This window comes from Monodon monoceros, unplaced genomic scaffold (genome assembly GCF_005190385.1).
Source record: "Monodon monoceros isolate NGI ecotype Baffin Bay Population unplaced genomic scaffold, NGI_Narwhal_1 Super_Scaffold_12, whole genome shotgun sequence".
NCBI lineage: Eukaryota > Metazoa > Chordata > Mammalia > Artiodactyla > Monodontidae > Monodon > Monodon monoceros.
The window spans coordinates 91,989,096-92,055,032 of record NW_021703768.1 but is presented as its reverse complement, the minus strand read 5'-3'; the positions used below and the strand labels follow the sequence as shown (position 1 = coordinate 92,055,032).

Genomic DNA, 65,937 nt, shown 5'->3' with positions numbered 1-65,937 from the left:
TTTCTTTCTTTCTTTCTTTCTTTCTTTCTTTCTTTCTTTCTTTCTTTTTCTTTTTAAAAATTTTTTGGAGCAGAGAGAAGTTTATTGAGGGGCCAAGCAAGGAGGACAGGTGGCTTGTGCTCAAAAACCTTGAACTGACTTTTACTTTTCTTGGAGTACTTTGATTCCATTTGAATTCTCCAGAGAAGATAAATGTTTACTGTTGTTTTCAGATACAAAGTTTTGGGGTAATTTGTCTTGCAGCAATAGATAACTAATACACCAGATGACTCCTAGCAAAATAGAAATTACTGCAGGAGAAAAATGACAACCTGAACCACAGCCCAAAAAGCCAGAGAATTTAATGTGATTCAATTATAGCATGAAAGAGAATTTCTGGAAATATTAAGGATAATTTTCTAATTTTAAAATTTAGCAGATAAATAAGGGATGGTAATGTTGAAACCTGAATTAGTGGTCTGGAAAGGGAAGAAAGATTTCAAAACGCAGAAGAAGAAAAGCAGTAGAAATGGTGAAAAATAAAGACATGGAAGACAGATACTAGAGATGCAACATGTAAATAATATTACCAGAAGGAGAAAAAGGAAAAAATGGAGAAGAGGCAATAACTGAACCAAAAAGGAAGAAATTTTATATGAGCTAAAGAACAATTTGAAGATTGGAAGGCCTTCCTGAGTTCCAGTCAGATTGATTAAAACATAATAGTAACAAAAAAACCAAACATATATTTACACACAGGTATGTTCTAGTAAAATTCCTGAACTTCAAGAATCAGCAGTACTAATCTTAGAATCTGTTGGATAGAAAGAAAAAGTTACTTAAAAAGGAAAGCTATCAGCCTGGCATCAGATTTCCCATTAAAAATCTGAAGCTAGAGAGAATGAAATAGAATCTACAGAATACTGACAGGAAAAAACAAAAACCCCTACCCAAGAATCTTTACCCAGCTCAGATAGCATTCATCTATTGAGGTGAAAGAAAATTCTTTATGGATCCACAAGGATTCAGAGAGCACATCACATAACTTCCCCATGATACAGACAACAAGTGAATCAGAAATGGTGCAAGGGGACCAGTATGCTCTTTATTGTGAGGTATTAAGAAATCTGACTCTGATCCCTAACTGCCGTGTGTGCATTCAAGATAAAATTAATAAAAATGAATATTAAAAACACAACTATCACTTTTTTCTATTTTTTAAATTGAAGTATAGTTAATTTACAATGTTGTGTTAGTTTCAGGTATACAGCAAAGTGATTCAGAACATTCAAATAATAAATAAATAAATAAATATTTATTTATTTATTTATTCTTTTTCAGATTCTTTTCCATTATAGGCTATTACAAGATATTGAATATAGTTCCCTGTGCTATACAGGAGGTCCTTGTCGTTTATCTATTCCATATATATTAGTCTGTATCTGTTAATCCCAAATTCCAAATTTATTCCTCCCCAGTCCTTTCCCCTTTATTAACCATAGGTTTGTTTTCTATGTCTGAGTCTATTTCTGTTTTGTAAATAAATTCCTTTGTATATCAGTTTTTTCTTTTTTTCATTCTTCTCTTTTTTTTTTTTTTTTTTACAAAGCATTGTGTCGAGAGCTGACTTTCAATAGATCTCAACAAGGTTGTATCACTTTTTTAGATTCCACATATAAATGATATCATATGATATTTGTATTTCTTTGACTTACTTCACTAGATATGATAATCTATGGGTCCATCCATGTTGCTGCAAATGGCATTATTTCATTCTTTTTTATGAGTAATATTCCATTGTGTATATATATATACATATTACATTGTATATATATACCACATCTTCTTTATCCATTCATCTGTTGATGGACATTTCGATTGCTTCCATGACCAGGCTATTGTAAATAGTGCTGCTATGAACATTGGGGTGCCTGTATCTTTTCAAATTAGAGTTTTCTCCAGATATATGCCCAGGAGTGGGACTGTAAGATCATATGGTAACTCTATTTTTAGTTTTTTGAGGAACCTCCATACTGTTCTCCATACTGGCTGTACCAATATACATTCCCACCAACAGTGTAGGAGGGTTCCTTTTTCTCCACGCTCTCTCCAGCATTTATTATTTGTAGACTTTTAAAATAATGGCCATTCTGGGGACTTCCCTGGCAGTCCACTGGTTAAGACTCTGTGCTCCCAATGCAGGGGGCATGGGTTCAATCCCTGGTGGGGGAACTAAGATCCCACATCTGTGTGGTGTGGCCAGAAAAAAAAAATTGGCCATTCTGACTGGTGTGAGGTGCTACCTCATTGTAGTTTTGATTTGCATTTCTCTAATAATTAGCAATATTGAGCATTTTTTCATGTGCCTGTTGGCCAGCTGTATGTCTTTTTTGGAGAAACGTCTATTTAGGTTTTCTGCCCATTTTTTAATTGGGTTGTTTGTTTTTTGATATTAAGCTGTATGAGCTGTTTGTACATTTTGGAAATTAATCTCTTGTTGGTAGCATCATTTGAAAATATTTTCTCTCAGTCCATAGGTTGTCTTTTCATTTTGTTTATCGTTTCGTTTGCTGTGAAAAGCTTTTAAGTTTAATTAGGTCCTATTTGCTTATTTTTGTTTTTATTTCCATTACTCTAGGAGATGGATCCAAAAATATATTGCTGTGATTTATGTCAAAGAGCGTTCTATCTGTGTTTCCTTCTAGGAGTTTTATAGTATCCAGTCTTACATTTAGGTCTTTAATCTTTTTTAAATTTATTTTTATATATGCTGTTAGAGAATGTTCTAATTTCATTATTTTACATGTAGCTGTCCAGTTTTCCCAGCACCACTTATTGAAGAGACTGTGTTTTCTCCATTGTATATTGTTGCCTCCTTTGTTGTAGATTAATTGACCATAGTGTGGGGGTTTACTTCTGGGCTTTCTATCCTGTTCCATTGATCTATGTTTCTGTTTTTGTGCTGGTACCACACTGTTTAGATTACTGTAGCTTTGTAGTATAGTCTGAAGTCAGGGAGCATGCCAACACTTTTTACCAATATGCAATAATTAAAAAGAATAACAGTGCCTATGACTGGTGGCAGTAGAGGTGAGTGCAGGGGAGGGCACACTCATACATTGCATTTGGAACTGTGAATTCAATACTGTGCATTGGGAAGGCAATCTGGCAGTACCTATTAAAATTTAAAATATGCACACCCTTGCCCCAGCAATCTCACTCCTGCTAGTCCTTAGAAATAGAGACACCAGTACTTAAGGACTTGCATAAAGGACTTTTATTGCAAAACTTCTTTTGTGTGGGGACAAAAGATTGAAAACAAAGTGTATGCCCATCAGTGGGGAAATAATTGACTAAATTGTGGTATAGCCACATTATAGAATATAAAGCAACACAAAATATATACTTAAAAGAATGAGTGAGTTCTCTATCAATTGACTGGAGAGATTTCCACATATTTTTACTAAGAAAGAAAATTTAAAAAATTTTATAACCCTCCTTTATTTTGTAAGACAATGAGGAGGAAATCCCCATGTATATATGTTTGTCTAATTTAAAAAGTAGGGAGGGAATTCCCTGGCACTCCAGTGGTTAGGAATCTGTGCTTCCACTGCAGGGGCATGTGTTCGATCCCTGGTCAGGGACTAAGATCCCACATGCCACGCAGCGTGGCCAAAAAGAAAAAAGAAAAAAAGGAGTAGGGAGAAGGCATGCAAGGACATGCAGAGATTGTTAACTTGCTCAGGGTAGGGGAAACGGATTACTGGGGAGAAGGGAAGAGAGAGGAGGTAAGCCAGACTAGGAACAAAAGCAGGGCAGAGGAAGTGAGCAATAATTCATTCAATAATTCATGATACACGTAACACCTGTATCAAGTGGGCTGACGCTTTGGACATAAAACTTTAAATCTGTAAAAACTAACATATGCTTTTGTATAGCTTTTATGCTTGTTTTCTAATTATGGATTTCTGGCAGAATGGGTGTTTTACCTAAATTAGGGACGCATGCTGTACATGCCAACTTTAGTAATGCAAATTCTCTTCTGTAGAAAATTAAATAAACAGACTTTAATGTAAGTACTGATACAAGGCCAAATCAGTCCTTTTGAAACCTGGCAGTCTGCCAGCTGGTCATTATTTTCAATTCTTTCTCAAACAAATACCTCTGAAGAAGTGGCACTCAAAAGCTAGAGGTAGATCATCTTTAAAACATGTAATTCTGGAAAATATAAATTTATGGTTCACATACCCCACTGTCATGAAAATAATAATATGTATGAGCAGGTGTACAGAAATTAACAATCTATTTTTGTATGTTAATGACATCACAGCTTGGACTTTTTAGCATAAAAATTGCATGCATTATTTATTCTCAGAGTGAGTCTTTCATTGATTTGCATGAATTTTTCATATTCAAAGTTAGGAAAATTAACTTTTAGAAAGTCGATTACTAGTAAGAACAATGAAACTTTTAAGAAGTAAAACAGAAGGCACTTAATTTTTGCTTAAAAAAAGAAAATTCTCAATAAGGATGTCTATACAAGTGGTGAAGTTTAATGTATTAATGCTCTTCATGGACATTTGCATTTGTCCAAATGCAAAAGAGGGGAAAAAGCATAAGGACAAAGGATTAAGTTTCTAAAATGGTATTTCCAACACTAATGAAAATGTGGATTTGGCCCCTGGTGGGCAGGGAGCCTTCTATCATGCAAAAATTAGGACCAAGTGTTGTAGGCCCTGTCCTTTAACCAGCCCCACATCTCAGAGCCCAAGCCAACAAAGGCCAGATGCAGACCCTCTAGTTTGATTAGAACCGTTACCAAATCTCTTTGTTCATTTCCAACCTGATCTTTTATTACTCTGTCTCTGTCTCAGAAAGTGTAACCCCCTCACCCAACACCACCTTCCAATTTCACACCCCTTTCCCAAACTCTGATTCTGTTTAGGACCCTCCAGACCTGGTCTTTGGACTTGGCCTCCTGGTGCAGTTTGATGTTGCATGCTCTCAAATGGTTTTAATCTGAACCTGCCTCCTCTCCTTTCCATGGCCTTGCATCAGCCTTGACAGTGCTGATGGAAGGCTACATGGACGTGAAATTGTAATCTTAAAGTTGCTTGAAGAGTGTTGAATTGAAATGGCACCTAAGTTGAGTAATTTTTAAAGGTTAAAGGTCCTATCAGAGCCATTATGTGGAAGAAGTGCCAAGCAGAGGCTCAGGTTGGCTGCTCAGTGTGTCTCCAGTCTGTGGGACTTGGAGAGGCAGTGCCAAATTCTGCATCTCAGATCTCTTTCAGGCTTTCCTCTCTACACCTTGTTGGCTCGCTGTTTTTTGAAGATGTGAATAATATTAGCCAACCATCTGATTCAGCTCTTCCCACTTGGACATATGAGACAGTTTTTGCAGATACCATATTTCATTTATGATATACTCACTTTATTAGTATAATCGGAGTGTTCCCAAGGTCTCCAGGTTTCGGAGATCATTCTTGTTGAGTGTCAAACAGGGTTTAAGCTTTCATCTCCATTCCCAAGGTCGCCCTCTTGCTTTTGGCCTGCTGCTCCATTCCTGCCAATCTTCTCTTGCTCTCACAACTTTTTTCTCTTGATGCTTTGCTCCCCTAATAAACATACACTCCAAATGTAGGCACACACTTCTTCCTTGATTCCCCAAAACACAGGAAGACCAGACTTAGTGTGTCAGTCAGGACTCAGGGTTGCAAGAGACAGACACTCAACTCAAACTGGTTTTAAAGAGCAACAACACCACCATCAGTAAAAGAGAATGCGTTGGCTAAGGTCACGAAAAATGCAGGGTATACATGTAGTTCAAGGCTCAGTTGGATTCCAGGGTGCAAACAATGTGATCAGAAATGGTTTCTTTTCATCTCGTGCCCCTGTTTCCTCTGTCTTGGCTTCATTCTCAGGCAGGCTCTCCTGAGTGGTAGCAGAGAAGGCACAGAATCTCCAGGCTTATGTTCTGAGCACTTTAGCAAGAAGAGCAGAAAGAAGACATTCCTTTCCCACTAAGCCCTCCAAATGTCATAGTATTGGGTTTATTGAGCATGACTTGTGTTCATAGCTTATCCCTTAACTAATCACTGTGACAAATGCTCTTGGAGACTGGGGGCTAGGGTGAAGGGGTTGGGGGTGAGGAATCAAACCCTCCCAAAACACAAGGGTGTGGGTGGGGGAGGAGTTGCTCCTGAAGGAAACATAGCTTCATGTTACCAGAGGGAAAGTGGTTGCAGAAAGGAAAGGAAAGGAAAGGAAAGGAAAGGAAAGACAGATGTTCACTACATTTGGACATCAGCAAAGAGAATTACCGTGCAGGGGAAAAAAAAAATCTACCTTAAAATTAATGTATGCTGATATCCTGGCTCCCAGGTCCATCTCTACAGAAGGCTGCCCCACTGGCTGTCACTCTCCTTAGGCCCCTGGTGTCAAGAGTGTCTTTGAGAGAATAGATGATAGATGTGGGTATCCTGAACTTAAACTCTACCCAGGGTCAGGCCCTCAACTATGCCCTTTTGTTTTCTTCTAAAAAATAAGAAATCCTTCCTTTCTGCTCATTATCCCTTCCTCCAACATAGTAACCCTCTTTCTTCAGGGCCTCAACTCTACTCAAAGGAAGAGAAAATTTTGCATCATTCCACAGAGCTGGTTACCTCCCACTGTCTCAAACTCTTCAGTCTGTAATCATTTCAGGCCTTTAATTTTATAGGATCAAAAAGCCTACTGAAGTGTTTTTTTCCCAAATCAAAAGAGCAGTTTCAAGCCTCAAATAAGGGGAAGATTACCTCTAGATAAGGGGAAGATTGTTTATGTCAGCTTGGACCACCATCTGCATGTAAGAGAAAAAAGCCCAATATCATGGCTTACACAAGACAGAAGTTTACCTCTCTCTCTCTCTGCCTGTCTCTCTTTCTCTCAATAAAGGAAATCTACAGAAAGGTACTCCAGGCCTGGTTTGGTGGCTCCAAGGTCATCAGAGTCCACAGCATCTTCTATTTTACTTCTCTGCCCAGAGGGTCAGTTGTTGGCCACAGGAAGGAGTAAAGAAAAGCTTGCTTTTAGAGACTTTCCTGAAGTCCTAGACCACCCTATGCATACATCTTCTTGGCCAAATGCAGTTGCTCCATCTACTCACATAGAGCTGTGAGAGGGGCCAGGAGATGTAGGCTTTTAAGTGAGCCCTTTATTTATTTAATTTAATAATTTAATTTTTTTAATCCAAGTATAGTTGATTCACAGTATTGCGTTAATTTCTGCTGTACAGCAAAGTGATTCAGTTCTCTTTGTGAATCTGTTTCTGTTTTGTAGATAAGTTCATTTATGTTGTATTTTAGATTCCACATATAAGTGATATCATATGGTATTTGTCTTTCTCTTGTTGACTTACTTCACTTAGTATGATAATCTCTAGGTCCATCCATGTTGCTGCAAATGGCATTATTTCATTCTTTTTTATGGCTGAGTAGTATTCCATTGTATATATATACCACATCCTCTTTATCCATTCATCTTCTGATGGACACTTAGGTTGTCCCCCTGTCTTGGCTATGGTGACTAGTGCTGCTATGAACATAGGGGTGCATGTATCTTTTTGAATTATAGTTTTGTCTGGATATATGCCCAGGAGTGGGATTGCTGGATCACATGGCCACTGTATTTTTAGCTTTTTGAGGAACCTCCATACTGTTTTCCATAGTGGCTGCACCAACGTGCATTCCTACGTGAGCCCTTTAACTGACAGGAGCGAGGAGCCTGGATGTTGGAAGAGGCAGCTGGCAGTAGCAGTGTCAGTCACGTGTTTGATGACTGGGCCACCCAGGTGGTTACACTGAGTGCCCTGCCTCCCTGCCATGCTGCTTTGATGCTGGAGTCCCAGGATGCCTCTCCACTATTCTATGCACTGCTCTCAATCCCTTATTTGAGCTCATATTTTGCTAGTCTATCTATGGTTCCTAAAATTTGGTCAGTTCAGTTTTAGGATTATATCAGTCAGTGTGTTTGACAGCTCTGAAAAATAGGTTTTGGTGATTTTAAGCAACTGCCAATAAGTTCCTAAGCAAAGCTGAGAGGAAGGCATGTAAAACTGATAAGAAGAGTCCTCATTTGGAATGTACAATAAATACATGTCATCTACACAGAAAATGCTGGCTATACAAGGGCATCATGAAGGATCCTTATGGTGATGAAAATGTGTGTCTTGACTGTCCATGTCACTCTCCTGGTTGTGATATCCTGCTATAGTTTTGTAAGATGTTACCACTGTGGGAAACTGGGTAAAGGGTATATCAGAGTTCTCTTCTTACAGCTAGATGTGAATCTCCAATTTTCTCAAAAATAAAGTTTAATTTTATAAAAGTCAGCTTCTCATTGTAAATTATATCTCAAAAAAGTTTTTTTTAAGTCAGTTGCATTTCCAAATTAGTGCATTTAAATAAGGACATATTTAGTATGCAGTTTTGACTATTCTTATTTTTTTCCCTCTCAAACAGTAAAAAAAAAAAAAAAAAAAAAAAGCAAGAAGAGAAGTCAATTGAATTCTCAGTAAGAAAGTCTAGATTTTTTTTTTTTTCCGGCCGTGCCATGTGGCATGAGGGATCTTAGTTTCCCTGACCAGGGATCAAACCCAGACCCCCTGCAATGGAAGCACAGAGTCTTAACCACCGGACTGCCAGGGAAGTCCCAAGAAAGTCTCAATTTTTAAATTACGAACTTTTGAAAATATATACAAAAGAATATAATTAAACTCCATGTACTTATCACCCAACTTCAACAATTACTTACCTTATTTTATCTATTTGCCTTGCAACTTTTTCCCCTGGTGGATTATTTTAAAGCAAATCCCAGGCATTATTTTACCCTTAAATAAGGGCTGGTTTTAAACTGGGTGATCCCATGCACAATGGACAAAGGAGCTAAAACTGCATAATTTTAATTTACTGAAACTAGCTATTTTCAGGCACCATAAAAATTTGTCAGTGGGGACTTCCCTGGCGGCCCAGTGGTTAATACTCGGTGCTTCCACTGCAGGGGGCATAGGTTTGAACCCTGGTCAGGGAACTAAGATCCCACATGCCAAAGGGCCAAAAAAACATATTTGGCAATGATTCCTGGAAGTGGAGGTGGGTAGGCATAGAGAAAAGCTGTAAAGCAAGGATACCTATACAGTGTGACAAGCAGAATAATGCCCCCCAAAATGTCCATCCCAGTCCCTGGAATCTGTGACTATGTTATGTTAATGGAAAAGGGGGAATTAAGGTTACTGATCAGCTGGCTTTAACATAGGGAGGTTGTCGTCCTGAATTATCCAGTTGGGCCCAATGCAATCACGGGGGTCCTTAAAAATGGAGGAGGAAGCAGAAGGAGTGAGTCACAGGGAAATGAGACTATGCAAGAAGGTCAGAGTAATGTGATGCAAGAAGGAATCGACCAAACATTACTGGCTTGGGAGGGGAGGAAGGGAAGCATGAGCCAAAGAAAGCAGGTGGTCTCTAGAGGCTGGAAAAGGCAAGGAAACTTATTCTGCTTCTAGAGCCGCCAGTAGGAAACACAGCCTTGCCAACATCCTGATTTTAGCTCAGTGGGATCTTTGTTGCCCTTCTAACCTACAGAACTATAAGGTAATAAATTTGTACTGTTTAAGCCACCAAGTTTGGTAATTTGTCAAAGCAGCAATATAATATAAAACGAATGTAGAGAGTGAGATTATATCACCATTTGGCAGTGCTGCAGTGACTATAGGATAGAAAAGAGAAAGCCAACTTTCAGGGAGAGTTTTCCTTATGTGGGAAAGGGTTTTTTCGGAGATCTGAATCATTTAAGCAGTTAATGATATACTCACCTGAAGTCATTAGAAGGGGAGTCCTACGTATGGCAAAAGGCTCAGTTTTCAAGTCCTGCTCTTGTGCTAAAAACACGAGAAGGCTGTATGACGTCAACTTTAAAAATGGGAAAAAGGAATGGACACCCTCTGCTGATAGAGATAAAACAGACTTTTGTTGTTTTGGATTCTGGTGTCCTTGTGTACTCTGGGAACAGTTGGGGCCACCCAGGCCTGTCACAGATGGGGCCTCTGTCTGCAGAGTAACAGACCAACTGTGGACAATAAGCTCCATGTCGACCAATGGGTAATGGGGCCCAATTAAGCTGATTATTTTAATAATGAGTGATTGGAGAAATGCTTAGAAATTGTATGCTGTTGTTTCAACAGAATTTCTTCTTTTAAAGAATTCTATATGAGATGTTATGAGATAAACAGCTTTTCCCAATTAAGATGCTTACAAGGTCAGTTAAAGAAAGAAAAACAAAACAGCCTCCAGCATGCTTACTCAACAACAAAATTTATTCAAAGAATCAACATAGTAATTAGTGCCTGTTAGTAATTTAGTTTCCGAAATTTTAGTAAAAAAGAAAAAACCCGAAACCCCTTCATCAGTGACAGGGAATTAAATAAGAAAATTCTTAAGAATTGTTATAGAGATTATATTTCTGATTTTAAAAAATTAAGAAATTATTTCTAAAAAAGAAAAATCCTGAAACAAGTTTCTTTTTTCCTGAGCTGTCCCTCATGCAAAAAAAGGTTGTTTACCACTGTAGTAGAGCTTTTTTATTTGCGTCTGACAACTTCATTTTCCCCCTTTCAACTGCTTCCTCCAATTCTGGGCAAACTTATCAGAGCATGGGAGTTAGACATGACAGAGGAGCAGGAAGGGGAGGGCAAAAGTAAAGGAAGGTATTCTAGAGTTCTAGAGTCTAGAGTTCTTTTATATACATAATATATTTATACGTATATTCATGTTTAACATACATAGGTATGTATTATATATTTATTATATTATTGTATATTATATTTTATATATTTACATAATATATTTATATAATATATATGATATAGTATATATGTATATATATATATATATATATATATACACACATACATACAGAAAGAGAGAGCAAGTGAACTCTGCATTAATTAGAACTCTTTGGTGAAAGTAACAAAAACCGGGACTTCCCTGGTGGCACAGTGGTTAAGAATCCACCTGCAAATGCAGGGAACACAGGTTCAAGCCCTGGTCCGGGAAGATCCCACATGCCGCGGCCCGTGCGCCACAACTACTGAGCCTGTGAGTCACAACTACTGAAGTCCGTGTGTCTAGAACCCGTGCTCCGCAACAAGAGAAGCCACTGCAATGAGAAGCCAGCGCACCACAACAAAGAGTAGCCCCCGCTCACAGCAAGTAGAGAAAGCCTGCGCGTAGCAACGAAGACACAACGCAGCCAAAAATATTAAATAAATAAAATAAAAAAACAAAAACCCATCTGAGCTAGAATGAGTTCATCTTTTCCAACAGATTTCTAAGCAGAGATGCACTTTTTTTTTGAAGAACTTCACACTTATTGATGTTAAGATTTTGCATCTTGTCGCTTCTTCCTCAGTAATCTCAGCACATATTTGGTGATAACTTACTCACTTGCCTATTCTTAATTAGCAAATGTTTATAGAGTGCCTACCATATGACAAAGATATTCTAAGCACTGGGGACTCAGTGAATAACATAGAAAAGATCCCTGCTTTCTTGTAACTTATGGTATAGTGGGGGAGAGGGAAAAATAGATTGGAAAAAATTCACACTGAGGAAGCATAGTATGAAGAAAACAAAGGAATGGGATTGATAATAACAGTAGAGACTATTTAGACACAGTGGGCAGGGAAGGATTTCTGAAGAGGTAATGTTTAAGCTGTACATAAAGGATGAAAAGGAGGGAATTATAGAAGTGGGTGGGCAGCATTCCAGGTAGAGGGAATGGTATGCAGAAAGAGTTAGAAGGCCTTTTTTTCCTTTTTTTTTTGGCCGTGTGGCTTTTTGGATCTTATCTCCCCGATCAGGGATTGAACCCATGCCCTCTTCAGTGAAAGCGTGGCGTCCTAACCAGTGGACGGCCAGGGAATTCCCAAGAGTTTGGAGTTTTTGATGAATCGGAAGAAGGCTAGTGTGGTTAGGGTGTAGTGAGAGAGAGATGCAGATGGGACATAGGAAGAAACAAGAGTGATAGTCTGGTGCCCCATCATATAGTCTCTTGGGCCACAGCATGCATATTGGATTTGACTCCAAGGATCATGAAGATTTCCAAGCAGGAGAGCGATGTGATCAAATTTGTGTTTTAAGATGATCACTCTTGCTGCTACATGGAGGATGGATTAAAATAGGGCAAGAGCAGAAGACAGGAGAGCCTATTGAAGATGTCCAAGTGAGAGATGAGGTGGCTTGGACTGAGGTGGGGAAGGCTGAGGTTGGAGAAAAAGGAATGGGCTTTATTTATTTGTTTATTTTTATTTTTGATCGAAATATAGTTGATTTACAATGTTGTGTTAGTTTCAGGTGTACAGTAAAGTGATCCAGTTATACCAATACATATAAAGGGGATGGGTTTTTAGATAGATTTGGGAGGTAGATTGGACAGGACTCACTGACGGACTGGAAATGGTAATGTGTGAGAAAGACAGGAATCAAGATTCACTCTTAGGTTTCTGGTCTGAGCCCCTGGGTGGCTAGTGAAACATATCAGTTGGAATGATTTGGGCCCACGTAACAGAAAGCTTGGGCTGAAATAAAAAGAAACGTATTGGGCTTCCCTGGTGGTGCAGTGGTTAGGAATCTGCCTGCCAATGCAGGAGACGCGGGTTCGAGTCCTGGTCCGGGAAGATCCCACATGCCGTGGAGCAATTAAGTCCGTGCGCCACAACTACTGAGGCTGCACTCTAGAGCCCGTGAGCCACAACTACTGAGCCTGCTTGCCACAACTACCGAAGCCCGCGTGCCTAGAGCCCGTGCTCCGCAACAAGAGAAGCCACCGCAATGAGAAGCCTGCGCACCGCAACGAAGAGTAGCCCCCGCTCGCCGCAACTAGAGAAAGTCTGCGTGCAGCAACGAAGACCCAACGCAGCCAAATTTAAATAAACTAAATGAATTTATTAAAAAAAAAATGTATGGGTTCATGTAGGTTCAGAGGTAGGACAGGCTTCAGAGTCCGCTTAATTCCAACAGTTCTTGATGAGTCTGTCTCACGGTTAAAGACCTATGTGTGATTTTCAGGTCTAACCCTGGGCAATTACAAAAGCTTTGCCTGGCAGGCCTCATGGGGAATATCTGCCTTCTCTACACAGCCTTGGTGCACAGCTAGTGGACTGCGATCTCTGAGGGGGGGTGCAGTCAAGGACTCAGGCCTCCCAGACTCCTGTGCTTCACTATTTGCATTCCTAGCCCCAGGGCCTTCAATCATAGGTCTCCTTATCTAGGGCTTGGGCAGAGGTCTTCTTCAGGTGCCTCTGCTGAGACTTCCTTATCTGGGAAGGAGGAGTGCTTTTTCACTCCTAACCCTTTCCCGAGGGTCCATAAAACAGCTGGAGCCTTTTGTTCAGTGAAACCGCCACCCAACACAGATGGATCTGAGCTAATCCATCTGACCTTGACAAGTGCTCTGTTCCAAGGAGAAAATGGAAAGGAGGGAGTCATGCTTTGTCTGGTTTTAACCTCTTTCTCACCCTGTCACAGTAAGTGATTAAAGGCTTAACTCTTTCATTTTTGGCTTGCTGGTTTAATTGGCTACTCTGATACCTGACGGCTCTCCGTTCTCTCCTCTCTTTATTGAATGTCATCAGATCAGGATATGATGTCTGGAACTACCAGGGCCATCTCACCAGTGTCCTGAGGTTAAAGCTAACATGTAGAGTAAGGCAAAGCTGAGAGACCTGTAGAAATTGGAGCCAGAGCTGTCAGGAGCTCAGATGACTTGGGAGAGGCCAGTAAGCATGTTAAGTATTTTTTTAGAATTCTACAACAACTCATTTTGTTGTGAGGATTATTGTATTTGAAAATAATTTTATACTATAATATGCTGTACAGATATTAATAATTATTATTGTGTCGTTCTCCTTGAAGCAGAATTCCTGCTGATGAGTTCAAAAGACCTGAATTCTAGCTCTGTCTCCACTGCATACAGTGGTTTAATGATTTAATCTTTATAAGTCACTTAATCTTTATAAGCTTCATTAATCTCTATCTGCCCATCCCATGTAGTTATAAACACTAAATGAGATAGCGTATTTTAAAACTATAAAGGTTTTGATCAACCCAATTATTTAAAAATCATATCATTTTATAAGTTAAGAACGCTAGCATCTTCCTTTCCCTCAACTCCAAACTCCAATTTATTTTCTTCTCTCAAGCCACAGGCTGCTGGGGCCTGTGGACAGTTGGGTTTGAATGAGGCCTTGGGTTCTTTAGAAGTCACGGCTCAGAGGGCTGCTATAAGGGCTGCTCCACTGTGCACTAGCCCAGCTCCTAGAAATGTGTGTGAGAGGAAGCAGGGGTGAGATGGGGAATGGGCAGGAAAGTAACTTGGAAGATGCTTGCCCTCAGACATCACTGGAATTCTTTGTGGAGGAGATTGACTTAGCACTGTGAGAGAGTTTGGGGACTTCCTGGCCCCTAAAAGCCAAAGAAGGAGTTGTGTAGCTGTCTCTGAGCTGGGAGACTATAAAGAAATAAGGGAGCAGGAAAACTTCCTCTAGGTTCTTCAGTGGGGCTGGTAGCCTGATTGTTTTTATGCCATTGGACCCTTGGGGGTAAACACCACTTTGCCTTCCACCATTGTTTCACTGCCACCATTTAGAGTACTCTAAAAACCAGACTTGAGCTACAAGTGGACAACTAAGAAAAATAAACACCAAGGTGTCCCTCAGACACAGAAAAGAAGTTCAGTTAGTGTTACTGAACTCAGGTTTGTCTGCTCGCTGCTTGAAAGCCAGTATTTGAGAGACAAGTGTTGGTAGGAAATGACATACTGCTTTATTTAGGAGGCTGGCAACCTGGGGAGACGGTTTGGACTCGTGTCCAAAAGCCAATTCCCAACTGCCGATCAGGGGGCAAGGGCTTTTAAAGGGAGTTTCAGGGGTGTATAGGCGGAGAGAGGGGGCTAAGTGCAGAAGAGCACGTCAGCTCCGACAATCACATTGAAATTGGTCATGCAGTGGTCTGATCAGTGTCATCTTGATTGTTTTAAGTACAGTTAATCTTCAGTTCCAGGGTTGGTTTGTTCCCAGTTCTTTGAGGTCAGTTCTCAGACTTGTGTAAGCTAGAGAAGCTTATGTCATTGCTACAGTCTGGTCATCACATAGTTAACTTTTTCCACCTGATGAGGGTTTTCAGTATCTACAAAACAGCTCAAAGGATATGGCTCAGAATATTATCTGTAGCCCTTGAGTAGGAACTAAAGGTCCTTGCCTTTGTTTAATGGCTAAATTATTATTATTTTGTCTTGTTTTTTTCCTTTGCTTTCACATTTTCTCACTTCTCTGATTAAATTTATTATTTGGCTAAAGTTTTTCTCCAGACAAGAGGCAGGTGGAGGACATGGCCGAGTGGGGGCGGGGTCTGTCCCAGGAAGGCCTCATGGGGTCCTGCTTGTTACAGTAGGCTAGATAGAGTGCACACCAAGCAAGACAGAGCTACTGAAGGGGCTTTACCATCATCCACCAATCCATTACCCCAAGCTGCCTGGACATCCGCACGGTCAGGCCATTCAAGATGGCTGTTCTCTTGCTTTCTGTACATCCCTGCTTGACCAGTCCCTGCTTCCCTCACATGGCTGTCCAATCCTCTTAACCATAGGCCTTAATTAGTCACTGGTAACTGATGAGCCCACCTGATGTGAATTCCCCCTATAGATGGTAGCCTCCTTCTCCCTGCCACGTCCTGCCTGCCATCTGCTGCCCATGGTAGGGGCACCCCAGGACCCTTTGTGTAAGGTCCTCCTGTCCAATATACCACTGATGTTTCTGTTGCTGTCTCCGGGCTCTTTCTTTGGTCTCGAGGCTGGGCAGCTACAAGGCTTGCAGGCTTGCCCTGGTGCAGCGCAACAACATCCAACAGCCAGCATCTGGTCATCACGTAATTATCTTTTCCACCTGATGAGGGCTTTGTCTGAGGGTTTTTTTCTGGTCAGCAGAGCCTGCCTTGCTGCCCATGTGGCAGGCTGGGATGCTGACCCCAAGGGCAGCCCTCAACCAATAGTAGATGGAAATTAGTATATAAATACTCCATCTTTCTCACCCCTTGAGTAGGATAACTCTGAGGTGTGTTTCATACTGGTCTTCAAAGTTCTCCAGCTCCAGTTAACACTCAGTGCTAACTTTGTTGATAATAATCCTTTCATTGGCTTTCTTCCTTTCCTTGACTCACTTCCCTGCTCTGCCACCAGTCTCTCCCAGGATCACATCTCAAATCAATTACTTGCACTCAAATCCTTGTCGCAGGGCTTGTTTCTTAGGTAACCCAAACTAGACTTGTACTGTGGGCAGGGAGGACTGAATAGAACAAACAGAATACTCCAGCCTGTGCTTCCCTACTTGACTCCTAGAATATTTCCAGTTTGGCCTGAAAGGATTTTCTCTACGGGAAATTTGACCAGCTGGAAAGAATGACCTACAGATATGGATGCCATGTGTTCCCAACCAGCAGCCCAGCCAGACCATCCTACAGTGAAGCTCTCAGAAAACAAGTCCCACCCACATGCTGGGAGCTTCCAATCAGCTTTTACAGCACTTGACTCCAGTTTTTTAGTTCCATACTCTTAAGTATGAGTGAATAGTTGAGGACCACCAGAAAACATCTAATATGATAGGTGGAAGCCAAATTAATAGGAAAAAGCAAATGAGAGGAATAAAAGGCTATTCAGGAAGAAGAAAACTTTTGAAATGTATTAATATCCTCATAGAAATACAGGATCTATGAAGCAAGGCTATGACACCATGATGAAGAGCCATTTGAAGAACGAAAGAAAATTCTAGAAAAGTAAAAACTATAGATGGCTGGAAAATAAACTTGAGGAATCTTCCGATAAAAAGCAAAAAGAACAAAGATGGAAAATAGAGTAAAATAGATGGTAACAGGGCTCCTATACCAAGTTTGGGCTTGAACATACATCAGAAGCTGATGTAGGTGGGCTATCAGAAGCTGAAAAGATACTAACCTGTTCATATCTGGACAAAACAAAACAAAACCTGGGCAGGTGTACAGTCTAAGAATGGAGGTGGAGGAGCTACTGGTTAGGCAGCTCTTAGACTAGGGAGAATAATGCGAACCTGATGTAAAGGCAGTGGGCATTTTAACAGAAATTAAAAGATGGGAGATTAAATGGCAGAACAGACTAAACTCAAGACTGAGCAGGTGTGTGTGGGCCTGTGGGTCTGATACAAAAGGAGCAAGTTGATAAATGGACGCATCCAGAGTGTCTCCAAGGATCCCAAATGGATTGGACTCCAATAAGCAAGATGTGGAATGAATGAGGACTAGCCAGTTGGAGTGGTGTGAGCGTGCAGGAGATGGAATGCAGATTCCAGAGTTCAGGTTCAATCAATTCATATTTTCTGAGATCTCACAGGGTGTCAAATACTGGGGTAAAGTCCCTTGTCTTCACAGTCAGGGTTGGGTGCCCGCAGAGTGAACGAGGTGAGCCATCACAAAAATGACAACTCTCTGGGGGGTTTGTAGCGAAAGGAGACACAGCCCTTGGCCTGGAGTTGCTGGGGGCGGCGGTGAATGTGTGCGCGGGATATCTGGTGAAAGAAACCACGCATGCACACTCGTGCTGAAAGCGCCCACAGGCTCTGCAGCGCAGAGGTCGGAGCGCCTGCTCGGTCACGGAGCGGCGGTGCAGACCACGTCGAAGTCCTGGATATTGGTCTTGGGATCTAGTCGGAAGACCTCAGCCCTCCAGACTTCCTAATAGTGCGACGAAGGCATGGTGCGCATGCGTCTATCCACCTCAAGGCCCAGTCCAAGGCGGCGGGAAGTTGGTTTTCTGAGTAGCAACTGAATAGCTTGAAGACGGATTGGAGCCGACGGACCAATAAACAAACGCCTCATTGGCTTAGCTTGCTCAGGCTGCCGGTTCTCCAGCTTCCCATTGGCCCTTTCAAGCAGATCAGGGGCGTGGCTCCAGGAGCTCCGCCCCCGCTCCGCGGCCCAGCCTCGGGGTCCCAGGCTGAGGGAGCCGGGCGGAAGTGAGCGGGTCCCGCCCCTTCCCCCTCTCGTTTTCGTCAGAGCCGCCGCCGCAGCCGCCTGCTCTCCGTGCCGTACCCTCGGTCCCCGGCCGCGCGGAGCCGGGATGCACTGCTCCTGCTGTGGGTCCTCATCATGGAGACTAAACGGGTGGAGATTCCCTGCAGCGTCCTGGACGATCTCTGCAGGTACTGGGGCGCCCCGCGCTGCTCCGGCCCCTTGTCCCCTACTCTTTCTCTTAAGTTTCGGCGACCCCGGACGCCTCCGCGTCTCCTGCTCCGGCTCACATCCTTGTCCGGGCTTTCCGGTCCCGCCGCTGCTCCCTTTTCCCCTCGACCCTTATCTCGGACGACACCACCCCTCTTTTTCCGCCGCAGCCTCCCTGTTTCTCACGCCCCCCTCCATTCCTCCTCGCGCAGCGCTGGAATTTCCTCATTTTCTTAGTTCCCCAACTACTTTGATTTCCCCACAAGCGAAGCCGCTTCGCCAAAGCCTGGATCTTTGGCATTTTGGGGGCAGCCCCTCCCCCCTCCCATTGCTTTTTCTGGCTCTTTGGCTTTCACAGACCGTTTTACCCCCTCCTCCCTCCATCTCATTTCCCCAATTCTGTTGAAAGACCCCAAGGTTTTTAAGTTTTAGAATCCCAGGTTCTCGGACAATCCCAGGTTCTCGGAAAATTGCAGGGAGCAATTTTCAAATTTACCATTCCCCCGGAGTATTCTTATGGGTCCGTGGCGTTCTCTGTAAATTGCTGTAAAGAATTATTCTTTTGTTTATCCCCAAACTTATCATTGGAAGTGGGAAAAAAAGTCTGGAGTTCCTTCCCCCCACCCCCTCCAATCTCTTAGTTATCCTTCTTAAAGGAAATTCTCAACCGCTGGGTTTTAACTCATGGAGTACTTTTACAAGAGAAATTTCCTGAGTTCTTCTCGTTGGCTATGATTTCAGATAGCCAAGCAAGTGTAAAATGGCCTTAAAATTTTACTTCAGGAAAAGGAACTCATTTTGGTGCAGTAATACCCTGAGTTGTCGTCGGTGTAAGTGGGTTGTGAAGTAATTTTAATTACAAATGAGTGAAAGCTCTGATTAAAACAAACACATTTCACGTATTTATGTCTAAAAGTCTGACTTTTAGTAGTTGTGTCGCATTCACGCCTCTTTTAATGGGAAAGGAAGAACTAATACTTGTGGAGTTATTACTGAGTGCCAGGCAGGCACTGGCTGCTCTCTTCACATGTATCATTTAATCCTTGAAACCACCCTATTTGGTAGGTGCAGTTTTTTCCATTTTCATCTGACAGACTCAGGTTGTAGTTTACACAAGGTCACATTCATCTTAATTTAGAAAATCAAGATTTAAGACCTAGGCCTTTTTAATGTCTGCTTTTTTTCCTACGCAGGTGGATGAAATAGAAAGTCAAGTCTAATGTTATATCCTCACAAAAGAAAAGTACATGTAGATAAGTAATAGACTAATTCTGCAACCACTGAGAATTAACGTCACTGTATTTCTTTAGTGATGGTATGATTATAGCTTTTGGAATATGATAGACTCGAATGAACCACTTAAAAGGCCCTCATTTTCTATGATCATTTTTCTTAAAGAGGTTTGATGTCTGTCTTAGGTAAATGAGTGGAAGAACATATACCAGATGTGGGATTATGATTTTTATTTTCTTATTCATGTTTCCAAGATTTTTTAGAGGATGTACATTTTATAGTTAGAAAAATTAAGTATGAGTAGTATTTGGAAAGGTGAGCAATAGTTTATGCATGAATTAATAGGGATACAGGTGATTTAGAAAAGATGGGTAATCTTATACTTTTTCAGGCATCTAAACTAATTGTCCCATTAGTATTGGGTTTATTTTGTATATTATGGAGGATTACATTATTTAAAGAAGTCAGATCACCATTATGAAGGTGGTTGATTTTATGTGTGTAATCTTACTTAAAAATAATGGTGTTGTGTTTTGTAGACTTCATGTTAAACATCTGTTGTGTTAAATAAAGATTCTTACTTGTTTTTCTAGTTAGTGTATTTAAGCTATTTTATACAAATTTTTTGGAATAGAGAAAAATTTCTTTTTTTCCTTTAAGAAAACTTTTTGTAATTACTGTGTTTTGGCTCTGTAAGAATGATGTTTTTAAAAATTAGGGCTAGCTACTTGTTAAACTAACAGTGAAACTGTTACCAAACCAAACTTGGGTCTACTCCCCTGAGGTGCAGAAAAGCCTATACTGCCACTGTTTGTGGTTGAAGGGAAGCACTGCATTTATTGCTGGGCCATGCAAGGAAGAATGGACAGTTCATGCTCAAAAGACAAACTCCCCAATGGCTTTCAGGGAAGGGTTTTTAAAGGCAAGATGAGGGAAAGGGTCCAGGGTGAGTAATCAGCTCGTGGACATCCTTCTGATAGGTTGGTGGTGAGGTAACAGGGTGGCATTTTAGGAATCTCAAATTATCAACCTGGTTTCAAGGGTCTGAGGTCTGCTTGCTGGTGGTTAGCATATGCAGTTGACTTCTTCCAGCTGCTGGGGGTTTTAGTTTCTGCAAAACAACTTTGGGATATGGCTCAGGATATTATCTATAGGCCTTGAGGAGGAACTAAAGGTCCTTGACTTTGTTTTATGGCTAAGCCATTATTACTTTGTCATGCTAGACTGCTTTCCTTTGTTTCTGCATTTTCTTGCTTTTCTGAACCAAATTTAGTCTAGGAGGCTAAAACTTTTCTCTGAATAAGAGGTGACTGATAGGGGGTGGGAATGTCTTTTCCCAGGAAGGCTCCTGCTCCATTTTAAAACCAAATAACCATTTCTTAAAACTTGAGGTTTTAAAAGTAATACCATTTTCAAGTTAATATTTATAATATCTTTGTTGATTAAAGATTAAAAAAAATTGTATGTATGTATGTATGTATGGCTGTGTTGGGTGTTTGTTTCTGCGCCCAGGCTTTCTCTAGTTGTGGTGAGCGGGGGCTACTCTTCATTGCAGTGTGCAGGCTTCTCTTGTTGCGGAGCATGGGCTTCAGTAGTTGTGGCTCGCGGGCTCTAGAGCACAGGCTCAGTAGTTGTGGTGCCTGGGCTAAGTTGCTCCGTGGCATGTGTGATCTTCCCCGACCAGGGCTTGAACCCGTGTTCCCTGTATTGGCAGATGGGTTCTTAACCACTGCGCCACCGGGGAAGTCCTATACTTCTTTTTTAAGTACCTGCTGATTTATAAGTTTGGTCTTGACTCTTGTTTTTACTCCCTTTGTATTTTCTCCAGTTTACTTATGATCAGTACCTGTAAGGGTTTTTTTGCTTTGTGTTATTTTGATTTTTGATAAATTACATAGTCCTGCTAATCTTGTCTATGTCAGTTATTGACCATATATTAATATGTTTTGGAGGAATGTACAATTTGAGAGTGATTTTTATGTGAAACATTAGAGCAAGAGACTTAAATTTTCAAGATGTGACTTTATAACCATGAGACAGCTTATAACCTAAGACATGAAATGTTATTTTTCAGGTGGTTGAATATGGGACATTTCATTTACAGGAATACTGTGCAGCCATTAGAAATTCCTCAGGCAGTTAGCAAACAGTAAACTGAAGGAAAATGTTTGTGTCTTGAAAATGTACACAATATACTACTGAGGGTAATAACTAGTCATTTTATGCCCTTTGTTAAAACAAATTTTAAAATGTTTTGTATATGTATGTTTGTGTGCGTGCACAGGAGAAGTCTGAGAGTAATATATACACCAAACTGATAAAACTGGTGACTTCTGGGTGAAATGGAATTGGAGGAGAGGAAGGGAAGACTCTGGTCTAAAATGCTTTAGTGAACCAAAATTACTTTATAATAAAACATGTACGTGTATGTAAAAAAGTAAATCGGCACCATTTTATGGTGATATTTGCCTTTGGTGCGCCATGATTTTTGACATTAAAAGTAAAATACATAGTTTTTCAGTACCATTTAAATAATCTTATTAAAGATTTGGAAAGCATGTTTTTAAAGTAAAAACTGAAAACTGCAGTTTGGTAAGTTATTTCCCTTAAAGAAGTGTTTGGAGTTTTTTATAAGCCCCGTTAGAATTAAATTGTAAAGCCACTCCAGTGTTAAAAGGAGAAAGGTATTTTCTAGCAACTAATGTTGCTGCTATTTTGGTGATCGTACAGGTTAATTAAATAATTTGTGTTTATCTTCAGCTTGCTATCTTAGTGTTCAGTTCACTGGAAACATTTTTGTATTAATTGTAGTCCTTGTGCTAATGCTTTGTCTATCTGTGGGAACATTGGAAAGGTGACATTTTTGTTAGGTGGAGAAACTTTTCCCATAACAAAATATTGTGGAAAGCATTTTATTTTAGCTATTAAAATATACATATGTATGTATATACAAACACTTTTAAATCTTTAAAACAGATCAAAAACATTCACAGAATGAAAGCACTGAAGTTTAATTTTCCTGTATCAAAATTTCCTATTTCTTACAAAGTTTCTTAAAGAAGTTAGCCTTTCAGTATTAAAAAATGTACTCATCTGTAAGGTTTAAAAAAAAATCAAGCAGTACGGATGAATTTATAAAATGAAAAGCAACAGTCTCTTGCCCTACCCCTTTTATCCCAGTTCTGCTCTCCAGACTTTTACCTGTTTTGTGTTCAGTTCTTCTGGTGGATATTTCAATATTTTAAAGTATACTTGCACCAGTTGCTATCAACTTTAGATATTAGATTGAGGATTTAGTGTATCTTGGTAGATTATTAAGTGGTGGTTTAGTTTACACTTACTGTTGCCCTTGTCCTACTTCCAATACAGTTATATCACTATTTTAAATCGTTCCCTTGGTTACCTTCGTGACTTTAATATACTTAAAGTTGTATTTCTGTTTTACGGACTTCAGTGTCTCTTGAGTCTGTATTTGATAAGGTGAGGCACTTAGTGCCCCATCATTTCTTCTGTTTCTTACCCATGCCCTCAGTTTCTATCCAGGTGAACTTAGAAATTAAGATTGATAGTATTTACGTTACATTTTGTAACCTTATGAAGTCTTATACATTTTGCTACTGGTTGATTGCAAAAGCTGAATAATAATAATGGCATTTGTTATACAGTATTACTTTGTAAATGTTTTTCACAGTAGAGACAAGTCTACAATGGTTAGGATTTTGTTTCTTTTCCATCTGGCCATAGTCAAGATCCTTTTGTAAGAATCTTGAAAGAGAATGAATGTCCTAATGAATTCTCTTTTCTTACATTCTACAAATTGCTCAAAATAATAGTTTAATTTTTTCTTTTGGAGAAGGAAGCATATGCTTTGTTCATTATTCCCTGATTCCTTCTAGCTATTCTTGAAATAATATTTTCACCTTTTGTTCTAATTTTGGCTTTTTTGCTTCATGTTTGGACTGTGATTCTCTTGTACATTTACCCTTCTCCCCCAACATGCCCAAAGTTTCTTGCTGCCGTCCACCATCACCCCCCATCTGCTCCTTTATTTTTTATTTATTTTTTTAAAGATTGTTTTTTATTTTTTAAAGTTTTTAATTTATTTTTTTATTTTTGGCTGTGTTGGGTCTTTGTTGCTGTGTGCGCGCTTTCTCTAGTTGCGGCGAGCGGGGCTACTGTTTGTTGCGGTGCGCGGTCTTCTCATTGCGGTGGATTCTCTTGTTGCAGAGCATGGGCTCTAGGTGCACAGGCTCAGTAGTTGTGGCTCACGGGCTCTAGAGTGCAGGCTCAGTAGTTGCGGCACACGGGTTTAGTTGCTCTGTGGCATGTGGGATATTCCCTGGACCAGGCATTGGCAGGTGGATTCTTAACCACTGCACCACCAGGGAAGTCCCTGCTCCTTTATTATATCCTTGGTCTTACCCTCAATCATACTAGTATCTACTGTTCTACAGAATTCTCTTTTCCTGGAGAATGCCGTCTTGGAGATCTCCAAGAGATCCAGATTAGATCTCTCTTAGTCTAATCTGGACTGGTTGCTTCTTAGTCTTGCCAAACAACTGGCACAAAAGACTTCCTTTTCCCAGCTCTCCCAGGTTGTATCTCTTCTTTCTTGAATCCTGTTTTATGCTTTCTTGGCTTTCATTCTTGTTTTGCTGGTGTACATTCTAAAGTAATTTCCTTTGAGGGGGTCATTAGAGAGTAAACTTTCTGAGTCCGTATATGACTGAAATGTCTCTTTTTCTTCTCACAGTTATGTTTCCAGGTGGTCCAGGGTCCACACTTTCAGTACCAAGGTTCCAGGAGATATCCTCAACACTGTCTTTTCTTCACAACCAGTTTTTTAATGTGTTTAATTTTTTCTTTGTCATTTAGATTTTCCTTAGACATTGGGTGATTTTTGGTTGCTGTTTCATATTTAAGATGAGGCTGTAGAGGGACTTACTTGTTGATAGGCTTCTTTATGAGAGTAGATAGGGAGCTGACTTTTATGCTGGGAGACCCTTGAATACCAGTGTGTAGGAGTTTTGCTTTGGGGTGCCAACACTCAAACCTGTCTGCTAAAGTTAGAAAAGGGCCTTGGCTGTTGTTCCTCCTTCCCCCACCTTTTGTAGGAGAAACTCCTGACTGTCAGAGGAATGAAAGAAGAGTGGATGTTCTCCTATTACATAAATAGACCTCTCTGTTACCCTTTTTTAAAAGTTTTATTTCTTATTCTAATCTTCCAGCTTAGCTTTCTTCATTTGGGGCTTTTCTGGATTGGGATGGGAATGGGATTGGATTTCTCTGTCTTAGGCATTTTCTTACCCCATTTTAGATTGTGGTTAGTATCCTCTAGAAATTTGTTGAAATGCAAATTTTAAAAAATATTTATTTATTTATTTAATTTATTTTTGGCTGGGTTGGGTGTTAGTTGCTGCACATGGGCTTTCTCTAGTTGCGGCCAGTGGGGGCTACTCTTCGTTGTGGTGCACGGGCTTCTCATTTCAGTGGCTTCTCTTGTTGTGGAGCACAGGCTCTAGGCACGTGGGCTTCAGTAGTTGTGTCACTCAGGCTCAGTAGTTGTGGCTCACGGGCTCTAGAGCGCAGGCTCAGTAGTTGTAGTGCATGGGCTTAGTTGCTCCGTGGCATGTGGGATCTTCCCGGACCAGGGCTCGAACCCGTGTCCCCTGCATTGGCAGGTGGATTCTTAACCACTGCACCACCAGGGAAGTCTGAAATGCAAATTTCTAGTTAAAGATAGTAGGCTGAACACAAACATCTACTCCACAAAAAGAGTAAAGTTTGGCAATTTTAAATGCATAACCCACAAGTAAAGGAAGATTGGGTGAAGAGATGAGCAACAAAACTTGGAAACCGTACAGCAGAAGGGAAAGTGGCATATGACTTAGCAGACCTGATAGAGTGAAAGACTACTGTAGTAGTCAGCCTACTTCAGAATTAGAGAATGTTGAAAAGTGGCAGAAGTGAGTTTATGCATCCTGTATACATATTGAAAACCATCCTTCTTCCCCTGCTCAGCTCCCAGAATGTGGCAGCCTGGGCTTTATCCTCCAGATAGGAGATTGGAAGGTTCTTGTCTAGATGATCAGACTAACCCACGAGGAAACACCTAAAGACACTAACATTGGAGGTTCCTTGATTAAATGGCTCAGCCTGATCACCTTAAGTGGTGCCTCATAGTTTGACAACCTTCCTAATTAGCTTTGTGGTCTATCACATTAAATACGAACATCTGAAATAGGCCTCTTAACACAAGAAGTAGAGCATAAAACTAACAACAACAAAAAAGCAACTGAAAAGAATCAAACTATGTAGATAGAAGAAAACTTTAAAACAAAAAACCCCCTCAAAACTACATTGATCTCCTTAGATAGGTTTTTACAGTCATGGAATAACAGAATTATCTGTGTAAGCATAGTTTAAACAAAAATAGCCTTTCGAATTTTAAATATGAGAGTAGAAACAAAAACCTCAATAGATGGCTTGCAAGAGACTGTTTCCCGAAAGTAAGGGGGCTTGAGAAATTAGAGATAGGAAATATCAGAGAAAAGTGAAGAATCAAAGGGTCAGTCCATGAGGTCCTTTAGTACTGAAGGAGGTGAGTTTCTAAATAGGTAAAGTCCATTGAATGGGTGATGCAGTGGATGAATAATAGACAACTGGGAAATTTCAGAACATTGAGGATAGAAGGAAGAACCTGGAAGCTTCCAGTCTGAAAAAACAGGTTGGGCAAAGGAATCTGAGTGGCTTCAGTCTTCACATCAAAATTATAGGCTGGCAGGAGCAGGCACTGTCTTCAGGATTCTGAAGGAAAATGATTTCCAACCTGGAATTCTTTACCTAGCCAAAGTGTCAAGTGTGAGGATAAAAATATTCTCAAATTCACCATGTCTTAATATTAATCTCCCCTGCATCCTTTTTCCAGAAGGCATGGGAGGATGTACTTCGTAAAAATAGGAAGTACATTAATTAGGAGGAAGACAGGATATAAGAAATAGATCTAAATACAGGATGGGGCTTCCCTGGTGGCACAGTGGTCAAGAATCCACCTGCCAATGCAGGGGACACAGAATCGAGCCCTGGTCCGGGGAAGAACTCACATGCCGCGGAGCAACTAAGCCCGTGTGCCACAACTGATGAGTCAGCGTGCCACAACTACTGAAACCTGTGCACCTAGAGCCCGTGCTCTGCACGCAAGAGAAGCCACCGCAATGAGAAGACAGCATACCGCAACAAAGAGCAGCCCCTGCTCGCTGCAACTAGAGGAAGCCTGCGCACAGCAACGAAGACCCAGTGTAGCCAAAAATAAATAAATAAAATAAATTTATTAAAAAAAAATACAGGATGGAGGCGTTGGGAACTATAGGATGCTAGTGAAAGGATAGCATAGAATGACAGATGTGTATTATGTGAAGTGACAACCACTCCAGACTGGAACAGATCAGAAGGCTCAGGGATAGTCTTCAAGATGAAATGGATGTGTCTGAATTAACATCTTGAGAAAAAAAATTTAGGAAACTAGTGGAAGATTGAGTTAGTGACAAGTATAGAGAAAACAAAGCAAAGACAATAAGACATTTATTAATTAGTGGGAGAACAAAAGGTTGTGCTTTAAAGGGAAAACAGTCGTAGCTTGTCACATGGCTTAGTCTTGAATTGCGTTTGCAGAGTCATAGTAACGTAAAGACTGAATTTTTCTTTCTTTTTTTTTTTTTTTTTTTGCGGTACGCGGGCCTCTCACTGTTGTGGCCTCTCCCGTTGCGGAGCACAGGCTCCGGACGCGCAGACTCAGCAGCCATGGCTCACGGGCCCAGCCGCTCCGCGGCCTGTGGGATCCTCCCGAACCGGGGCACGAACCCGTGTCCCCTGCATCGGCAGGCGGACTCTCAACCACTGCGCCACCAGGGAAGCTCAAGACTGAATTTTTGATCTAACCCGGCGGTTATCAACTGCGAGTGATTTTGCTCCCCTCCGGGAACTTTGGCAGTGGCTGGAGATCTTTTTGGTTGTCACAGCTTTACTGGAGAGTGCTATTGACATCTAATAAGCAGAGGCTATGGATGGTGCTAAATGCCTACAGCACACAGGACAGCTCCTCTCAACATACAATTATCAGTTCCAGGTGTCAATAGTGCTGAAGTTAACACACTAACCAAACTAAGATATCATTTTGTTCGGAAGATGGAGAGATGAGAATGGTGTGTAGAATGAGAGTGGGAGGACTGGAGTTGTTAATTCTTCAACTTCCATAATGGAAATCAATAGAAAATGTCCCAAACTGAGAAAATAAGATATAGCAGACAGGTGTTTTTTTTGAGACTTGGTGTAAGTTAAAGTCAGATAAAAGAAGGCTAGTTTTTCCAGTGCTTTTTGTCTTTGTGTATCATCTACTGGCTAGTCTGAGACTTGGGCAGTGGTCTGTCTCATACATCGTTCAGCTCACAAAGTGTGTGGTATGCTGTTTGTATTCTAATCCAAGTTTGTGCAGTTTGGGGTTGAGCCTCAGAGTTCATAAACAATTTCGTGGGACCATTTTCCTGAGCTGCTCCTTTTCTGCTATCTCCCTGGTACTTCTTGGCTCCCCTTTTTGATGAAATTGAATATTGAAAAATGGCAAAAATGGAAAGATGCTCTACCACACATTTCATGTGAGTCTGCTCATGCCTGGGACCAAGCAGCTGGAGGTTAGAAGTAAAATAAGCAATGGATGTTGGCCCTAATCTCTTGGGACCTCCCACCTCTTGCTATTGGAGAGGAAGGTTCCCGTCCATCAAAGTTTTAGTCTCTGTGGATCCCTGTTACAGCCACTGTTGCTGCCAAGTCTAACCAGTGTGGCATTGCTTGGGCTCTGGGGCATGAGAGAATGGAGAAAAGAGGAGAAATTTCCCCTACTGTCTCTGAGTGTTAACAGATTCCTTTCTTGATCCTTGAGGGCTTTTGGAGGTCACTTCTAACCCCCAATCCAGCTAGGGGATATTGGAGGGTGAAAAATGGTAAATTTGAATATTCGTCATCTTCCCCAGTCTTTCTCCTGCTGTTTACTTTTCATAGTCCTCAAACAGCTGCTCCATGTATTTTGTCCAGGTTTTATACGTTTTATGGGAGGGACAGAGTGGAGTGTGCTTACTCCATCTTACCTTTCAAAGATAAATTGTAACTATCAGTATGTCACTGTAAGTATATGAGACAATTTGCTAGACTATGGGAATAAAAGTATACAAAGATCTCAGTGAAGTAATTTGGAAGAGTTTATGGACAGTAATAGTAAAAATTAGATAATTACCATAATGGAGGAGTTGAAAGAGTTTATAAATCTGTTCAGAGGAGTCTGATATACCTATATAGGAGGTACAGTGTTACGTCATGAGGGATGAGTTATAAGTTTGCTAGATGGACAAGAGAAGGAAATAGATATAGTATGTGGATGGCAATTTAGGACATTACTAAGAATTAGGTATCACTGGGTATAAAGAACCTTACAGAGTGATAGAGGCTGTGCAGGTGAGCAGGCACTGGATCTTGAATGCCGTATGGAAGAGCTCAGATTTTTATATCTTACATTATGCCATTAATGTTGCATGTTACATGTCTTGGTTTTAGTGTAGATGCAGTTTTAAGCTCCTTTCCTCATTGTTTTTCTATATTGAATTGTAGATTATTGTACATACATTTGTCTTAACATTTACTTATTCAATCCCCTATTGGAATGCTACATTATTTTTATAATTTAAAAGCATTTTTTTTTGAGGTTTGATTTGAAGCTTGAAAACAACAAAGAACATTTAGCACCACAGCTAGTGAATAGTGTAAGTGATCAAACTGGGTGATGCTATTTTTAATTTTAGAAAATGACTCTAAAAACCAGTGGATTTCTTTTATGTAGTTCAGTCTATCTCTAAAGGTCGCTAGAAAAAGAGATTACAAAAATGCTAAGTGTGGAAGAAGCTTAATGGTGGTTGCTTAATGAGTCCTGTGGATCACATAAATTTTGACTTGTTGCATAAAAAAGGGGTTAATTATCTTAATCATATATATACATATGTGTATTTAATATAGTGCACACTTATACTGCGTATTAAAATAAATGTCCCTTCCTCCCTCTGAATGTACTTGGAAAAGACAATTTAGGTTTTTTTAAAAGTGAGTGTATTTGAAAGTTATTTTGAACTCAGTTTCTTCAGATGAGCTTTTTGGGAAATCTGGTTTATTAATGATTTCTTTAATTTTTTTTGTAATACTTTAAATATGAAGATTAAGCAGCTAACATCTTTTCTATTTGAGTATATGAATATATTTGCATATATTCTTTGAAAATGTTACCAGACATGGGAGGGAATCCTCGTGAAGTTTGTTTTCTTGCTCACCTTTAATTTATTGTTAGAGAGCTCTTAAGTTTATCTCTGTACTTGTGAACAGAGGGTAGATGGCCTCTTAAAAAAATTCTATTATGAATGAGATATATGTGATATCTCTTATTTATTATCTTTTTTAAAGACTCATCTTCCCTGTAGTAATTTCCTGCCAGGTTTGCTTCCTTGATCAGTACTGCTCTGGGTCCCTTTTCTATGTTGGTGGGTCAGGAGTGAAGCAATTAAAAAGGTTAAAATAAATTGTTATGGTTTGTAAATGTAATTTTTGTATGTTTTTTGTTTTTGACAGCCGATTTATTTTGCATATTCCCAGCGAGGAAAGAGACAATGCTATCCGAGTGTGTTTTCAGATTGAACTTGCCCATTGGTTTTACTTGGATTTCTACATGCAGAACACACCAGGATTACCTCAGTGTGGGATAAGAGACTTTGCTAAAGCTGATATCCTTTTTATTTAATGAATGTCTTTCATTCTTATTAATAAGGTATTTTAGCACAGATTTTCTTTTGCTTGTCGTTGAGATTTATAACCTTTTAGATAAAACATACTTGATTTCTAAAAATTGTCAAAAATGTAAAACATATATATATGGTTTGTGCCTGATTATGGTAGGCACAGTTTGATAGCACAGTTGTACCTTGGTATTTTATGGGGATGGTTCCAGGACCACACCCCTTCCCGCAGGATACGAAAATCCATGGATGCTCAAGTTCTTTAGACTGTGTAAAATAGCAAAGTATAGTCAGCCCTCGGTATCTGCGGGTCCTACATCTGGATACTGGGGGGCCAACTGTATTCTTATTTTTATGTTGAGGACCCCCTAAAATGTGCAGTGATCATTAGAATTAAATTTGATTTTCTTTTTTTTTCATATGTAGCTAGCCGATTTCTAGAACTGATCTGTTTTTTACATTTCTCTTGCTTTTGCACTTAACTGGATGATCTTTATTCAGATTACTACCTTTCTGGGATAGAAATTCTTAAATAATTATTGAGTACTTGCTGTTTTCAAAGCAGTTTTTGGGTCCGTGGCAAATTCAAAGAAGTCCTTGCCTTTAGAGAAGCTTTTGTTCCTCCCTATTTACAAATAGAAACTTTTCATCATTTATTAATTATAAGATTGACATGAATATTTAAGATTATAAAAGAAGCTATGTCACAAGGCAAAAAAAATTGATGAATTGCTAATGTTTCTTATACTAAGTGTTTTTAGAATTTGGCAAAAGGTGGAAAGATTTTAGGCAAAGCTATATTTTTAAGGGAATATAGAATTTTCTAAACAGGCTGGAGTGGGGAATATGTTGCAGGTAAAGAAAAGGGACTGAGCAAAATTGGAGAGTTGGAAAGGATAAGAGATATTTTGGGAAGTAAATTATTTTGCATTGAGTTTCTTACAGGGATACAAGAGGGGATATGGATGGAAGTTGTATAGGGGGAATTTGTGGGGTTTTAAATCCTGAGTCAAACTGCTTTGATTTTTATTCTCTAGGTCATTGTTTTTAACCATAAATCATGTGCTCAGATGCAATTGTACCCACAAGTTCACTGTACTATGCTAGTTGGAGTAGAGTTGGAGTAGGGATAGGTGACCTAAAATAACCCTCATACTCAGCTCCCTATGCTTTTTCTTGAGCTGTATGAAATAAGGAACCCCTTAGGGCTCTGTAGAAAATGGATGAAACTGTTTATTCTGCGTTACTGTTAACATTGAAAATTTTTGAGCAAGGCTAAGTTAAGAATATTACTCAGACCATTTGAAAATGGTATTCAAAAAAACTTATTTGGCAGGACAGGTTGAACCACAAGGACTGTTAAATACTTGAGATACGGAGCAGTAAGGTCCTGAACCATAGTAGAGGGACTACAAAGAAAAGACAGAAGAGACAAATTTCAGTGGCAGAAATGCTCAAGCTGTTTGACAGATTAAATATGGAGAAGTAAATGAAAAAATCAAAGGGGAATAGAAGTACCACTGAGCACTGTCTTTGTTAAAGTCTCGGTAGCAGGTTTTATGAAGAAATCATAGAAGACTTTGCTTTTAAGGAGCTATAAACATGATTAAAACAGGAAAGTTGTCTTCTGCGGTTTTGGTCTGTTTTCATAGACTTAGGGTTCTACCAGAGCAACTATACATACTTTGGGGTTCTGGGTAAGATTTTGTGTGTGTATGCACATGAGTATTAAAAACTTTCCTTGTTATTAAAAAAAAAAAGCCTCTGTTCTAGTTAAGTTTCTTTTAATTCATTTATATGGAGGAAAAAACTTTTATTGCTAGTGTGGTAGACTTCATTCAATAATTGAGTGCTTCCTCTGTGCCAGGCGTTGTGCAGTGAACAAGGTAGATTTGGTTGCTGTCTTCAAGAAGATTACAGACAGAAAAGGACATGATTACATTGCAGTCTGTTAGGTTTTGATAAGGTAGCATAGGGTTCAGTAGGAATAGGGAAGAGACTAATCCAACCCAGATTTGGAATTAGATAAAAGTTTTCTTTGGAGGAAGGGTCTTGTAGGCCATGTTTGTTTGGACTTTATCCAAAAGAGTAATAAAAGAATATAGGAGATTTTAAAAAAAAAACAACTTTACTTTTGGGAAAAAATTTTAACTTACAGAGAAGTTGAAAGTATGTTACAATCAACTGCCATTATACCCTTTTTATGTATTCACCCATTGTTAGCTTTTTGCCATATTTGCTTTATTTCTCTAGGGGTGTTTTGAAAGAAGCTCTGAAATAGTGTAGGCACTGAATTGGAGGAACATGAGGTTGGAAACCTAGTTAAGATGCTATTTCATTAATTTATGATTGAGAAATGGAAACCTGTGATAGAAGTGAATAGAAAAGATTAAATTTCAGTGGTATTTAGGAGTAAAATTTGTCTTAACTTGGATGTTTGAGGAGAGGTGGAAGAAGGAATCGAGGATGGTATCCAGGTTTCTGATTTGAACAATTGAGTGGATGGGTGTGCCATTCCATTTGTAGAAAAATAATGGAGGAGAAATTTTGTGGAGAATGATGGGCTCAGTTATGGACATGTTGGTTTGTGGTACCTGTGGGATATTGAAGTGGTGAGACTATGTAGAATAAAAGTTAATAGTATGAGCTCTGGAGCCAGATTACTTGGGTTGCCATCCCACCTTTGCCATTTACCAGCTGTGCAACCTTGGGCAAATAGTGGGGCTTTTCTGTGCCTCTGTTTTCTCTTTTGTTAATTTTGCATGGTCTTGTGATTTTTCTTCAGTAAGCACTCAGCATTGTGGGTACAGAATGGCTGTCCTGGACTTGATACTGGGTTGAGGTTTTACTAGGGAGCTGTATTCAGAATAGTGGGGCAAAGAAATTTTGGATATTGCTAAGACATTGATTAAAGTGATGGACCATATTGTTTAGGGAAGGAAATAAAAGCAGGAGGGTGCTAATATGGAGAAAGGAAGACAGTCAAAAATAGATGTAGAATAACAGTATATTGTGAGTAATTAGAAGACTGCCGTAGAAAATTGTGGTCACAATGTTTTATTCTAATCAAAGTACTATAATAGTTCTATTGATGGCAAGGTCCAGAATGTTCCTGTGGGAATTGGTCCCAGAAGTGGGCATGGATGTAAAGTACAAGGAATACAAGGAACTGAACCTGGAGCGTGAGATGAGTTGTTCTTGGGGAGATCGATATCGTCTATGATAATGGAAGGATGGAGATTACCATCTAAATGATTGTCTATCGTTAGAGCAGATTTTTCATGTTTTTGCAAAAATGTTAGAATAAAAAGAGTATATAAAAAATCACTGAATTGTTAAGAAAGAGGATATATGTAATACAAGTAGATATATGTGCTTAAAATTTCTTACATTCTTCATGTAATCAATGTGATCTTCTATCTTTCTCTTAGAACTATTGTGTAGGGCCCAGTAACCCAGATTCAAGACGCAAAATAGTAGCCAAGTAGTGATTTTAGTAAAAATTAGAAAGATAATTAACATTACTCAGAGCATGTCATAGGGTTTTTTAAATTAAATACATTGTCTCATTAAATAAAAATGGTATTCAAAAACTTTCCACTCCCTTGTTTGAATTACTTTATGTACTCCTGAATATGGAAGAGGATTGAAGAGTTGTCATTGGGGAAATTGATGTCATTTTGGATTGGGTTCTGTTATTTGCTGATTGTGTGGACTTGAGCAAGTACTTTTCAACATTAATTCCAAGTGTATCTTGAACTGTAGTTGGTTGGTTTATCAACTCACTCATTTTATGGTGATTTGGGGATAGGAAAAAAGTAGGTAAATGAAGAGTGTAGATAATTTCCAAGGTTATGTCAGTTGATTTAATTTCTTTTGCTAAACCTTTGTTTTTGTTATTCTTTTTAAAGAAGTTGTTTAACGGGTAGAAAAATGAGATAACACTTCTCATTGAGAAGTGTTAATGAGATAAAATGAGGCGTTGATGCACCTTGAAGTTATGAGGAACATTGTAGGGAGAAGGAAGAGAAAGAAAAAAAGCTAGATAAGTGTCTTCCTCTTTGAATTATTGGAAGTTACCTATATTCCTGGGGTATATTCATATGTATTTTTCACTATGGTTAAATTTTTAATGGAAAAAATATCCATTTATTTAAAATTTATAACTAGATTCAAAAAAATCTGTGGTGACTTTAAAACACATAAGGGGTTTTACTGAACATCTCAAGCCAGACTTTTATTGAGAAATAGCTTCCAGAATTCTAGCAAGCTGTTGTAGAACCATAGGGCTTCATGGAATAGTTAGTATTATATCCATAATTTATTCTTTTTTTTCCCCCTCCCTAAATAAAGGCAAGGAGTGTTTATATTGAGATTAATCTACTGCCTGTCTTTTAATTACAGTGTTGTTATAGATGGTTGACTTTTTTGAGCTCTTTGAGAACCTTAGTTCTTACTGCAACTATAAAACCAAAGCAGAATTTTAAACACAAAGCTGTAAAACTCATAAAATTAGTTTTCATAAAGTGAATTTAATGTGTTTTTGTTTAAACCAAACTACTAGTCACAATGTGAATATAATGCTGTCTTTAAGGGTGTTTTGATGTGCCTGTACTACAAGTTTTCCCAGAACCTTTCTTTATGTGTTATGACACCTTCCTTTCTGTGTTACAATGGAATATCATTTGACCCTAATACACTATTTGCATATTACTTTTTTTCTGTTTTTAGTAGCCCACAGCAGTTAAAGTACTAGTGCCAATATGGTCTCTAAAATCAAGTAGTGTAGTACTTGATGGATGAGATCATCCAAATGATTGAAAGTATGCTCATATTACATGCCTTTACATTAACATAAAAATGAAAAGACAAAATATGTAAGTTTTCATAGAGCACTTGAAGACCCTTGAGAGTGTCCTCCATTTGAGAAACGCTATCATAAATTATAATTTTCCCCACAGTTTTCATAATTAACAGTGCTGTAGTGATGAGGCATTTGGTAGCATGGAGTATTGGAAGCCTGAGCATATACTTTACAGGTTTAGGTTTTATTTACTTTAAAAAAAAACTTACTTTACTCAGCCCAATTTTGGGGAGGCATACCCAGTTTCTTTTGAAACAGGCCATACTTTCCTTAAAACCCATATTTACCTTTCTCTATAATCCTTAATAAATCTTCATCTTAAAAATGTTTTAAATTATGGAAGCAATATATATACATGGTAAAGAAATTCGGCAGTGTAATATGTCATCTCTAGTTCTGCTTCCCAGAGTTAGCCACTTCCACTTACTCTTTTTTTTTTTTTTTTTTTTGGCCTTGAGGCTTGTGGGATCTTAGTTCCCGACCAGGGGTTGATCCTCTGCTCCCTGCACAGGAAGTGCGGAGTCCTAACCACTGGACCACCAGGGAATTCCCACTTTCACTTATTCTGATGGTTCCTAGCTCTTACCAGTATATGTGTACTGTGCTTATATTTCTTGCTGTCAGTTTCAGTATCTGTTGACTCTTAATATGATGAATTCGACCCACTTAACGAGAATTATTCAAAGTGTTCACATGGTCCTGAATTTATTTGTGTTAACTTAGGGAGCCAGAGTATTTGAGTATTCACAATTTACTTGATTTGTGTCTAGGCTAAATGCAGAAGTTAGCAATGGCTTGTTCAAGAGAAAACATGTGAAAAGACAGAAGCAAGAAGGATAAACTTAAGTGAGGTGAAGATATGAGTAATTTCATGTAAATACACAGTTGATTTAAATAGATCTCTTTATGTGTATAAGTGCTTAAGCTGTATTAAGGGAGAAAGTAGCTTCCTTAACACAATGTATACTCTTCAGTCATTGTCCATTTTTGCTGCCTCAAGGTGAAGATGTGGAAAAAATTTTGGATGAATGGAAAGAATATAAAATGGGAGTGCCAACATATGGTGCAATTATTCTTGATGAGACACTTGAAAATGTGAGTGAGAGTAATAAAAGATTTTTAGTGAAATGGTGATCAGCTGTTTTCATCCTAATATGTTGTTTTTATAATGTTCTGAACTGAGGTTTTAAAAATATACTTAGATTTTTAGTGATAAAAGGCCAGATTTTGTATGTTTCATCTGCATTCTGGGTCTTAATAATTTATACTTGTTGCAGCATGGCTTATTGCAAAGGAATCATTTGATTTTTGAAGAAATACTTTAAAATGGACAGAATACCTTTCTTTACAGGAAAAGTTAATAGTATATTTAGCTTCCTGAAAGATAGTTAACCAAGTAAAATTATTGGTGATAACAGTTACCTGAAGTAAGGAGAAAAGCACTTTTGGCTTTTAGAAAGGAACATGGGAAAGGAGGGCAAGTTTTATTTTTACCTCTGATTGTTTTGTAGGTATTACTGGTTCAGGGGTACCTAGCAAAATCAGGCTGGGGATTTCCAAAAGGAAAAGTAAATAAAGAAGAAGCTCCTCATGATTGTGCTGCTAGAGAGGTGAGTTATTGCAGTTTGAAACAGTAACATTTGGTGGTTATGCTTTGAGTGTGTTTTTTTAGCCATGGAGACTAACTTGTTTGGATCATTTAATCCTCTTTCCAGAACTTGACTGCATGAAGTAACATCTTTTATAATGTAACTGTTGATTCATTTGTCCACATCTATCATTTATTCTTCTCTCATTTGTTTCCATTTTCTTTCATTGTTCATTTTTTATTCTATTATTTAACTTTTTTTTTAGATATCTTCTCCACCTTTCCTTTTAGAATTGGATTTGTTATTGGTTAAATATTTTGGCTATTATAACCTTTGTTTTTATATTCTTGGCTTCCAGACAAATGCATAATTTGGGCTTTTCTAAGAAATTTATGTTGGTTGCTCAAAACCCACTCTGGCTTCCTCCCACTGCCTGTAGGGTCAAGTTTAATTAAGTATTGAAACTCCCTCCCCTACCCCCAACACAAAACTTAGCCATTCCTAAATTTATCTTTCTTTATTCTTAGTCAAAAGAATGAATTCTTTGGTCTCTGAATTTGATTGATTTGTTTCAGCCTCTAGGCTTTTGCATATGTGATTTCCCTACCTGGAAAGTCCTGTCTTCTTCCTGCCTATTCAAATCTTATCTAGGTATCTTTCTAGACCCAGCTCAAATTACTCTTTTTCCCTAAAGGACTGCCACCAACTAGCTCTATATACAGGGCCTGAGTTTCTTTATTTGTAAAATAAGGAAGTTCATTCTTCTTTAAATTCTGTTTTTTTAAAAAAAATTTATTTATTTATTTGGTTGTGCCGGGTCTTAGTTGCGGCCGGCAGGCTCCTTAGTTGTGGCTTGCCAGCTCCTTAGTTGTGTCACTTAGGCTCCTTGGTTGTGGCATGCGAACTCTCAGTTGTGGCATGCATGTGGGATCTAGTTCCCTGACCAGGGATAGAACCCAGGTCCTCTGCATGGAGAGCACGGAGTCTTAACCGCTGCGCCACCAGGGAAGTCCCTAAATTCTGCTTATTTTAAAATGTAACCAGTCAGCTGTAGCCCACAGTAATCTGAACTTTAATAGTAATTGCTGTCTTTATCATTCGCTTGGCCTTAACTGTATAGTACCTTGTGATATATTGTATACTGTATTCTTATTTATTAGTTCCTAATCATTTATAACATTACACCTTGTCCTTGACATTTGAGAAGTTGAGCTATGAGGAAGTATGATAAAATGGAAAGAGAACTGGCCTAGAAGTTGAAAGGCTTTTGTTCTAGTATAGTTTTAGTATATGTTGTTCCATAGCCTAGAGACTTTGGGCAAGTCTCTGTAAGACATAAAATGTTTTTAAATTATTTTTTTGCCTGCGTTGGGTCTTAGTTGCGGCACGCAGGATCTTCGTTGAGGCATGTGTGATCTTTTTTTTGTTGTGTGCTGGCTTCTCTCTAGTTATGGCGTGCAGGTTTTCTCTTCTCTAGTTGTGGTGCGTGGGCTCCAGGGCGTGTGGGCTCTCTAGTTGAGGTGCCTGGGCTCAGTGGTTGTGGCACGCAGGCTTAGTTTCCCTGCGGCATGTGGGATCTTAGTTCCCCAACCAGGGATTGAACCTGTGTACCCTGCATTGAAAGGCGGATTCTTTACCACTGCAGCACCAGGGAAGTCCCAGATATAGCTAGAAACAAGATCTTCATAACTAGAAGTGATATCTTTAGAATCTAAGCTGGTGGTGATTGAATTTTGAGATTTTTTTTTTTTGAGATGGCAGTATGTATTTTGTGACATATTTTATTTGGGTCTCTTGCCTTATTTATTTTTTGACTCATTGTTTTCCTGTGGCAGTGTTCACTGCCTCATTTAAGTTTGGGTATAATTATTAGTGAGGGATAATAGTTAAAATTCTTACAAACCACTAGTGGTTATTTGCTGTAGAAAAACTATTAGTAGTTATTTACTTTGGAGTAAGATTTTGTTGTTGTTTGTTTTTTTTTGTGGTACGCGGGCCTCTCACTGTTGTGGCCTCTCCCGTTGTGGAGCACAGGCTCCGGACGCGCAGGCTCAGTGGCCATGGCTCACAGGCCCAGCTGCTCCGCGGCATGTGGGATCCTCCTGGACCGGGGCACGAACCTGCGTCCCCTGCATTGGCAGGCGGACTCTCAACCACTGCGCCACCAGGGAAGCCCTGGAGTAAGATTTTAAAAATGATTGAAAATGCTGCATTTTAAATTGAGTATGGAACAACTTATCTAAGCAAGTATTTGCAACAGCGTATAGACAAAGCTTTTTCTGTACAAGTAGGTGAAGGTTTATGCCCACCCTTTAAAATCGAAAGCTATTTAGGAAGCAGGTGAGGAATTGCCACATCCTCTAAGAGCTTTTCCTTTCTTTTCTGTAGATGGCAGGAGATGAAACAGTACTTGTAAAGTCTTCCCTTTTTATACCTTCAATTTTTGTAGTCATCTTGCTTATAAGGAAGGACAAAATGGGAACCATAGCATCCTACTTAGAGGAATTGATCTGTAGATCTTAAACATGGAGTTACACTAGTCCTACAGTAGTGAGATAGTTGTCCAAGTCCAGAAAAGATAATAACTGGAATAACAGAAATTTAGGCTAAATTGTGTGAAATGAGCTGTCTCTGGAATTGGATCTTCTTGGAGGAATCAAATACCTAACCTTGGAAAAACTGAAGAATGACCCTAGACCCAGGAGTGCTGGAAACCTCCCTCTGATGAGTTTTATGCACTGTATTATAAAGAGTCAGGATGATGCAGAAATAGGATATTCAGGGTAAAAAAGTAAGTTAACCTGTGAACTGAGACAGTTTTCACTTTGGTTTATCTTGTTTGTTCTCTGCTCTGGGATACTAAGATAAAAAGTTGTCCTATCTATGTGGTGCTGATTTCAGTAATGACTGTGGATCATTGTAATTTGTAAGAAAGTAAATAAAATTTATTCTTGGGGCGATGGGAAGTGGGAGAATGGAGTGTGGATTGTAGGATCTAAAGAGAATCCTGTGGGGAAAGATACAACCATTATGGGAAATTGTTATCTCCATTTTACAGGTGGGGGTAACTGAAACAGAGCAGTTTAGTAACATGCTCACGGTCTTACAGTAAGCAGCAAAACAGAGATATTTGGGTATTTGGGTTCTGGAGTTGATGTTCTTGACTGCTATATAGGCAGTTAAGGAATATTTATAAATGGGTGAGAATTTCTAAACACACACAGATGAAAACAGAAGGAATTTGTGATTTTTAAGTACATCTATCTATTTCCTAATAACATTTACCTTTCTGTTGGATCAATATGAATTTTTTCCCCCTGTTTTAGAGTTTTTGTCTTGCTCTGAGGAAAGCACAAGCATACTTAGGAACCACAGTCCTTTAATTTCAGGGAAAAAAATGTTCCCTTTGATAATAAGAATTAATCCTAACTTCTAACCTTTCTGATCTAAATAATAGTCTCTTTTAGCTGATAAAGGAACTTGTCAAAGAAGATTTAACTTTAATTTCTGTAAATTTTGAGGCTAGAAGTTTTAAAGTCAAGTCTTTTGACTTTTATTCCTGATTTTTAAGTGAATACTTTTTTCGTAAAGAGAAAAGTTTTGGGACTAAGGTGGAGCATTGCTGTATTAGTCCACTCAGGCTGCCATAACAAAATACCACAGACTGGGTGGCTTAAACAATAGAAATTTATTTTCTACTTCTCTGGAGGCTGGGAAGTCTAAGATCAAGCTGCCTGCTGATTGACTTCTTGGTGAGGACTCTGATCCTGGCTTGCAGTTGGCTGCCTTTTCTCTGCGTGCTCATGTGACCTTTGCCAGGTGCCTGTGTGAGTGCCCTGAGAGTTAGTGTGCTAGCATCTCCTGTTTTTCATAAGGGCACTAGCCCTATTGGATTAGAGCCCCACCCATATGACCTCATTTAACCTGTAACACCTCCTCAGAGGCCCTTTCTCCAAATACAGTCATATTGGGGGTTAGGTCTTCAACATAAGAATTTTGGAGGGTTCAATCCATAGTAGTTGCCATTTTTGAGTGATGAAGTATTCAACTAGCAGTGCTAGAGTTGCAGTGTATCCTTCTGCCACTTGGTGGTACTGCAGTATAATAAAAGCAACACTGTTTGAGGGAGGGGAGAACCACCAGTGTTTTAGTTAAAAACCAGATTTTTATTCCATTTATAGGAGTTTATGGTTTTTTTTTTGAAGATGTTGAGGGTAGGAGTTATTTATTTATTTATTTATTTTTGCTGTATTGGGTCTTCGTTTCTGTGCGAGGGCTTTCTCTAGTTGTGGCAAGCGGGGGCCACTCTTCATCGCAGTGCGCGGGCCTCTCAATATCGCAGCCTCTCTTGTTGCGGAGCGCAGGCTCCAGACGCGCAGGCACAGTAGTTGTGGCTCACGGGCCTAGTTGCTCCGCAGCATGTGGGATCTTCCCAGACCAGGGCTCGAACCCGTGTCCCCTGCATTGGCAGGTGGGTTCTCAACCACTGCGCCACCAGGGAAGTCCCTATTTCTGATCACTTGTATTCAGTGAAGTAGATTTAGGACAGGGATATGAAAAATGTTTTCTAGATATTATTGAAAGGCTATATTAGGAAAACCTTAGTATATTTTTGTTGTTAGTTGCAGTGAAACACCAACTGTTTTTGAGAAAACAAGGAATACTTGGCAGTTCACTTGTGGTTTCAAGATTTCATATTGTTGCTTATTTGTCAGAACAACATTTTATTCTAATAAAGCTTTAATATGCATTTATGTGATTTAATCTTGATAGAATTTGTACAGAGGAATTATTGGTTTATTCTACCTCTTGTAGGCTTATAGGACATAGATTTTACCCAGAGGATTTCATTGTCTATGCTGGTGTTCTTTGGGTAGCACATTTCTTTACTCTTACGTAGAGATTTTTATCTGATATCATTTGAGACATTAGTCCTATTCCATGTGCCAGGAACATTAAGTCTGTATTATAATACAGGAATGGATTTGATACACAGAAGGTATGGTATTAAAATTTTTATATTTGTTGTCTGTACATGTAAGTGAGCTATTAAAATTTTTTCCTGGTAAATATTTGTTGAGAATGAATACCTAATTTTAGAGGTAAATCAGTCTTTATCACTTTTAGAATTGAGGTCTGTCACTATATTATGTTTATTCTAAGTTTGGTTGTACAGGGTTTCAAGCTGCCTTTGTTAAACTAGGCTGATGGCCTCATGTTGTACCATTTCCTCTCATATAATTCTTCAGCTGTAGCCATTCCCAGCTATGTGAATAGAATGTCTTTTTCTTTCTGTCTGTCTGGCAAACTTCTGTTCATCTTTCAAGTCCTAGCTCAAGTGTATCCAGCAGAATAGGATGCTGCCCATGACAGCCTTCCAGAGGTGACCACCCCAACTCACAACCACACCTTACCTGTAACCAAGGCTGAGTTAGGCACCCTGATTCTGTACTCCCATAGCACCCACCTACCTTTTGGCACGTATATCATATTGCAGTTATCATTTCTTTTTTAGATGGAGCTCTTTAAAGAGCAGCGCTTGCTTTATTCATTTCTGAAGTCAGTGCCTAGGACAGTACCTACCACTTACTAAGCACACAGGATATATTTGAATGAATGCACTAGAAAAACCTAAACATTAATTACATGTTACTCTTTAAAACTGTGTTACTATTGAGAGAATTTCAAGTATAGAGAAAAATAGTAAGAATAATATAAAGAATAGATTCACCTGTTAATATTTTGCCATATTGGCTTTATTACTTTTGATACATATGGGTGAATGGTTTTTATTATTGCTAAATACTTTAGGAGTAAATTGCAGACAAAATGCCCCTTAACCCCTAATTATTTACGCATGTAAATTTTAAGAAGTGGGAAGTTCTTTTATATAAGCACAGTGTAATTATCAAATTCAGGAGTGGGACATTGATAGGTTCTGTTATCTAACGGACAATTCATATTCATATTTACTAGTTGATCCATTATGGTCCTTTTCTGCAGTTTCCACCCCCTTCTCCATCCAGGATCCTATCCAGGCTCATGCACTGTATTTGCATTTAATTGTTATGTTTTCAGTCTCTAATCTGAAACAGCCCCTCGGTCCTCCAATACTTGTTTTAGTAAGCATGTATTCAGTTAGATTCTGTTTGGTAACAGGCTCTGCTCACAAGGAACTTAAAATATACGGTTTACCTTTAGCATAGTTTCTAATTATTATACAGACATACGTGACTGGAATGTATACTAATTTCTGATTATAAGGTATTATTCAAAGAAGGTAGTTAAAGGGAATAACTGTAAAAATAGAATTAAGAACTATATAAAGTTATTTTAAAACTTTTTTGTTGGAGGATAAGAACATAAAATACACTAATCTTAACAGGTTATTCATTTTTATATATGTATATACCTGTGAAACCACCACCTAGGTCAAAGAATATTTTCAACACCTCAGAAGATTCTTTCCTGCCCCTTCTTAGTCAATGCCTACTTTTCCCCACATTTCCTGAAGGGAACCACTATCTTGATTTCTATCACCATTGATTAGTTTTGCCCGGTCTTGAGCTTCATATAATTAGGATTTTGCAATAGTTATTCTTTGTGTTTTATGTCTTTGGCTTAGTATAATGCCTGTGAGATTCATCTATGTTGTTGTGTATATTAGCAGTTGGTCCTTTTTAATTGCTCTTCGTTATATTCCAGTGTACAAATATACCACAGTTTGTCCATTCTCTTATGCATTGGATTGTATCCAGTTTTTGGCTATTCAGAATAAAACTGCTGTAAATATTCTTATACATGTCCTTTGAGGAAAATAAGCCTTCATTTCTCTAGGAGTGGAATTATTGAGTCATAGGGAAGTTGCATATCTACTGCCAGTGGTTTTCCAGGTGGTTGAACCAGTTTACATTCCCACCACCCGCATATGAGAGTTCTAGTTGTCCTGACCTACACATAGAATTACCAATTAAAAAATTTTTATCCCATGTTCATGGAGTGCGAGAATTAATATTGTTTAATGTCATTACTGCCAAAAACCATGTCTAGATTCAGTGTGATCCCTTTCAAGATTTCAACGACATTATTTTTACAGAATTAGAAAAGAAATTCTAAAATGTATATGTAACCACCAAAGACTCCGAATAGCCAAAGCAATCCTGAGAAAGAAGAACAAAGTGGAAGGCATCACACTGCCTGATTTCAAGCTATACTATAAAGCTATAGTAATTAAAACAGTATGGCACTGGTATAAAAACAGACAAATATATAGATCAATGGAATAGACCTGGGATCCCAGAAATAAACCCACACGTATATGGTCAGCTAATATTTGAAGAGGGAGCCAAGAAAACTGAATGGAGAAAAGAAGTCTCTTCAGTAAATTGTGCTGGAGAAATTGGATATTCTCATGTAAAAGAATGAAACTAGACCCCTGACTTATACCACTCACAGAAGTTAACTTGAAATGGATTAAATACTTAAATTTAAATGTAAGACCTGAAACTATAAAACTCCTAGAAGAAAACAGGATAAAAACTCCTTGACATGGGTCTTGGCAATGATTTTTTGGCTATGACACCAACAGCATAAGCACCAAAATAAACAGGTGCGACTACATCAACCCAAAAGCTTCTGTACAGCAAGAGAAACAGTCAACAAAGTAGAACGACAGCCTACGGAATGGGAGAAAATACTTGAAAACCATATATTTGATAAGGGGTTAATAGCTAAAATGTATAAAGAACTCATACAACTCAACAAATAATTCAATTAAAAAATGGGCAAAAGACCTGAATATACATTTTTCCAAAGAAGATAGAGGAATGGCTAATGGAATGGAAGATAGATGTATGTGAAAAGATGCTCAACATCACTAGGTTATTAGGCAAATAGAAATCAAAACCACAATGATGTATCTCTTATGCCTGTTAGAATGGCCACCTTAAAAAGACAGATGAATGTGGAGAAAAGGGATCCCTTGTTCACTGTTACTGAGATTGTAAACTGGTACAGCCACTATGCAAGGCTGTATCTTGCATAGTATGGAGGATCCTCAAAAAATTAAATTACAACTACCATTTGATCCAGCAATTCCACTAGTGAGAATATATCCAAAGGAAATGAAAATGCTAACTTGAAAAGGTATCTGCATTCTTATGTTCATAGCAGCATTTTTTACAACAGCCAAGACATGGAAACAACCTAAGTGTTCATCGATGAATGGTTAAAGAATATGTGGTATGTTATATTCACAATGTATATTTCAGCTGTTAAAAAAAAAAAGAATCCTGCCATTTGCGCTATGGATGGACATTGAGAGCATTATGCAAAATGAAATAAGTCAGACAAAGACAGGTACTGTATGGTCTCACTTATATGTGGAATTTGAAAAAAAAAAACAAAACTCATAGAGGGAGAGATCAGTTTTGTGGTTATCAGAGGGTGTGTGCGTGTAGAGGAGAATTGTAGGAAGCTGGTCAAAAGGCACAAACTGAGTTAGAAGATAAATAAGTACTAGGGATGCAGTGAACACAACATGATGACTGTAGTTAACACTGCTGTATGATACGTATGTAAGTTGCTCAGAGAGTAGATCCTAAGAGTTCTCATTACAGTGAGTTCTCATTACAAGTCAAACCGTTAAGCTGTACACCTTAAAGTTAAGCAATGGTATATATCAATTATATCAATAAAACTGGGAAAAATTTTATGGTCATTCCTCAATATATACAAAAAGTTAATTATGTTGTATATCTGAAGTTAATATAATGTTAATTATATCAATTTAAAAAATTTTAGTCATTCTCATGGGAATGTAATGGTCTGTCATTGTGCTTCTAATTTATGTATCTCTGAAGTCTAATGATGTTGACCACATTGTCGTATTCTTATTGGCCATTTGAATGTCCTCTTTTATTAAGTACCCACTTACATGTTACCCATTTTTTTAAAAAGTTGGTTTACTTGTCCTGTGGATATATAGGACTTTTTAATATAGTCTGGATTTGAGTGTATTGTGAATGTCTTCTGGTTTATGTCTTCCCTTTTGACCTTCTTAATGGAAACTCTGAAGAGAAACAATTTTATGTCACTGATGTGTAAACTTTCAGGTAAACCAGTCCTAATTGTTACAGTTATAAATCTAATATCCATCCTGATTGATTTACAATTAAAAAAATTTTTTTTAAGCTATGTCTGAAGCAGTAGAGTAGGGTAGACCTTAGTTGCAAAGAAAAGGAAAACCAAAGTATCTGGACTTTCACTCCAGATAGCATACATGAGTTGTGAAATAAATCCACAATTGGTAAAAGAATTTTATTTTGGAAAAGGTGTATAGTTTTGGTTTAGGACAAGAAAACTTTTTTTTTTTTTTGGTAGCATATCTGTATTTCTGTTCCCACTCTGTCATTTCCAGAAGTAGGAAATACAAATAATGTCTGTTTTTTCTATATACCATAGAGCAGTTTTCAAGTAAGTATATTCACATAGTTCTTAAAATTAGGGAAAGGTTTAGCATAATTGGGAGTATACAGAAATGAGTTAGGTGTTGTAGAGGAGCTTAAATTGGGAGTTACAGTCTACACATGTTTGAGACAAGTATAGATGTGCCCTTGTTGAGGAAGGTAGAAAGATGTACCTTTCTCTTGTCAGATGTACTGGCAAGAGAAGGAGGGAAGAGACAAAAAAATGGATAGAAATATCTCCTTCACACCCATACCTTGTAAGAGATTCAGGCCTGTGCATGTTCTGTCCCACTGATTGGTTAGAAGGTGCTGAAACTAGAGGGAAGAGGAAGAACGAACTCCAGTGTAAAAGATGCACACTGGTTACTAGACACTAAAGCTCCAAAGCCTTTTTCATTTGGGGGTGAAGTGGGGAAGGACTTTGTCACAGAACACAAATGTTATCTGAAGGAGAACTTTAAGGCTAGAAGATACCAGTGCTTTTTAAATTTTAAGCAGAAGCCTGGGATTTTAATCAAATTAAGAATGGCTCCTCTGGCTGAAGGAAAAGGTGAGGGTTAGATGTGACATTTTATTCCTGAGATTTACGCTCCTGCAGTCCTTGAGGCACGGTGAGGAAAGGCAGTTTTAGAACCATTAATCCACTTCACTAGTTCTCATTTTTAGTGCATTTACAACACCTCCCCCCACACACACGTGCAAATGTGGTTGTAGCTATACTCTTGGAATCTGCCCACTTAAATATTAGTATTAATCACATTCCGTTTTCATGTTTGAGAAATGGTTTTCTTTGTGAAAGACGGGGGCTCCCAACCCCTGGGCCACGGAATGGTACCAGTCAGCAGCCTGGTTCCTAACATGCACGGCAGGAGGTGAGCGGCGCCCACCCAGCCCTGCAACCCCGGTCCGTGGAAAAATTGTCTTCCACGAAACGGGCCGCTGGTGTAAGACACTTTTCATTCTGTAGCTTGGTATACATGTAGATTTGTGGTTGCTGTGAATAAAATCCATATGGAGTTCCCAGTGACTTCCCACAGAGTGGGAACCACTGATGTATTCTAACATCTTAAGGGTTCTGGACCCAATTACATTGTGTGTGTGTGTGTGTGTGTGTGTGTGTGTCCAAACCAGCAAGCAAGTTTTGGACATCAGCTGGGTGTCCTACAATTCAACTCAATTCTGACACTATCTACCTGGAGATAGCATCACATTCCACATGTTAAGGGCTCAGTCCCATAAGACCCTCCTTTGCTTCAGATGCCAATCGCAAGTCCAGGTTGTCATTTGTGCTTCTGAGCTCCTCCTTGGGTTTGATTAATTTGCTAGAGTGATTCGCAGAATTCAGTTTTTCTTACTAGATTATCAGTTTATTGTAATAAAAGGATATAACTCAGAAATAGCCAAATGGAAGACATAAATACATAGGGCAAGGTATAGGGAAAGGGCGAGGAGCTTTCATGCTCTCTTCTAGGGCACTGCTATGCCCAAATCTTCATGTGTTCACCAAACCAGAAACTCTCCTTTTGGGTTTTTAGGGGGGGGGCTTCATTTCATAGTCATGATTGATTAAATCATTGGCCATTAGCGATTGAGCTCAATCCCTGGAGGTGTGGGGGAGGAGGGGCTGAAAGTTCCATCCCTCTTAATCACCTGGCGACCAGCTTCAATCCTTACATGGGCTTCTTAAGTCACCTAATTAACATAACACAAAGACACTCTTGCTTTCGTCGCTTAAGACATTCCAAGGGTTTTAGGAGATCTTGTACCAGAAAGTGGGACAGTGACCAAATATATATTACTGTAAGTCACAATTTCCCACGTTGCCCTTCACTGAATAGGTGAAGAAACTTAGGCTCAGGTATGCAAGGAGGTTTTTCCATAGTGAACAGTTCAACAGAGGCACAGCTAGAACTAGACCCTGAAATATTCTGACTTCTTCCTTAGTGGTTTTTAAATGAATGAATGAATGTATGTATGGCTGCGTTGGGTCTTCGTTGCTGCCTGTGGGCTTGTCTCTAGTTGTGGCGAGTGGGGGCCACTCTTCGTTGCGGTGCGCCAGCTTCTCATTGGGGTGGCTTCTCTTTGTTGCAGAGCTCGGGCTCTAGGCGCGCCGGCTTGATTAATTGTGGCATGTGGGGTCAGTAGTTGTGGCATACGGGCTTAGTTGCTCTGTAGCTTGTGGGAATCTTCCCGAACCCGTGTCCCCTGCATTGGCAGGCAGATTCTTAACCACTGCGCCACCAGGGAAGTCCCAAATTTTTGTCTTTGATATAAACAAATTTTAATGAACTGAAGGTCTAACAGCAAAACTTGAAAATCATCATCCAAATTTGTTATTTCCAGGTTTTTGAAGAAACTGGTTTTGATATTAAAGATTATATTTGTAAGGATGATTACATTGAACTTCGAATTAATGACCAGCTTGCTCGTTTGTACATCATTCCAGGAATTCCAAAAGATACCAAATTTAACCCGAAAACCAGAAGAGAAATTCGGGTATGTAATTGAAAAGTATTTTCAGATTGCTGGACAGTATCCCAATTAAATGATGTAGGAAATTGCTTTTAGAAACGCCTTGATAATAAATAACAAAATGAATTATTTTCTTGTGTTTCAGAACATTGAGTGGTTCTCCATTGAGAAATTGCCCTGTCATAGAAATGATATGACCCCAAAATCCAAACTTGGTTTGGCACCAAACAAATTTTTTATGGCCATTCCTTTTATCAGGTATGTTCGTATTTCTTTAAATACAAAACTTCATAAATTCTGATAGTGAGTTTCTTTACATAGCCAAGTTTTAAAATTGAATTCTTAATGTTTCCATAGACCATTAAGGGACTGGCTTTCTCGAAGATTTGGCGATTCCTCAGATAGCGACAATGGATTTTCCTCAGCTGGTAGCACACCTGCTAAACCCACTGTGGAAAAATTGAGGTAAAGAAATATATGCGTAGGATTCTGACTTTTTGATAGTTTTTAATGCAGTGACATTTTGCTTATAAAGTTTGCAGAGGTGTTGGCTTCCTTTTTGTAGGTACTATTTTGTTACTGGTCTCACAAATAATTGAAAAAAATTTTAAGGGTTTTTGATGAGAGGTGAGTGGAATTTGGAAAGGAGCTTCAGGCATATTTAAAAATGGTATACATAAGAGCTTATCAACTTTTTAGATGGATAGATAGACTATGAGGAAAAGACAAAAATCCTCTGTATGTATATTTATACTGTTACTTCCCTGTTCTCATATCTTTACTTTAGAAATAATTGAGTTTCTGAAGATGGTTGAATGGGGGGAATATATTGAAGTTTGTTTTTGTGTAGAGGAGATGAGGGATGCTGGTGTATGTATAATTTGTTCAGAAAGATAGCACTGTGAAGGCTTGGGCTTGCTTCTTTTCTTTCCCTAGCCTAGACTGTATATTATAAAGAGTGACTATTACATGGACATGAACCGCAAAGAGCATTTTCTTGGTTGGAATGTAATTGTATCCAAATCACAATTATAGAGTAGGCTGAGTAATTTTCTTAAATAAGTTTATGTATTTGTAATCAACTTGCTAGAACTTTGCCTTTGTTAGGTTCAGAGAGAGTTGCTTTTTATACTTTCTCTAATTTAGGTGTTCTGTTTTTATCCCAGAGCTTTAAAAAGTAAACAATAGGAGTAACACATCTGCAGCCAATATTTTTTAAACACATAGGGAATATTCCATTTTAGTTGAATTTTATGAGGATAGGAGATTAGACTAAATGCCTTGAAAGGTTATTTCTGCCTTTCAGAATCTATGATTATAATCACCAAATTATATACTACTAAAACATAAGGGAAGCAGTAAAAAGGAAAAAGAGTAAAGTAGACAGGAATGTAGTCAAGATTAAAAAAATCCAATCACTACTAAAAAGTCATGAAATAGTGACACTGTTTGAAAAGAAATTGTGTCACTGTTCATATTTGGGAGAATCTGTCCACCATAGTGTGTGATAAGATTCCCACATCTTTCAGTCAGTGTTAGGGTTTGTGGTCCTAGAGAATGGAATGAGACAATAAATAACTTCTTTAACCAAATTTCAGGTTGCTTAGGCAGGGTGGTGTCTGTTTTTAGCATATAGAATAACATCTATTGATGTGTTGGAGGAAATATCTGAGTTTTGTCTAAAGAAAGAGTAGAGAGTCTGCAATTTAATTACAGTTTTTAAATGGGAAAGGGGACAGATTCTGAAATATTCAAAAACAATCGTACTATAATATGGATCTTGGGATCAGTGGCTCTGGACTGTATTACACATATATGTGGTACTACAGAATACGATTTCTTATCTTTACTACAAACTACTGTTACAGTTGGTTTCTTTTGCATAAGTATTTGAGACTGGATCTTTATTTAATTTGCTTCTCCATCGTTTTTGAGCTCCTGAATTTTTTGCTGTACAATGTAGCTTAATTTTTCAGATCCTCTTCCAGCATGGCCGGGGTCCATAACTGACCTGTGCCAGATCAAATTCCATACTTAAGCATCCTAGTAAAGGATTGAGAATTGAGTTGTCTGTCCTGTTAAGAAGGAAGATCCACTGACATTTGTTTGTTTTGACTAGATTTATTTATTGAATTTATTACTAAATTTATGAAAGAATTATTTTCTTCAGTTGTGTTTCTTTTTGTGGGGTGGGGGGGCATGCATCACAGCTTGCGGGATCTTAGTTCCCCAGCCAGGGATTGAACCTGTGCCCCCTGCACTGGAAGCGCAGAGTCCTAACCACTGGACCGCCAGGGAACTCCCCAGATTTTTGAAAGTACAATCATTTATAGGGAGGAAGTGGTATCAATAAATTTAGGAAACTTTGGGATTAAAAATAACAGAGTATTAATTCATTCAAGAAATATGGAATGCTAGGCACTCTTCTGGGTGCTGGGGGTAAAGTGTTAGGCAGAGTCAACAAGAATCCCCTGCCCTCATGGAACTTATACTCCAGTGGGTGGAGATAGACAGTAAATAAAGTAAAATTTGTAGTCTGTAAGATAAACTAACAGGTGTTAGAAAGACTATAAGTGAAAATTTTCTGATCTGATTTTTATTTTTTAAATCTTGGTGTAGTCGAACCAAATTCCGCCACAGTCAGCAATTATTTCCTGAAGGTTCTCCTGGTGACCAGTGGGTAAAGCACAGGCAACCACTGCAACAAAAACCATATAATAATAATCATTCTGAAATGTCTGACCTTTTAAAAGCAAAGGTGAGTGATACACATTTAAAGATTTTCATAACTTTAGCTCATTTGACTTTGGAATGTATCTGAGTTGAGGAATTACAGATTAACAGTTGTAGAGTTCTGAATTGTTAATCCAAGGCTCCTGTGTTTCTGACTTGTGATTTGAAGTAGGGATGAGACTCCTTAACCTTTACAGCTTTGGTATTAATCCAGTGTAGTAAGTAATATGAATTAACATCTGATTTTGGTAAATATGCTACCAGTGAAAGGTTCATTACTGTGTTGTATTCTGGTGTATGATTATATTACAGTTTATTTATCCATTCTACTCTTAGTGGACATGTTTGTTGTTTCCACTTTGGGGCTTTTACAAACCATACTGCTATGAATATTTCTGTACATGTCTTTTGAGGAACATACACAGTTCTTTTGGGTATATAGAATTGGGTAGAAATGTTGGAGCAGTGGATATGCCTATGTTCTTGAGTATATACTCAATATTCTCAGGTAATTTATATCCCCAGCAAAACATATGAGAGTTCCATTTGTTCCACATCCTTACTAATCCATGGTATTATCTGTCTTTATTACTTTAGCCATCTATTTGGGTACCACTCTTTTTATTTTCATTCTTTTAAAAAAATACTGGTTTCATCAAAATTAAAAAACTTTTGTGCATCAGAGATCACTATCAAAAGAGAAGAGACAGCCCATGGAATGGGGGAATTTGCAAATCACATATCTCATGGATTAATATCTAGGATATATGGAGAACTCCTACAATTCAACTACAAACAAAACAACCCAATTAAAAAAATGGGTAGACACCTTGAATAGACATTTCTTTAAAGAATATATACAAATGGCCAATAAGCACATGAAAAGATGCTCACAGTCATTAGTAGAATGCAAATCAAAACCACAGGAGATACTATTAATACCCACTAGGTATGAAGTAATAAAAATGTAATTTAAAAAATGGAGAATAATAAGTGCTGACAAGAATGTAGGGAAATTGGAACCCGTGTGCATTGCAGGTGGGAATGTAAAATGGTGCAGCTGCCATGGAAAACAGTTTGGATGGTTCGTCAAATAGTTAAACATAGAATTACCATATGACCCAGCAATTCCATTCCTAGGCTCATACTCAAAAGAATTGAAAGCAGGGACTTAAACAGGTAACTTATATCCCAGTGTTCACAGTAGCATTATTCATGATAGCCAAAAGGTGGAAACAACCCATGTGTCTGTCAGCAGATTAATGGATAAACAAAATAAACATATAGAGGAATATTATTTGGCCTTAAAAAGGAATGAAAGGGACTTCCCTGGTGTTCCATTGGTTAAGACTCCACGCTCCCAATGCAGGGGGCCCGGGTTGGATCCCTGGTCAGGGAACTGGATCCCTCATGCTGCAGCTAAGACCCGGTTCAGCCAAATGAATAAATAAATATTTAAAAAAAAAAAAGGAATGAAATTATGATACGTACGTGCTACAACATGGATGAACCTTAAACACATGCTAAGTGAAATAAGCCATACACAAAAGGACAAATATTGTATGACTCCACTTACATGAGGTGCCTAGTGTAGACAAATTTATAGACAGAAATTAACTTGAGGTTACCAGGGCTGAGGGACAGGAGGGAATATGGAATTATTTAATAGGTACGAAGTTCTGTTTAGATGATGAAAAAGTTTTGGAGATGGATACTGGTGGTGGTTGCACAACATTGTGACTGTACACTGCCACTGAGTTGTACATTTAAAAGTGGTTCAAGTGCTAAATTTTATGTATATGGTACCGCAATAAAAGGTAAATACCGAGAAGAACGGGATGAAATTGAATTAAAAGTCTGTGGTAACATGAGTCTCTGAAAGCTGTATTTCCCTACCTTTCTTTCTTTAAATTAGCTTGTTGTTTTCAAGCTATTTTAGGAACTGCTGAATTTTTTCTGTAGGTAGATGGAATGTACATAAATAAATGTATTTTTATACATTTTAAAATAATAATAAAATTATTCTGCTCACTGTTTTAGCTAGTCCTCTTAAATAGCTGTCTTTTTAAGACCTCTAAAGCCAAATTAATGTTTAAAAACTTTGTGTTTTAAGTTAAACTTAGAGCTATTTTCTAAGAAAATTAACTTGTTAAAGCAGTATAATAGCAAGATGTCAACTACTGCATGTTTAGGTTTTAGGTCTAAATTTAGGGATAATGGCCCAAATTTTAAAAACCAGTTGTCTTTATTATTTTGTATAAAAAGAGATTATTAATTTAAAAAATCCCTATTTGTTTATTAATAATTTAAAGCAGATTTTAGGGTAACAGTGATCACATCGGCTGCCTGTTTCCAGCTTTAAGGACTGTAGTCAATGGGCCTCAGTGTTCCCTCACAGAGAGGTTTTCTTTGGCAGTCAGAAGGTTTTCAAAGTTGTTCCTCTCCCTGCTCCCATTATTCTTTTACTCCTCATGCTTGTAAACACAGTCTGTGAGCAGAAATGGCATAAGGCAAGAGGTGTGGAAAGATTCCTAGGGACCATTATTGCTGTTTCATATCTTTTGAGGACTCTTGCTTTGTGAAGCACTATCTTCTATAAGAAAATATATTGATAGTGGTTCTCCAGTGTTTAAGGAAGGTTTTGGGTGGGGGTGCTTTGCTGAACTCTGATTCAACCAGCTAAATACATTCATAGGGATATATTGTTTTATCCTATTTCATTATGCTATAGGTTTACATTTTATTTCTTCTTATTGGAAAAACAGAGTCAAAGTATGAGGGGAAATGGCAGAAAACAGTATCAAGAGTCACCTAATCAAAAGAAAAGAACAAATGGGGTCCACAGCCAGCCAGGCAAGCAGCAGAATCCCTTGATGGTAAGAGTTAACAGCTCTCATGCTAAGAAGTCAGTTCACGCTTTTTAAGATGGGGCAAGGGCATTGGCGAGGCACGTTGAATTGATATATTGACAGGATTTTTATGAGCCTGCTGTGTGCGCACTATTCACCCACTAAAAAAATCTCTGCCTACTCTCAATTATAGGTTTATCACATTGATTCAAATGTGCAACTGATCTTTACTTTTTATGTGGGTATTTATTTATCTATTTTTAAATTAATTTTTATTGGAGTATAGTTGATTTACAATGTTGTGTTAGTTTCTGCTGTACAGCAAAGTGAATCAGTTATACATATACCCACTCTTTTTCAGATTCTGTTCCCATATATAGGTCATTACAGAGTATTGAGTAGAGTTCCCTGTGCTATACTGTAGGTTCTTGTTGGTTATCTATATGTGGGTATTTAGATTTAATACTTTGGAAACAGTGTGTAGTCAACCCTGCTTTCTAGACAAGTCCTAAGTATTCTCTCTCTATTTTTCTAAATAGAGTCTGTATTATTTTAATGAAGTTAAAAGTTTGGAATAACATCACAGTGTTTTTGTATTCTTCAAGTTGATAGAATTTAGAAAACGAAAATAAATAAAACACAATACTCATAGCCAGTGTCATAGTCATTAGACTAGGCTGAAAGACAATACGTGTGAGCATTTTAAGGCATTTACTTCCATTCTTTTAGTCTGTGTTCCAGAAAGTAATTCATAAACTGATAAGTCTCCTTGCTTATCTTTTCTGTAAGTCCCAGTATTTTTCCTTTTTTTAAAAGATGTATTTATTTTATTTTTATTATTTTTTAATATTAATTTATTTATTTTTGGCTGTGTTGGGTCTTCATTGCTGCACGCAGGCTTCCTCTAGTTGCAGTGAGCGGGGGCTACTGTTTGTTGTGGCGTGCGGGCTGCTCATTGTGGTGGCTTCTTTGCTGCGGAGCGTGGGCTCTAGGTGTGCAGGCTTCAGTAGTTGTGGCTTGTGGCCTCAGTAGTTGTGGTGCACGGGCTTAGTTGCTCCGTGGCATGTGGGATCTTCCCGGACCAGGGATCGAACCTGTGTCCTCTGCATTGGCAGGCAGATTCTTAACCACTGCACCACCAGGGAAGTCCCAGTCCTGGTATTTCTATGTTGAATTTTCTTATTGTATCTTCACCTATTTTTCTTTCTTTAACAGTGGGTGATAATAGTAATTTCAAGTTTTTAACAAAAGTATTTTCCTTGAATTCCCTAGGTGCTGTTGATTTAACTTGGGGTGTATTGATTCCACTAGCAAGCACGTGTTAAAGATCAGTTTACTGTTAGACTACTTGCCCTTTACTATTATTGTACTCCACTCTGGTAGAAATAGTGACAAGAACAAAGAAGAGTCTTAATAGATGGTCAGAAGGCTTTTAATCTAATTCAACATCTGTCCCTAACAAAAGCTGGACAGATTAAAATGATAGTACTATACAAATGTTAATTCTCCTCAAATTAATACATAGAGTTAATTCAATACCAATCAAAATCCTTGATTTTTGGGGGGGAACTTCACAAATGACTCTCATATTTGTCTAAAAGAACTTGAATAAATTTTTTATAAGTTCTTTGATGATGGAGAACAAGTATATGAACAGCTTATAAGGGAAGAACTAAAAGTGACTGATAAATGTATAAATGTGTAATCAAAGAAAGTAAATTAAAACAGGATGCCACTTTTCCTCATTAGATTGGCAAAGATGAAAAGATAGCCACTTAAGTATTGAGAATATTGAGAGCCCTTAAGAATTGCTAATTGGTACAGCCTCCTAGAGAGTAGTTTGGCTATATTGAAAGCCTGAAAAAGTTCTTACCTTGTTTCCCTAGAAGAGAAATTTAAAGAATATTCACTCCATTGCTCTTAATTATGAAAACATGGAAACAATCTAAATATCCAAGAAGATAATACTAAATGCAATATCGTAGATCTATGCCATAGACTACCATGTAGTCATTAAAAGTGATGATGTAGATTTGTATTTATTGAAAAAGGAATATGTTCATAGTATATACATTTAAAAAGTGGGTTATATCCTTTTTGACCCACGTCCTAGAGAAATGGAAACAAAAATAAACAAATGGGACCTAATGAAACATAAAAGCTTTTGCACAGCAAAGGAAAACATAAACAAGACAAAAAGACAACCCTCAGAATGGGAGAAAATATTTGCAAATGAAGCAACTGACAAAGGATTAATCTCCAAAATATACAAGCAGCTCAATATCAAACAAACAAACAATCCAATCCAAAAATGGGCAGAAGACCTAAACAGATATTTCTCCAAAGATATACAGATTGCCAACAAACACATGAAAGGATGCTCAGCATCACTAATCATATGTATAGCTGATTCACTTTGTTATAAAGCCGAAACTAATAACACCATTGTAAAGCAATTATACTCTAATAAAGATGTTAAAAAAAAAAAAAAGATCCTGCAGGGCAAAGGCAAAAAACTACAATGAGGTATCACCTCACACTGGTCAGAATGGTCATCATCAAAAAATCTACAAACAATAAATGCTGGAGAGGGTGTGGAGAAAAGGGAACCCTCTTGCACTGTTGGTGGGAATGTAAATTGATACAGCCACTATGGAGAACAGTATGGAGTTTCCTTAAAAAACTAAAAATAGAACTACCATATGACCCAGCAATCCCACTACTGGGCATAAACCCTGAGAAAACAATAATTCAAAAAGAGTCATGTACCAAAATGTTCATTGCAGTTCTGTTTACAATAGCCAGGACATGGAAGCAACCTAAGTGTCCATCAACAGATGAATGGATAAAGATGTGGCACATATATACAATGGAATATTACTCAGCCATAAAAAGAAATGAAATTGAGTTATTTGTAATGAGGTGGGTGGACCTAGAGTCTGTCATACAGAGTGAAGTAAGTCAAAGAGAAAAACAAATACGGTATGCTAACACATATATATGGAATCTTAAAAAAAAAAAATGTGGTTCTGAAGAACCTAGGGGCAGGACAGGAATAACGACACAGATGTAGAGAATGGACTTGAGGACATGGGGAGTGGGAAGGGTAAGCTGAGATGAAGTGAGAGAGTGGCATGGACATATATACACTACCAAATGTAAAATAGCTAGTGGGAAACAGCTGCATAGCACAGGGAGATCAGCTCGGTGCTTTGTGTCCACTTAGATGGGTGGGATAGGGAGGGTGGGAAGGAGACGCAAGAGGGGGGAGATATGGGGATATATGTATATGTATAGCTGATTCACTTTGTTATAAAGCAGAAACTAACACACCATTGTAAAGCAATTATACTCCAATAAAGATGTTAAAAAATAAAAAGTGGGTTATAGAATACTATGTATAGAATAATTCTGTTTGTTACATAATTATATGAAAATACATTCACACATATCTTCATAGAAAAAAGCTGGAAAGATGTACTGGAATGTTAATAGTAATTATCTCTGGGTTGAGAAATTTAATGAATAATTTTCTTGTTTTCTGGTGTTTCCATATTGTATGTGTAATCAAGAGCTAAAACAGTTTTAGGCTTAAAAAAATAAAAATAAAATTAAAAATACCAGTGCAAGGTGGGCATGGTGATTATATGGTTTAATTCTCTTCCTGAGAAATTTGATACTATATCTCCTTATTTATAATTGAAATAACTGGAGATGGTATGTTGTGTGTTTGTGTTTTTTAATAGAAATGTGAAAAAAAACTTCATCCACGAAAGCTTCAGGATACTTTTGAAACAGGCAAGTCATTTTCTTTTTAAAATTTCTGCTGGTTGGGATTTGGTTTGGTTTTGAAGTAACCTTGATTTTAGTGGTGCATGACGAACTGTGATAGATAAGCTGAAAGAGTTGCACATGGTCTGTAGAGAGTTCATATATATGGTCAAGTTCTCTAAATATGAAACTGGCTAAAATAAATTTATTTAAATTATTTGCCCTTTCACTGTGCTATTTCTTTTGCGAATGTGAAGCCTTGGTGCTGTGTGTGAATATTGTAAATAAATAAATAATTGCTTAAGGGTTAGACAGGGAGTAGACCCAAGTAATATAATGGTGAGGAGAAACCTCATTCTCACTTATATGTAAGGGGAGTGCTAACTTCAGAAGGGAAACATTTCCCCCTTACTTGAGGTAATGATCAACTTGTTAAGATGGTACTAAGGATAGCTTTTATTAAAATGACATTTGGAACTTCTCCATCCTCAGTTATGGAGAGTAGGTGTGTGATCTGATTTGGAAAGTAATGTTGAGGAATGTAGAAAGCTCTTTGTAAATACTGATTTAATAGATGTCATTTGGAAGTGCAATAGGCTGTTTTTTTCTTCGGTGCTGTTTTGAATGGTATGAAATTCTCTGTGCAGTAGGTAAGCATTTATTTACCATCTAGATTTAAGGCTTTCATATAGAAAACTCCTAAGAATTGAAAAGCATTATAATTATATTTTCTTGCATTACTGTTTATGATTTAAGCAAGATAGAAGCTATTTTAAAAGAGATGCTTTGGGGACTTCCCTGGTGGTCCAGTGGTTAAGACTCCATGCTTCCAATGCAGGGAACGTGGGTTCGATCCCTGGTTAGGGAACTAAGATCACACATGCCTGTGGCACGTCCAGGAAAAAAACAGAGAGAGAGATCCTTTAACCCTGTTTTGGAAAATTAAGTGTAAGAAGTTGGAACTATCATTAAGTTATGGTGGTAGAATTCCTCTTAGTTGGACTTTTCTGGCCACCTTAGGTGGTGTGGGCATGATAGGCTGATAGTTGAAGTAATGTAACTTCAGAAATCAATTATTTCACAAAATCTTTAAACAGCCATATGTTTAGGAACATTAAAGAAGGCACAGTATAATGTATATCCAACTTAGTTAGGCATGATTCAGATATATAAAATTTTGAGTTGTCTTGAGAAGGAAGTATAAAAGTGTTCTTATCCTGGGAAACCTCATATCAGACTTTATTTCTGCATCAACCTTTTGGTGTCTATTCCAAACCTACTTTCCTGGTCAGGTCCCTGTTCTACTTTAAGGGGAAAAAAAAAAGCCCCGATAAGTTGGAGTTCTGTTGTACTGTGATTTTGAAAATTTGGATTTTTCTTTAGGTTGACATACTCCCTGAAGATTTGATAACCTCCAGCTTTATTTTTCTAGAATTGGAATCTTTACAGATCTTACATTGTAATTATCATCTTTATAATGTTTACATTTTGATCTCTGTCAAGAAGCTCCCCTTATGTTGGCACAAAATACAAATATAGGTGGTAAACAAAGGTATGCCCAGTTTTTAAAAAAATTAATTTATTTTTGGCTGTGTTGAGTCTTCGTTGCTGCACACGGGCTTTCTCTAGTTGTGGTGAGCAGGGGCTACTCTTCATTGCAGTGTACGTGTTTCTCATTGCAGTGGCTTCTCTTGTTGTGGAGCACGGGCTCTAGGCGCGCTGGCTTCAGTAGTTGTGGCACGTGGGCTCAGTAGTTGTGGCTTGCAGGCTCAGTAGTTGTGGCGCACGGGCTTAGTTGGTCCGTGGCATGTGGGGGATCTTCCTGGACCAGGGCTCGAACCCGTATCCCCTGCATTGGCAGGCGGATTCTTAACCACTGCACCACCAGGGAAGTCCCTAGGTATGCCCATTTTTGAAAGCAGGTGAATATTAAGGGTCTTAAAATAAAGGCTGAGATTAAGATTTTGAATGTTTGTTTGGAATAAGCAATAATAGATTAGAAATTCACTTGAGTACCAGTTTAGGGAAAGGAAGATCTCTTGGTGGTTCTACTTAGGTTAGCTTTAGAGTGTGGGGAGATGAATATATACTGCACATGGATTCCTTTATAACAAAAGGTGAAGGGCAAGATTTGATTTCTTACTGTTACTGAGCTTATTTATTTTGTTTTTTAAGCAGATGCTGTATATGACTTACCTTGCTCCGGTGAAGACCAGTTGCTAGAACATGCCGAGGGCCAGTCTGTGGCATGTAATGGACGTTGCAAGTTCCCCTTTTCATCCAGAGCCTTTTTGAGTTTCAAGTTTGACCATAATGCTATAATGAAAATCTTGGACCTCTGATAGCAACAAATGTGTTGTGGAAGTTCCAAGATCAGAGACTTGTTGCATTTGAGTGGGTGTCTCTTTGAGCCTTACCTTTCTCAGGTGTTTTAAAGAAATGCAGGGAGGCAATGATGTTTCTGAAGAGATGTTCTATGTGCAGAAGAGAGAGTAGAAAGAAACATGAGTTTGCACTGTAAATGCAGTTATAACTTTTTATACATACGTACCTTTTCAGTGTTTGGCTAATGAATTTAAGTTGCTTTTTATGAGGGCATTTTTTTCTGTGTGATTATGGTTTTTATTTTGTATTCTGGTCAAGAAAATAGTGTTTGAGTCATTACTAATAGCTAAGTTAATGGGAATGCTCCATCAACCCATTACAGTGATTGTATTGATACTACTAGTTTCCTTATGTTGAAAATTTTAAAAGAAACTTAAAATACACAATTATTAAATGAATACAAGAGCTGAAATGTCACAGAAGTCAAGATTGCAGGTCATCTGCTTTGGTGGCATTTTGTGCCTATCTCTGCTTCTAACCACTTAGGTTTTCTGATCCTCCTCTGCTAGGAGTTTTGTTAAGGTTTTATTTAGAGTCAGCATCTGCTATACAATGTTAATGTTCAAAATGAACTCTCAGCACTTCATTAAAGGACAAAGTCCTCAGCCTGGAGAGGGACTGAGTTGGTTGGGCGGGGAGTTGATGCTCTAATTTTGAATGGTGCTGTGTGCAGTCAGTGAACCTGGGAGACCGCGGAGAGAGGGTAGTGGGGAGAGAGCACGGGGGCTGGGACCCCGAAACTGCTTTGGTCACATCTGCACCATCCTGCTGCCAGCCCCTTAGTATCATACGATGATTTTGTTCTTAGGAAACTTTATTCTGTATTAAGTTGTGTAAATATGTATGGAATACTGACATTATTAGGTTTTACATTGCATCTCAGTGTTGATCTCTGGAAACTGATGTTATATTAGGTTCCAATTTGCAGTAGTAGCAGAGACTGACACACTTTTATTAGCATGAAGCCCCTAGATGATGGAGCCAAAGGGAAGGGTATGCAGTTTACCCAAGTACAGATAAAGCATTTCACTAGGGGAGGATCAGAACACGGAAATAACGTGTGTAATTCACTCCTAGGAATATATTTTGCTCCTTTAGGATTCTTAAATCCAAATAAGGATGGCAGTGCCCATTTAAAGAAGGATTTTAGCTATATAATTGAGGACAATCACCAGGGCTTTAAGGGGCTTTAGTGTTTGGGCTGCTTCTAACCTCATTGAAGGTGTTTCTTTGGGGGTTGGAGAGTGTGAGCATATGTGTGCGTGTGCTTCTGTCATGTGGGTTTTAAAAATCTTTTTTACATGTGGTATCCACAAAATATATCTCTGCTTGTAAATTTTATTGTAGAAATCTTTATTCTGTATAGATAGCCTATTTAATAGGGGTTCTATTTAACCCGGTGGGACTTTCAAAAGAAGTGCTATTGTAAGGAGTTCACTTGGTATTAATTTGCTTTAGCTTTTCAATGGCTTGATTTTAAAGGAGAAATTCTGTTTATTAATACAAGTGTCACCCTCCTGGTGCTAAGCAGGATAATTCAGTTATAGCAGTGTGTTTAGAATTAGGTTACTCACAATCCTGCATCTTTTAATGTGACAAATTGGTGAATCTTCTGTGACCTTTTAAAAATGCATTATATGATTGCATTAGGAAGCTCTTAACTGTTCTTTCCAAAAATACAGCTGCTTTGCTTGGGTCTCCTTGAGCCATATTTTTAGTTGGTCCCAGCATTCCAGATTTCTGTTAAATTATGAACAGAAACAGTGAAAACTGTTTGCCTGGCAGGTAAACCATTTTCACTCATTTACTGCCATCTGGAAACTTTAACTTTTAGTGATTTTGTAGGGGTTTTCCCTTTTTAAGTGAGTGCTTTGGTCAGTCTTTCTGGTGCCTCAAGTTGGAACTTTCAGCTCTCGATACTAAAGCAGAAGAGATTAGTTACCAGAAGTATGGCCTCCAATGGTGTTGAGCCTTTTCAGGAACCAACAGATGATCTCTTTTCGATAATGGTAGTTTAACTATGGTTAAATATTATTGCTGTTGTGCTGCTTCATTTAATGCACTGTGGGTGGAACAAAATAAGGGTCTTGTTGGAATGGAACTTTGGTAACTTGAGGCTTTTAGCTCTCTTGACAGTTTGAGATTTAAAAAAATGTTAAAAGATGCGATTTAAAGTTTATGTGTGTGATGTGACTTAACTATGCAGAAAATGTATAAGTTGGATGTACATGTTTTATGTACTTCTGCTATACTTATTCCCTCAAACCTGTGTATTAAGTTTCTCAGTGTTCAGGTTACCTTGAGAAAGGCCATGCTTAGCATAGAACTAGCTTTCTCGATTGAGAAATTTTAGCATGGTTTGAAGAAATCAAGTGATAAAGGAGAGTGCTGAATATGCAGTACTTTACTTCTGTGTGCTGCGTTTTAAGAAGCTAGATGAGAAAAGTGTTGGGTTGGCTTCATTATGTTTTATGTCTTTGAGAGAACAGGTCTTTCAAATCCACTTTTTCAGTGTTCTTATGTTCCAGCCTTATATGTTCCAAGGTTCAGTGCACTGTGAATCTTTTATTTTTTAAAATTTCTTAGGTGCTTTTATGTGTAACTGTAGTGATTTGTAAGATGTTCAATGAATTGTTTTTGTACTTAACCATTGTAATCCAGAAGATAGGGGTATGGTTTACATGCTTTCAAAATTTTTGTTCAGAAATAGCAAATGAATGGTTTTAGAATTACAAACCGTGATGCTCTCCTGAGACATGAGCATTTGGGGAAGTGTGAGAACCTAATAGAGCTCTTTTAGCATGGGTGAAATTTGAATGAAGATGTTTGAAAATTAAGTTGCTTTTTCATGGTTATATATAAAGGTGAGTTTCCTGTGCTGTAAAGGAATGGTGGTCACTGCTTGCTGCTTTGAACATGGATATCCTTATTTTTCTATTACGTATCAATTAGTAAGTACAGATGATGAAGATGTGTAACAAAATTTTATGCTATGAGATTGGGTTGGTATTTTGTCTTTTAAGTCTTTAGTAATTTGTATGTTAATATCAAAAAACTCCTCAAATCTAAGTGAATAGCATCCTTCCACAGGATTAAATTTTTCTATAAAACTTAATACATTGTGGTAGTCTTTAGAAAAGTTCAGGTCTGACTGCATATGTACATAAAAAAATTAAAAACATTTCATCACGTATTCCCTCACCTTTTTTTTTGTTTGCTTCCAACAGTTAACTTGAATAGTAAGGAGCAAAGTCAGTTAAAAAATTAGACTTTTTGCCGAGTTATTTTTCTTACTCTGATGACATCTCTTGGCTTTTTATCTTTATTTTTGTACCAGTGGACCTCCCTCTGCCCACTCAGAGATTTTGTTTTGATTGACATCTATTGTCTTTGTATTCCCTGAGGCAGTGTTTTCTTCGCATATTAATCATAGTTAAAAGGTCAGATTTGTTAACATTTTTCTGATTGAAGAAAAATAAGTGTTACCTAGCAATTCTGACTTGGATATTTTCTAGCCTGGGGAAGGGGGCTCATGTGTCACTGTAACTTTAGATTAATGGTGAGCAGGACAAAGTCTTGTTCCGTCTGAAGGTATCACTACCCTGTAAGTACCTGTCTCTAGGTAAACGGGTGTTAGTAAGTAACAGTTTTGTTAAACTTTATTCCTGATCATTTGGTAAAGCCTAGAGTTCCTTACTTTGTATTCTGTCTGTAGACTTTAAGATATATTTGTATAGTTGCCAAGAATTCTAAAAATGAGATTATGATGGGCTTTCTCAGCATCTTTTTCTTCTTAGAATTGAGTTGCTCTTGAAGTTTGTACTCCTCTGTCATAAAGATGGCAGATTGCAGATGGACAGTGTAGGTTCTGTCTCATGCTTTCAAAGTAGAGTTCTGGATTGCAGTTTCAAAAAATATGATAGGTTTATTATTATAGAATAAAAGTGCCCTGAAGGAAGAAGATAGCTATAGTTGCTGGGCAAAGAAAGCATGAAGAAGAAATTTTAGAAGATAAAATCAATTATTGAGTGCTGTATGATGCACGAGGCTAGAAATGTGATCATTGCCTAGCCCAAGCAGAGTCTAATATATGTGGCCATTACCAAGCGTTTTCTGGCTCTGGGTATAATTTTTTCTAAGTATGGTTGCCAAGCAATCCAGTAAATCTAACGTAATTTTTCTCACTTTAATGATCAGTGTTTGGGAGTCTGGTCCTTCCTATGCTGATTAGAAGTACATGGCTTTCTTACAGGAACGCAACCCAGAGTACAGACAGCCGTAATCAGCTGTGTGTCATAGTCACTTCACATGGTAGCCGTATATTTGTCCTGAATAGTGATGCTTTCCGTCTAGTTTCCTGTTGCAGACAGTATTTATTACTGAATTGGTGGTCTGTAGCTAGGGAACAGAGTAAAGCTACCTCCCCTGCCTGGGAGTGGACTTGAAGGGTTGGCTTCCACCAGCTTTGTTGCTCAGACTTTAACATAAGGTACAGAGAAGTGTAAACAAAAAACTACGATAAATTATGAAAGTTTTATCTTGAGAAAACGTTCATAATTGACTCTTTAATCTGGGTTCCTTATGAAATCACCAGTAAAGAGATTTCATTTGTCTTGGGTCTTCTGTTGTTAGCAGAGGGCATGGTCTAGCTATGGTAGCTTGAAAGCACAATCTAAGAGGAATTAACCTTAACAAGGTTGCATTAGCTGTGTAGTGCTGGTCAAGTGTGCTCTGGGAGAGGGACTGAATGCAGAAGTCAACTGCCTATGTTTGTAACTTTGTTTTGCGTGGACCCTCCTGTTATTAGCCTTTAATCCTTCAGTCCAGTGGAAGAATAAGGCCCTGAACATATACTTGATGCTTTTTTGGTGTTTGGGTGTTCTTTTGGTTATTGGCCTCTGTCCGGTGAGTGCTGTTTGAAGACCTGTTGTTTCTTAATCCCATTTCTGGGGTGACTGATCAGGAAGCGGCCATTGAGTCTGTCCCATGCCACCTGTACCCTGTCCCTACTCCCCCCTGCCCCCTCAGTGCCCACCCCATGTCGGTTTTTCTCTTTCGGTAAAAGAATCTTTTTTTTTTTCTTGTGATGCATCCCTATGGTGTATCTGCCCCTGTGGGAATTTACAAGCAGTGATTGCATCTTAACTTTGACCGTTGGGCCATGAGCAGTTAGGAGGGCTGTGGATGCCTGTGCTATTTTATTTTAGTCTCTCATGCAGGTAGCTGTCACATTGGTTTGGGAACAAAGGAAACTTCTGTGTAGTTCTAGGGCAAAATGGGCAGTATTCTGCTGGTCTTTGAGAGGTCTCAGTTAACATTCTTCGGCTGTAGACTTTTTGACAGGATGTAACATTTTAGTGTACTTACAATGAATTGAATCTGAGTTTCTAAAACAATCTATAGCTGCAAACGATGGTGTGAGACATTTTTGGCACAAATCTTCATTGTTAGTCATTTCTTAAGCTTTAAGATATTAGCTAGATCTTTGTAA

The 65,937-nt window shown here is 38.4% G+C and overlaps 1 protein-coding gene across 1 annotated transcript; it reads left to right on the top strand.

Annotated features, from left to right (window-relative positions):
- Positions 1-18,016: 18,016 nt before the first annotated feature.
- On the top strand, positions 18,017-60,653 carry DCP2 (decapping mRNA 2). The gene is made up of 11 exons (XM_029215923.1): positions 18,017-18,238; positions 30,153-30,304; positions 36,148-36,275; positions 36,692-36,790; positions 48,580-48,732; positions 48,854-48,966; positions 49,066-49,173; positions 51,328-51,466; positions 54,207-54,317; positions 58,037-58,088; positions 60,240-60,653. Exons 1-11 carry the CDS (start codon positions 18,186-18,188, stop codon positions 60,401-60,403), a joined length of 1,272 nt encoding a protein of 423 aa, XP_029071756.1. The 5' UTR covers positions 18,017-18,185; the 3' UTR covers positions 60,404-60,653.
- Positions 60,654-65,937: the final 5,284 nt, after the last annotated feature.

What these genes read in the sequence shown, in the direction of transcription:
- DCP2 (XM_029215923.1), top strand. Translation starts at nt 18,186, where the DNA reads ATGGAGACTAAACGGGTGGAGATTCCCTGCAGCGTCCTGGACGATCTC. An exon ending in ATGGCCATTCCTTTTATCAG is followed by an intron (nt 48,967 to 49,065) that starts GTATGTTCGTAT and finishes ATGTTTCCATAG; the next exon opens with ACCATTAAGGGACTGGCTTT. An exon ending in TCAGGATACTTTTGAAACAG is followed by an intron (nt 58,089 to 60,239) that starts GCAAGTCATTTT and finishes TTTTTTAAGCAG; the next exon opens with ATGCTGTATATGACTTACCT.